Below are 72,089 nucleotides of genomic sequence, written 5' to 3' on the forward strand. Positions count from 1 at the left end.
CTGCTCTATTGCAATAGCAGGCTGAGTATCACGGAACATAGAGAAGTACAGTGCAGGAACGAGCCCTTCGGCCCAGAATGTTTGTGCTGAATATGATGCCTAGCTGAAATGATCTCATCTGCCTGCACATGATCCATATCCCTCTATTCCCTGCACTCCCATGTGTTTATCCAAAAGCCTCTTAAATGCCACTATCGTATCTGTCTCCACCACCATCCCTGGCAATGTGTTTGAGGCCTCCACAGTGTCCCCCACAACTCCATTAAGTATTCCCACTCTCACCTTATAGCTATAACCTCTAATGTTGAAGGATATTAAAAGTTTGGGCTAGTTTGTGGCAGGGGGGACACTGGTTGTAATACCTTTTAGTCCATTACCATCTATTGCAAACAAATGCAGCAAGGAAAATGACCCCTCTGATTTTAATCATTCTTGTGCTGTATGAAAATCCTGCTACATTTCCAAATGTGATGTGAATAAATTAAATATAAGCATTCAAAATACCCCTGCTCTCTAAGGCTGCCTTACGCAAGCACTTATACATTCTTTCAGTCTGATGGAATCAGTGGAGCTTTGCATTTAACATAATTCATCTGCACTAGTATCCTAAAACCTGTATATCTTTCAAATTCAAAAACAAATTTATTCTTAATTCGCAAGTTTTTTCACACTTCAGTCTGAGCGTTTGGGAGAAGGATGGGTTCAGGAGCAAATCTTTTTAGAATTCAGTAAATAAAAAGAGATTAATTATGGTATCTTGATGTACATAGTTGGCAGGACGGTGGGAAATAAATTGCATTACTTTGAATTTAATTTGACCAAGTTTATATTTTAGTTATATATTAAAGTAATATAGGATCAAATCATGACTTAACTGTAACAGCCCTTTTATGCAAAATGATTCAATATCAACCAAATGAATTGTACTTCTGTACCTGAAATATCCCTTGATGTGAAAGATTTATTAAACTGATATTTGGGTTTTACAATGATTTTACTTACAAAATCTGTCTAAAATTGCATTAGGGAAGGAATCATTGCAAATCCCATCACAAACTCTATCAGCAGGTTTGCTAGCCTGTTTGAAAATTCATTTCTAAAGCACAAAATAATCTGTAAAAAAAAGAAAGGGAAAATATTAATTTCCTATTTTAAATGTACACTGAAATGTAACTGATATTGTACAGGTACCTCGAACCATGATCAGCTATGATCATATTGAATGCTGGGGCAGGTATGAAGGGTCAGGTGATGAACTCCTGCTTCTATTTTCTTGTGTTCCCATATTGTGTATGAAACTTGAATGAGTTCCACCTGAGGAAGTAAGCCAGCACAGGTTGATACAGCATAATAGTATAAAGCTAGCCAATGCAACCATAAGTTACTTTCAATCATGGCCCTAACCCAACAAGAATAATGAAAAAACTCCTGGTGATGCAGACTAAATGTCAAAAAGGCTGGCAGTATCATCAAAGACCCTCACCATCCTGGCCACACACTCATCTCCCTGCTACCTTCAGCCTGAAGACTGCAATGACCAGGTTCAGGAATAGCTACTTCCCCACAGCCATCAAGCTATTAAACTTGGCTCGGATAAAACTCAGAACATTAATAGCCCATTATCTGTTATTTGCACTTTATCAGCTTATTTATTCATGTGTGTATATATTTATATAATGGTACATGGAAACACTGATCTGTTTTGTAGTCAATGCCTACTATGTTCTGTTGTGCTGAAGCAAAGCAAGAATTTCATTGTCCTATCTGGGGCACATGACAATAAACTCACTTGAACTTGAGTGTGTCGGTGTAGGCATTGTCATAGAGACAAAAAATAGGTGCAAGAGTAGGCCATTTGGCCCTTCGAGCCAGCTCCATCATTGAATATGCTCATGGCTGATCATCCAGAATCAGTACCCTGTTTCTGCTTTCTCCCCATATCCCTTGATTCCATTAAATTGGCCTCCACTGCCTTCTGTGACAGAGAATTCCACAGCTTCACAACTCTCTGGTTGAAAACGTTTTTTTCTCATCTCAGTCCTGAATGGTCGACCCCTTATTCTTGAATTGTGGCCCCTGGTTCTGGACTCCCCCAATGTTTTTCCTGCATCTAGCCTGTCCAATCCCTCAATAATTTTATATCAATACTAGACTAAGTGGGACCCGTTGGGTCCCAGCATCACACAGGAGGGCTCGTCATCCAACGCAATATTCCACCTCTCCACCAATTCTAATATTGGTGGCCAGTTGGGGGGGGGGGGGGGCTTTCTGGAGCGCTAGTATGGGTGTTGTGGGCTGAAGGGACTGGTTTCCAGAGGGCTAGTATGCAAATTGTGCGCCAAATGGATTCTTAGGCTGGCGTCTCAGTCAATCAAGCCTGTTGTGCTGGCAACTCACTCACTCACGGCTGGTGGGCTGGTAGTTGACTCACGGCTAATCCTTGAAATTCTATTTCAAGCAGGGTATAAGGCCACCAAATTCAAGTGCAGTCTCTTACCACTTCTAGCAGGGTGCAAGGCCACCAAATTCAAGTGCAGTTTCATACCATTTGAAGTAGGGTGCAAAGCTACTAAAGACAGCGAGTCATGACCTCTCCCTCCTCCATCTTGCAGAGACTGAGCCACACCCACATTTCCGGGTTTTATAACCCCTCCCCCCACGCCGGAAAAGGTGTGGCTTTCATGGAGTGATTGACAGGAGAGAGATTCTCAACATTTAAAAAAAAACTAATAACACTTTTATTTTTCATTGATGGGAAGAATTATCTGCACCTGCTCAGTGGAGGGGGGTACTGAGTAAGATGGCCAAAAATCACAGCCGTAAGTGGTAGCGTTTTATCTAAAATCAATATACAGTGCAAACAGGAAGTAAGTGCATTTACAGTAGTGCCTTTCAACTTCAAGCCAATGCACCCACGCCACCATTTGCAGTAAGTAGTGCATTTCAACTTCATGCCACCATTTGCAGTGCCTTTCAACTTAATGCCAAAGCACCCAAGCTACAATTTGCAGTAAGTAGTGCCTTTCAACTTAATGCCAAAGCACCCAAGCCACCATTTGCAGCAAGTAGTGCCTTTCAACTTCAAGCCAATGCACCCACGCCCCCATTTGCAGTAAGTAATGCATTTTAACTTTAAGCCATTACACCCAAGCCACCATCTGCAGTAAGTAGTGCCTTTCAACTTCAAGCCAAAGCTCCCAAGCCACCATTTGCAGTAAGTAGTGCCTTTCAACTTCATGCCACCATTTGCAGTAAGTGGTGTCTTTCAACTTCAAGCCACACCCAAGCCATCATTTGCAGTAAGTAGTGCCTTTCAACTTCAAAGCTCCCAAGCCACCATTTGCAGTAAGTGGTGTATTTCAACTTCAAGTCACACCCAAGCCACACCCAAGCCATCATTTGCAGTAAGTGGTGTCTTTCAACTCAAGCGCACCCAAGCCACACCCAAGCCATCATTTGCAGTAAGTAGTGCCTTTCAACTTCAAGCCAAAGCAACCAAGCCACCATTTGCAGTAATAGTGCCTTTCAACTTCAAACCAAAGCTCCCAAGCCACCATTTGCAGTAAGTAGTGCCTTTCAACTTCATGCCACCATTTGCAGTTAGTAGTGCCTTTCAATTTCAAAGCTCCCGAGCCACCATTTGCAGTAAGTGATGTCTTTCAACTTCAAGCCACACCCAAGCCATCATTTGCAGTAAGTGGTGTCTTTCAACTTCAAGCCACAACCAAGCCACCATTTGCAGTAAGTAGTGCCTTTCAACTTCAAGCCAAAGCAACCAAGCCACCATTTGCAGTAATAGTGCCTTTCAACTTCAAACCAAAGCAACCAAGCCACCATTTGCAGTAATAGTGCCTTTCAACTTCAAACCAAAGCTCCCAAGCCACCATTTGTAGTAATTAGTGCTTTCAACTTCAAGCCAAAGCACCCAAGCCACCATTTGCAGTAAGTAGTGCCTTTCAACTTCAAGCCAAAGCAACCAAGCCACCATTTGCAGTAAGTAGTGCATTTCAACTTCATGCCACCATTTGCAGTAAGTGGTGTCTTTCAACTTCAAGCCACACCCAAGCCACCATTTGCAGTAAGTAGTGCCTTTCAACTTCAAGCCAAAGCAACCAAGCCACCATTTGCAGTAATAGTGCCTTTCAACTTCAAGCCAAAGCTCCCAAGCCACCATTTGCAGTAAGTAGTGCCTTTCAACTTCATGCCACCATTTGCAGTAAGTAGTGCCTTTCAATTTCAAGACACACCCAAGCCAAGCCAACCAGGGAGGGGAGGGGAGAGGGGAGGGGGGCTTTCTGGAGCGCTAGTATGAACTATTTTAGAACCAATAGTCATTTTTTTGCAAGCTTTAGAACCAATAGAGACACTTTTTGCAAGCTTTAGAACCAATAGACATTTTTTTGAAAGCTTTAGAACCAATAGACTCTTTTTTTGCAAGCTTTAGAACCAATAGACATTTTTTGCAAGCTTTAGAACCAATAGACATTTTTTTGCAAGCTTTAGAACCAATAGACACTTTTTTTTGCTTGCTTTAGAACCAATAGACATTTTTCTTGCAAGTTTTAGAACCAATAGACACTTTTTTTTGCAAGCTTTAGAACCAATAGACACATTCTGCAAGCATTTTAGAACCACTAAGGGCACTTACATTTGAGTAGACATGTGTTCAGTGTTATTCACAGCTCAGAGAAACGTGACCCTCTGCCTTCCTCCATCTTGAAGAGTGAGTGAGGCACACCACTTCCTGGTTTTATAGTCCCTCCCCCCTGCCGCCAGCGGAGGCAGCAGAGAGAATGGGGCATTTTGTAAAAACATTAATAGCTCTGTCATTTTTAATCGACGGGAAAAATCCTCGGCACACATGTGGCAGATGGGGGCTATGAGCAAGGTGGCCAAAAATGACGGCCGTAGGTAGCGGCGTTCTCTCGAAAATCTGACAAAACTGAATTTAAAAATGACTGTCTTTCGCTGATGACGTCACAATGGGTTTGTGTCGCGTGCCGTCATCTTTGCGCTGTGAGTGATGTCACTCCCCCCCCCCCGACCACTCCCCCCCCACCCCCCCGGTTATTCAAAAAGACGCAGAAAGAATGAGCGAGTCGGACTCTGTACTCACCCCGGGTCGGCGCATGGTGGGGAGGTTGCTGGAGCCTAGAGCCTGGAGCCTGGAGTACGGAGCCTGCAGCCTGGAGCCCTCCCCTGTGACGCCGCACCCCCCCCCCCCAACCCCTCCCCCTCTGCCTCTGTGCTCTGCCCTTTGCCCTCTGCCCGCTGCCCTCTAGCCTCTGCCCTCTGTCTCTGCCCTCTGCACCCTGCCCCCACCCTGTGACCCTCCCTCCACCCTCTGTCCCCGCCCGCCCTCTGTCCCTGCCCACCCTCTGCCCCTGCCCTCTTTCCGCCCCTGCCCTCTCTCCCCCTCCCTCTCTAGCCGTGCCTGCGAGTTGGGAGCTAAGTGTGAGTGGATAGGGTGGGGGGTGTGGTAAAAGGAGTGAATAAGTAATATTAATGTAATATCAAGGGGGGTGGTTAGTGTGTGTGGGGTGGTTAATGTGTGTGTGTGGGGCAGGGGGTGGTTAGTATGTGTATGATGCCACAGGCTGCCCCCCAGTCCCACTTGGTCTAGTGTTCCCTAAAATCCCTCTCATCCTAAATTCCAATGAATACAAGCCCAGTAGACCCGGCGTCATCCCCGACGCCATAGCCTTCAGACTCTGAAATGCCGCATTCTTGAATGTTCCTCCTGCTGTGCTTCCAGGATGCTGCCCTCCTATAAAATCTTCATTGACCCATTGTCATTAACAAGAAAGACACGAGACTGCAGTTGCTGGAATTTGAAGCAAGCAAAAATAAATTGCTGGTAGGACTCAACAGGTCAAGTAGCATAGGCAGGGAGGCAAGGGGATTGACAACGTCTCCAATCAATACCACATCAGGGCTGAGAATGTAGTGGGAAAATAGACAATATGTAGAAGTGAAAGGGAGGGGGTAGGGTAGATGTTGGCAGTTGATAAGTGGAACCAGAAAAGGGAGGGATGATGGGCTGATGGATACCAGCTGTGTGGAGGTGCAAATGGTGAACCACAGGAGGAGAAATCGAGATAGATAAGTATGTAGCTGTAGGATAGATAGAATCAGGTGGAGGAGAGAGATGACCCTTGGGAATGGGGTGGGGGGGATGGAAAAGGGAGAGAGGCCCAGTGTATTGGTGAGAGTAGGAAAGGAACGTAGGAGTGAGTTACCTGAACTTACCTTAGGCAAGGTATTATTTGTATCCTCATTCATAAACGATCTAATAGTTGCTGAGCATTTTTGTTTCAATCTGAGTTACCCTGAGAAGATAATAGATTTTTATATTTTAATTTATACAAGATTAATTAAATTGAGATTTGAATTTTTGATGATTTTAATCGCAACGTCTATCAAAATTATACATCAACAAAGAAATAATACTACTAATTATATTTGGGTTGGGGCTTTTCGTCAGACTGATTGTAGTGAGTGGGGGGGGGGGGGAGATTGGACAAGTGATGGGGCAGGACAAAGCCTGGCAAGTGTAGGTGGATACAGGTGGGTTTGGGGTGGGGGGGAGAGTCTGATTGGGAAGACAAAGATTAGAGATAGACCGAACGCGTAAGGGTGACAAAAAGGGGACAAAAGGAGGTGAAAAGGGGGCAAAAGGGTGCCAGATAATATAGAAACATAGAAAATAGGTGCAGGAGTAGGCTATTCGGTCCTTTGAGCCAGCACCGCCACAATATGATCATGGCTGATCATCCAGAATCAGTACCCCGTTCCTGCTTTTTTCCCCATATCCCTTGATTCCATTATCCCTCAGAGCTAAATCTAGCTCTCTCTTGAATACCTCCGACGAATTGGCCTTCACTGCCTTCTGTGGCAGAGAATTCCACAGATTCATAACTCTCTGGGTGAAAAAGTATTTCCTCATCTCAGTCCTAAATGGCCAACCCCTTATTCTTAAACAGTGAGGAGAGAAGAGGAATGAAAGAGGAGTAAAACATAAAGCTAAGGAGAGGGATATTGGTTGATGGAGAGGGAGTTGGAAGTATTTATACCACCTTTGTACTTTTTGGCTTGACTTCCATTCCTGAACATTAGAGTAGAACATCCCAGTATGACTAGGAGCACTGATGGCAGGACATGATAATGACAAACAAATTAACAATGAAATGCATTGTATCCAAGAAGAGCAGTGTCATCACAGATGGTAACGGTGTTCATTATTTTCAGCAGCTACTCGAGTCTCAGCTTGTAAATGACAAACACATATTGATGGATTCTATTTTTGCTTTAACCAGTGCTTCCTCTTGCGGAGCTAATTACCTCAGCCATCACTATTTGATCATTTATTTCTTCACGTAAGTTTGCTATCGCATAAAAATGGAAAAAAAAATTGAAATGTTAGGAATGATAAAATCAACAACAATGTGGAGTCACTTCTTGTGTCTAACTCGGATAATACGACTGCTGTATATTGCTACAAAAATGCATCTACAGTGATAAATGGATTCATTTGCTGTATAGGATACCACTAAAAAAGGGACTCCCCATGGGCATTTTTGACCATAATCCATATTTTAACACAGTTACATATACAGGACGGGCTGGGATCTATATGCTAATTGCACAGAAAAAAAGACAGCAAGAAAGGTTAATGCCAGCACTGCTAAGATGAAGAGTCAGATAAGTACCTCGTGAAACATAATGAGAGACGGATAGAGAAGTTCAGTGAATTAATACTTTGCCGAGAATTAACGTGTTGGACGTCAGTGGTCTTTCACCTTGTTTGGATTATTTGATTGGACAAAGGACAAAGGACAAAGGACATTTATTGTCACATACACCAATTAGTGCAGTGAAATTTGACTTACCATGCAGCACACAAATAAGATAAACACAACACTATAGAATTTAGCATAAAACAAAACATCCCCCACAGCGGAATCAACGTTTCCCAATGTGAGGGAAGGCAATAAAAGTTCAGTCCTCTTCCTCTTGTTCACCCGTGGTCGGGGTCTATTTGAAGCCTCCTCATTCGCCGCTACGGACGGCCCGATGTTTCAAGCCCTCTCGCCAGATGATGTTACTCCGGCGTCGGAAGAACACTCTCAGCGGCTTGGAGTTTCCGAATCGGCCGCTTCCTACTGGAGACCGCGGCTCCCGAAGTCCACAGGCCGAGCTGGGTGGAGCTCCAACACTGGCGACCTCGGCGAAAGATACCAGACTTCCACGATGTTAAAGTCAGCGCCACCTGCAACTGGAGGCTCCGCTGACTACAGCTCCACGATGTCAAATTCAAAGTCGGAATTCCCAGCACTCTGGAGCTTCCAACACAGTGACCCTATTAAGGCATCGGCCGCTCCGCGATGGTACCTCCGTGCTGCGCCGCCGCTGAAGCTCTGGCTGGTCTCCGGCAAGAAAGGCCACGCCAATCCAGATGGTAGGCCGCGAGGAGGGGGCGAAGATGCGGCTCGGAGGAAAGACGAATCCTCGACCCAGGTAGCAACTGTGATAAATTGAAATGAATGTTCTGAAGACAACCTGTATTCAGATGTTAGACAGATGGCATTAAATCTGTGGTGTAAGACCCAATGCTCAAAGTTGCAGCATCTGCAGTGCCTTGCATCCCCACAGGGTAACCAAGCTGGACAAAAATGCTGGAGAAACTCAGCGGGTGAGACAGCATCTATGGTACCCAAGCTCTTTTGTTTTATTTCAAGTTTCGGGACACCTTTGGCCCACCAAGTACATGCCGACCATCAATCACCCGTTGACACTATTTATATGTTATCCCACTTTCTCATCCACTCCCTAACAAATAGGGACAATTTACAGAGAGCCGCTTTAAGCTACAAACCCGCATGTCTTTGCGATTGTGGGAGGAAACTGGAGCACCCGAAAGAAACCCACATGTTCACCGGGAGAACATCCAAGCTCCATATAGGCAGACAGCACCCGTCAGGATCGACACTTGGTCTCTGACGCTGTGAGGTGGCGGGTCTACCAACTGCGTCACTGGGCTGCCCTTGCAACACTGTGCTGCCTGGAAACTCAGAGTCCAATCTAGCATATTGCATGGATAATGTATGCCAGTACTGCAAGGCCAAGCCATTTGCCAGCTGTCAAGACCACACAAGACCGGACTCCGGTTCAGGTTCATGCCGATCAAGATGCCCCAACTAAGCTAGTCTCATTTTCCCACATCATACACATACTGTATCTCTCTGAAGCTTTCCTTTCCATGCACCTGTACGATGTCTTTTAAGGGACTCCAAGTTCACCCATATCAATATCTTGTACAACTGTAACATAATGTCCAAATTTCTATACTAAACACCCTGACTGATGAAGGCCAGCATTCCAAAAAGCCAACTTCATCGCCCTACCTAAAGGGCCTATCTCACTGTACGAGGTAATTCAAGAGCTCTCCCAAGTAAAAAAAAAAATCAAACTCGTTGTAAGCACGTAGAATGTATGTAGCGGGTACCTCGGAGCTCGGGACGTCTCTTAGCGGCTCGTAACGCTAACGGCAGGTACTCGGGAAACGTGGTAAGCTCGTTAAGATTTGTGAAGATTTTTCAACATGTTGAAAAATGTCCACGAAGCCCCGAGTACCTACGAGCGGCTATTACCGTAATTCTCCGAGTTCGAATCAGGGGAAACTCGGGAGAACTCTTGAATTAGCTCATACAGTGGGACAGGCCCTTAACTGCGATGCCACTTTTAGGGAACTATGTATTTGTACTCCTAGGTCCTTTTGCCCAACAACTCTCGCCAGGTTCCTAGCGTTCACTGTGAAGGTCCTGCTGTGGTTCAACTTCCCAAAATGCAGCATCTTACAATTACATAAATTAAACTCCATTAGCTACCCCACAGTCCACTTGGCCAGCTGAACAAGACCCCACTGTAGTTCTTGATAACCATCATCACTGTCAACAATACCACCTATTTTAATGTCATCTGCAAACATATAGTACTAATCATGTCATATATTCTCATCCAAATCATTGATATAGATGACAAAAAGCAAGGGGCTCAGCACCGATTCCTGAGACACACCACTAGTCATGATTGAGTCATGTAGGCCTCCAGTAATAACTCAATCTGCCACTGCCACACTTTGCTTCCTCCCACAAAGCTAATTCTGTATCCAGCTAGCTCACTCTCTCTGGATCCCCTGCAATCTAAACATCCATAGCAGCCTACAATGTGGATCCTTATCAAAGACATTGTTTTCCACATAGACAACATCTACAACCCTGCCCTTGTCAACCTTCTTGGTTACTTCTTTAAAACATTCAATCCAATTTGTGAGACATGATCACCCACACACGGAACCATGCTGGCTATCCCTAAGCAACCTCTGTCTCTCCAAATACATAAAAGTCTTATCCCGCAAAACCTCTCCAATAGCTTTCCTATCACAGTTGTTAGACTTGTTGGTCTATCAATTTCCTGATGGAACCTGCTGCACAGTTCAGTGATGCGTGGACAGAGAACAGGTTCAGACTACACCTACAATTTAAAAGATCAAAGAAACTGTGTAAATCTTAGCAGTTCCATTGGCTTAAAAATTACAGTTCCGTTTCAAACCAAGACAATTATCAAGCTCACATTAAAAACCCTCCCCAGGGATATTATGAAATCTGTCTTTTCAGATGAGTTTTTTGGTTGGAAAGTATCACTTGTCACGATCTCTGCACCAAGTTTTCTGTAACAAATTGACAGCTTTTTGTTTTGCTTTACCTGCAAGGATTCCATTAATCTAATGCAAAGTTACATTATAGACAATAGACATTAGGTGCATGAGTAGGCCATTTGGCCCTTCGAGCCAGCACCACCATTCAATGTGATCATGGTTACTCCTTCCCAATCATTACCCCGTTCCTGCCTTCTCCCCATATCCCCTGACTCTGCTATCTTTAAGAGCCCTATCTTGCTCTCTCTTGAAAGTATCCAGAGAACCGGCCTCCACCACCCTCTAACCGGCCTCCTCCGCCCTCAGACCCACAACTCTCTGTGTGAAAAAGTGTTTCCTCATCTCCGTTCTAAAAGGCTTGCCTCTTATTCTTAATCTGTGGACCCTAGTTGCGGTACCCCACTAGTCACTGCCTGCCATTCTGAAAGGGACCCGTTATTCCCTACTCTTTGTTTCCTGTCTGCCAACCAATTTTCTATGTCAGCACCCTACCCCCAATACCATGTGCCCTAATTTTGCCCACTAATCTCCTATATGGGACCTCATCAAATGCTTTCTGAAAGTCCAGGAACACTACATCCACTGGCTCCCCCTTGTCCATTTTCCTAGTTACATCCTCAAAAAATTCCAGTAGATTAGTCAAGCATGATTTCCCCTTCGTAAATCCATGCTGACTCGGACCGATCCTGTTATTGCTATCCAAATGTGTGGCTATTTCATCTTTTATAATTGACTCCAACATCTCCCCCACCACTGATGTCAGGCTAACTGGTCTATAATTCCCTGTTTTCTCTCTCCTGCCTTTCTTAAAAAGTTGGATAAGATTAGCTACCCTCCAATCCACAGGAACTGGTCCTGAGCCTATAGAACATTGGAAAACGATCACCAATGTGTCCACGATTTCTAGAGACACTTCCTTAAGTACCCTGGGATGCAACCATCAGGCCGTAGGGATTTATTAGCCTTCAGTCCCATCAGTCTACCCAACACCATTTCCTGCCTAATGTGGATTTCCTTCAGTTCCTCCGTCACCCCAGAACCTCTGGCCACCAGTACATCAGGAAGATTGTTTGTGTCTACTTAATGAAGACGGATCCAAAGTACCTGTTCAACTCAACATAAAAGTTAAAAGGTCCGTCCGCCTTTCACCCATCAGCGCCACCGAATTCTGCTCTTGTACCTGTGCACCTCACTTTATTGTAACACATTTACCGTCAAAAGAGTTATTAAGGAGACAAAGTAGTTAAGTTACAGGATGGGAATAATTTCAGTCTAATCTTTCAGATGACTAAATTCAAGGTGTCATATCAAGTACTCTGTTTGTTTGAATATCCTGATCTAAAATTATAAACATTTCTTCAAAGAATAATCTGTCTTCAACTTCTCACTAATAGACAATAGACAATAGACAATAAGTGCAGGAGTAGGCCATTTGACCCTTCCAGCCAGCACTGCCATTCAATGTGATCATGGCTGATCATCCCCAATCAGTACCCCATTCCTGCCTTCTCCCCATATCCCCTGACTCCGCTATTTTTAAGAGCCCTATCTAGTTCTCTCTTGAAAGCATCCAGAGAACCTGCCTCCACCGCCCTCTGAGGCAGAGAATTCCACAGACTCACCACTCTCTGTGAGAAAAAGTGTTTCCTCATCTCCATTCTAAATGGCTTAATCCTTATTCTTAAACTGTGGCCCCTGGCTCTGGACTCCCCCAACATCGGGAACATGTTTCCTGCCTCTAGCGTGTCCAAGCCCTTAACAATCTTATATGTTTCAATGAGATCACCTCTCATCCTTCTAAACTCCAGAGTATACAAGCCCAGCTACTCCATTCTCTCTGTATATGACAATCCCGCCATCCCGAGAATTAACCTTGTAAACCTACGCTGCACTCCCTCAATAGCAAGAATGTCATTCCTCAAATTAGGGGACCAAAACTGCACAAAATACTCCAGATGTGGTCTCGCTAGGGCTCTGTACAACTTCTGAAGGACCTCTTTGCTCCTATACTCGACTCCTCGTGTTATAAAGGGCAACATGCTATTCACTTTCTTCACTGCCTGCTGTACCTGCATGCTTACTTTCATAGACTGATGTACAAGGACCACCAGATCCCGTTGTACTTCCCCTTTTCCCAACTTGACGCCATTTAGATAGCAATCTGCCTTCCTGTTTTTGCTACCAAAGTGGATAACCTCACATTTATCCGCATTAAACTTCATCTGCCATGCATCTGCCCACTCCCCCACCTGTCCAAGTCACCCTGCATTCTCATAGCATCCTCCTCACAGTTCACACTGCCACCCAGCTTTGTGTCATCTGCAAATTTGCTAATGTTACTCTGAATCCCTTCATCCAAATCATTGATGTATATTGTAAATAGCTGCGGTCCCAGCACCGAGCCTTGCGGTACTTCACTAGTCACTGCCTGCCATTCTGAAAGGGACCCGTTAATCCCTACTCTTTGTTTACTGTCTGCCAACCACTTCTCTATCCATGTCAGCACTCTACCCCCAATACCATGTGCCCTAATTTTGCCCACTAATTTCCTATGTGGGACCTTATCAAATGCTTTCTGAAAGTCCAGGTACACTACATCCACTGGCTCTCCCTTGTCCATTTTCCTAGTTACATCTTCAAAAAATTCCAGAAGATTAGTCAAGCATGATTTCCCCTTCGTAAATCTATGCTGACTCGGACCGATCCTGTTACTGCTATCCAAATGTGCGGCTATCTCATTCTTTATAATTGACTCCAGCAACTTCCCCACCACTGATGTCAGGCTAACTGGTCTATAATTCCCTGTTTTCTCTCTCCCGCCTTTCTTAAAAAGTGGGATAACATTAGCTACCCTCCAAACCACAGGAACTGATCCTGAGCCTATAGAACATTGGAAAATTATCACCAATGCGTCCACGATTTCTCGAGCCACTTCCTTAAGTACCCTGGGATGCAGACCATCAGGCCCTGGGGATTTATCAGCCTTCAGTCCCATCAGTCTATCCAACACCATTTCCTGCCTAATGTGGATTTCCTTCAGTTCCTCTGTCACCCCAGATCCTCTGGCCACTACTATATCAGGAAGACTGTTTGTGTCCTCCTTCGTGAAGACAGATCCAAAGTACCTGTTCAATGAAGACAGGCGGCCCTCAGTTATCAGCTTCTGCTCTTCCCCCACTGGCCTTGCCCTGGGAAGGTTAAAAAAAAAACACATACCTACATATTCAATCAGATGTGAGATTGATAGGCAGTAATGCAAGTCAATAATTCCAATCAGCTTTCCTATCTCAATTACAGTGTAGTGATGCCACATGAATCGTTTCACCATTTCCAGTAACCTTTAGGATTGGCAAAGATCTGCTTATGGGAACTTGATACAGAGACCAGCATGAAATACTTATTTGGAGTAATATGGGTATCCCACGTTGAAGTACTTTATATTTGTTAAACCACAATTTCAAAAGTGGTAAGATTTTTTTTGTATAATGTCTTCCCAGATGAGTGTGATGGATAAAGGGCCTGTCCCACGAGCATGCGACTGCATGCGGCAAGCGCGACCTAACATGGTCGCTTGAGCCGTACGGCCTCGCGGGGCCGGTCCCACTTCGATCGCCGGAGCTGTATGGAGTTGTGCGGAGCTGGTCCCGACATCGAAAAACTGACACTGTTCAAAAATTCCGTAGGGCAACGGCCTGCCGGCCCGCAGCCACATTGAGGCCGTACACACCTCCTCGACGGGCGTACGCACCGTCTCGACAGTGTACGCAGCGTCTTGACGGCGTACGCCTAGCGCGAACTTCCCACGGACTTCGCACGAACTTCACGTCAACTCGTACGGGATCACTCGACCTCCGCGCAGCCCCCGCTTCCGGTTTGGTCGCGCTCGCCGCATGCAGTCGCATGCTGGTGGGACAGACCCTGTACAGGGATCAGTCGACCTCCGTGCGGCCCCCGCTTCCAGTTTGGTCGCTCTTGCCGCATGCAGTCACATGCTCGTGGGACAGGCCCTTTACTCTCTACTTGCCTGAATGAGTACAGCTTCCACAACATTCATGTGATCAGAAGATCGTAAGATATAGGAGCAGGATTATGCCATTAGGCCATCAAGACTGCTTCGCCATTCGATCATGACAGAATCTGTTTTTCCTTCTCATACATTTTTCTTGCCTTCTCCCCGTAACTATTGACACCTTTACTAATCACGCACATATTAATCTCCACATTAAAAATACCCAATGACTTGGCCTCCACAGCCGTCTGTGGCAAAGGATTCACCACCCTTTGGCTAAAGAAATTCCTCCTCATATCCATTCTAAAGGTGCGTCCTTTTATTCTGATGCTGTGCCTTCTGGTACTAGAATCTCCCAATACTGGAAACATCCTTTCCATGTCCACTCTATCTAGGCCTTAAGAAGCTTGACACTGTACAGCAAGCAGGTAGATATACTTGATAGGCACACCATGCAAAACCATTCACTCACACCACCACTAATACATAGTAGTAGCATTTTGTACAATCTAAAGGATGCACTGCAACAACTCACCAAGATTACTGACACAGCTCCCTCCAAACCGAAGACCTCTACCAGCTAGTAAGATGAGGGCAGCAAAAGCATGGGGACATCACCATCACCTGGAAGATCCCCCAAGCCAAAGACCATCCTGACTTAGAAATATTTCACGTTAGCTTCATCTTCGCCGGGCAAATATCATGAAACTCTCTCCCTGGCAACATTGTAGGAATAACAGTGCTTCAAGGATTGCAGTGGTTCAAGCAGGCAGGTCACCAACACCTTCTCAAGAGCAACTAAAGATGGGCTACTAAATGCTGGCTCAGCTTGCAAAGCTCACATCCCTTAAATGAAGAATATAAAACAAAACCGATATGAGTTGGATCCAAGCAATATTAGAAGAATTATGAGGTAACTGGTGTCACTGCAATAGGCAATGGACACATTTTTCAGAAATATTATCTAAATTTGTCAACAAAGTAATTTGAGACATCAATTTTAGAACAAAGAGGTTGTGTTTCAAATACATAATTTAGCACAAAACCTAGGTTGGTGATGCTTTTGTACAGAATGAATGACAAATGCCATTCTTTCTTCATTGAAAACTGCAGAGCATTGTCAGACAGTGAGTTGTCTTGTCATAGCGAAAACATTAACACACTCTTCAAGAAAAACATTTTAATAATATTTTGAAGCCCTTTTGGATCTCATCAAATTGATGTCATTATTTTTTAATGTACTTGTGAAAAACAAACCGTGCTGTTGCAAAATGCCTCGTAATAACTGCAAGCGGTTTCGGATATTGAGAAGCTGTTTCCTCTGGTTGGTGGGACCAGAATCAAAAGGATCAGCTCCAGATTAATGTCAAATATTTGGGTTTGAGGTGAGTGTGCACTTTTGGACGATTGTAAATTTTTGACATGATTAGTTTAATTTTGAGATATTGCGTGGAAACATGTCCTTTCGGCCCACCAAGTCCATGCCAACCATCAATTGCCCCTTCACACTAGTTCTATGTTATGTCTCTTTTGCGTCAACTCATGCCACTCTAGGGGCAAAGTACAGCAGTCAATCAAGATACAATTTAATATTTCAATTCAACGAACCTACATGTCTTTAGGATGTGGGAGGAAACTGGAGCACCCAGAGGTAACCCATGTGGTCACATGGAGGACATTCAAACTTCACACAAGCAGCATGAGGTCGGGATCAAACCCGGGACTCTGGTTCTATGAGGCAGCAGCTCCACCAGCTGTGCCACTTGTTACTCCAGAGTTCTGAGAACACTAATGAACTGCTTTCCAGTAACAATAATTAAATATTTCCCTTCTTCGGTTCCTAACCGCAAGAATGACAGCACCCTTCATTGTCTTCTACATAAACTTTCCTTGAAGCCTCCTAAATGTCAAATCCTCCCACAATCATTTTCGATATTTATTTTTCTCCTAATTAGTTTCTACTGAGGCACTAAACCTCATCTCTGCATATATTTTTGCCTCTCCCTTTATTTCCTACCTTATCGGAATGTTTGCAATGATCTCCATTTCCCATTCTGATTAAATGCAGCACTTTATAGATGCCAATAGTTGTGTGGTGAAACTCAAGCAGTTAATGCTTTGCTGCAGATTTCTCCCCCTTTATCGGGCAAAGAAACAAACAATATCTTCAGGAGATGAAGTTTATATCTTAATTCATTAGATTTGATATTCATGTGTAGAAAGGAACAGCAGATGCTGGTTTACACCGAAGATAGACACATGTTCATGTGAAATATTCTTGTTCAAAATGTTCAGATATTCATGTTCAGTAACAAAGAAACCTGCAGCATGGGATTCATAGTGTGCTAACCTATTGTTGGCAGTAAATTCTATAAGCAATTATTATCATTGTTTTCAGTAAATAAAGGGGTCAGAAGCAATTACCCCATTAATCACAGCCTGGTTTAACACCAATCTTACACCTTAAAAGTCAGCCTGCATCTCCTGCCCTGCAAATAGGCACAAAGTGCTGGAGTAACTCAGCAGGTCAGGCAGCATCTCTGGTGAAAAAAGGTGGCTGATGTTTTGGGTCGGGACCCTTCTTCAGACCGAGATTACTCTACTTTCTACTTTCATTCTGAAGAAGGCCCTTTATTTTCAATGTGAAGAATGTTCCCGACGTGAAACGTCAGCCATCCTTTTTCTCCAAAGATGCTGCCTGCCCCGCTGAGTTACTCCAGCACTTTATGTCTATCTTCGGTATATACCAACATTTGACAATCTTCTGCAGTATCCGCAACATCACCAATTTTCGTGTCATCTGCAAATTTACCGATCAGCCCACCGACATTTTCATCCAAATCTATATATATTACAATCATGAAATTCAATGAAATTCAATCAGACCTGAATGAACCAAAGGCATCCATCAGGAAGAGAAATAAAATAATGAAATTAACAATTAAAATTATTTTCCTCGTGAAATATATTTATATGGATCAAGAATTATGCTAATGAAATAATGGCAATAGAGCTTTCCAGCAATCATCGCTTGCTGTTCAGATATTTTAAGTACTGTCGAACATAATTGTGCTCCCCAGAAAGTAATAAATATAATCATAATCAGATATTTCTGTTACAAATTACAATATTAATTACCATTTTTGAAAGATATACAGACAGAAGTTATTTCAAGAGGCAGGAGGGAACTAAAACTTGAATTGACCTTGTTGAAAATGCAAACTAAAATATGTTAGCTTATAGCGGCAACCAAATGAAAACGTATTTTTAAAAAAGGGCATTTTGTGCACTAATTTCCCCCAGGAAATTCTGCCTTGTATCTGATGAATTGCATATCAAAGTTATTTTTGATAAATAGTATTTTCAACCAAAGATACCAAATAGAATGCAATGAAGTTGAAAATTAGGCTATTTGCATCTTTGGCACGTGTTTTATCTTGCTATTTGCAAGACGCCTTATTTTTATATCAATGTGGTCAAACTACATATCCAAATAATTGACATTTATGTAGAGGACTGCACTTAAAATAAATTCATATTTATATCTATTATTTTTTTTAAATACTTCATTCATTGATGTGCACTGTAGATTTTTTATATGTGGATTTTTTATGTTTTAACTATTTATAGTTAATATGGTTGCTTACTTCTGAATGTTTTAAAAGTCCTGTGGGACCATAGCTGTCAGCATCTCATTAATCCTGCTGCTTCACCGGAATGTAAATTGCCTCATTGCTCCAACCTCAGTGAAATATGTGACAAGGCAAAAAATATAGGGAAAAGGGCCACATTCAGGAAATTGTATTATGTGGAATTAGAAGTTACAGTGCTGAAATTGACCATTTTAACTCCCAGCCAAACTCGTGCTGGCTTGCCTGGGTCAACCCTAAAACTCTAAAGCAACATGGTTGAATGAGCAACTGAACTATCTGCTTGGGAGGTTGATTTTATATTGGTATATAAATCATGACGGGCATAGATCAGGTGTATATTACTGCAAAAAAGAACAACTGCTGGAGGAACTCAGCGGGTCAGGCCGCATCTGTGGAGGGAATGGATAGACCACTCTCTTCACAGAGACCTGAAGAAGGGTCCCAATCAAAAAGGTCACTTGTTCATTCCCTCCGCAGGTGCTGCTTGACCAATGGAATTCCTCCAGCAGATAGACACAAATTGCTGGAGAAACTCAGCGGGACAGGCAGCATCTCTGGAGAGAAGGAATGGGTGATGTTTTGTGTTGAGACCCTTCTTCAGACAGTTTGCTTTTTGATCAAGATTCCAGCATCTGCAGTTTCTTGCTTCTCCGATCTTACTTCAAAGTGGAATGGCGGCCAATCTGACTGAGAACAACAGTGGGGAAATTTGGCTGACTTAAAGCTTCATCCTCAATGACAACTAAAATACTCAGTCAGTTAACTGGAAGTGGCTGTGAGGTCAACAGTTTAGACTTTTAGAATTTACTGTAGACTTTAGAGATACAACATGTAAAGAAGCCCTTTGGCCCATGCCCACCGAGTCTGCACTCACACTATCACACACACCAAGGCCAATTTTACAACTTACCGAAACCAACATAATCTACTAGCCTGTACCTCTTTGGAATGTTGGAGGACTCCGGAGCGCCCGGAGAAAACCCATCCGGTCACAGGGAGAATGTACAAACTCCGTACAGATAGCACTCGTAGTCAGGATCGAACCCGGGTCTCGGGCGCGGTAAAACAGCAACTCTACCGCTGTGCCACTGTGCCACCCACCATCTCTACACCACCTCAGAAGCATAAGGCTGCATACTTTGTGAAATCATTCTGAACCCTAAGCTTGGGAAAACTACGTTTATTTATTTAAACTATACATGTAGGGAAATCCCGAAGCTACTGTCAGCTTCACTGTACATGATGAGGAATGCTCATTGTTTCAACATTATTTCTCTCACAAGATCCAAACTATCAAAAGATATTGGAATTGGAACTTAATTTAATGGAGAAACTTCTGGTCTAAAATTTAAAAACCGGATTTAATATTCCCAAGATAAAGACTGTAACCATCCACTTTACTTATACCACTTGTGATCTCCAGAAGGTCACCCCTCAACCTGAGGAAGAAAAGTCCCAGCCTACCAGCCTCTCTATGTAACTCAAATGCAAACTCAAGCTTACTAGTACTGGTAACTTCCTTATGAAACTTTCTGCTCTCTTTCCAGCTTAATGACATTCTTCCGAAAACTGGGCATCCAGAACTGCACACAATTCTCCAAAGGCAGTCTGAGAAACAACCTGTCCAAGTGATTACTTTTTGTTTACTTCTTGTTGCTGTTGAAAGTAATACCTATTTATCAATTATTAACTGTTTTTGTTTCTCCTGACCTGCTCATTGTGAATTCTGAGTTTGGACAAAGATGCATACCAAATATTAATCTAATTGCACAGCCCTGTCACTCAAAGGAAACAAACCTTAGCTTTCTCACGTTTCTTTTAATACAATGATCACATTTATAAAATACAATTTTTTTGACACGGTGTACATTAAAAACCTATTAGGGGCTGCAAAGAAACAATAATGTGGTCAATCACTATTCTTGATCAGAAAGGGAGTTACAATATTCTTTGAAGCACCTGGAGTCACTTTAATTCCACAAAAGTCATTATATAAACACATTTTTTTCCATCTTATTTAATGCTGTGTGAAGAATACAGAAAGATACAGGAAATGCTCAGACATTGTCAAAGTTCTTATTTCATCTTGATTCAGAGTAAAGGACGCATTACAATGTCATTAACCTTCTCAACGAAGAGATGTTAAGAATACGGATTGTTTTCACTGGATTGTCGGAGGCTGAGGGGTGACTTGTCAGAAGTTTATCAAATTATAAGAGGCATAGATTGGGTAGAAATGCTAAATATTACAACTTTTCTTTCAGGGTAGAAATGTTAAATAATAGAAGGTATAGCTTTAAGGTGAGTGAGGGAAAGTTTAAAGGTGATGCGCGTAGCAAATTTGTTTTACACTGAGAGTGGTGGGTGCTTTGAACGTGCTGCCGGGCATGGTGGTGGAAGCAAAGATGATAATGGCATTTAAGTGGCTTTTAGGTAGGCACATAAATATGCAGTGAATGGAGGGCTATGGATCACGTACAGGCAGAATAGATTAATTAATTTGGCATCAAGTTTGGCACAGATATCATGGACAAAAGTGCCAGTTGTTGTGCTGTACTGTTCTATGATCTACATTTCACTTCAGCACTCTTAGCACAGAGCATCAAAGTAACAGCACATAATCTTCTGCAAATTAGATGATTCAAAACTCGGACGAGTCACTTTGGATTAACAATGAATTAATAATTTGTGTTTTGATCTCTGTAAATCAGTCAGTGTCTTCACATTGCATCTTTGCGGCAGAACCCTGCTCCCTCTGAAAGATTGTAGAAGCCATCAGGACTGGCTGTACTTACATGGCTTGATTCCCTTAGGCTTAACAGGTTAATGTTTACAAAAAGAGAAACAAGTTTGATGCTGAAGATAAATTTCAATTAATTTCCTCTGTCAAACTATTTTTGAGATTCATAGAGAAATAAAAAGGATAATATTCTTCTTTTCAGCATCAATCTGAAGCAGGGTCTTGAATTTCAAAAATGTCTGTCAATCTCATAAGATCGCAAGACATAGTCTTCTGTCTTAGGCCATTCAGCCCATTGAGTCTGCTGTGTCATTCGATCTTGGCCTTGTCTATTTTTTCCTATCAACCACATTTTCACGTCTTCTCCCCGTAACCTTTGACACCCTTACTATGAAGAACCTATCAATCTCCACTTTAAAAATACCAATGACTTGGTATTCAATAAATTCCACAGATTCACCACCCTTTGGCTAAAGAAAGACTTCTTCATCTCCATTCCAAACATATGTCCTTTTATTTAGATTAGTTTAGTTTAGAGATACAGCACGGAAACATGCTCTTCAGCCCACCGGGTCCATGCCGACCAGCGATCCCCGCATATTAACACTATCCTGCACCCACTAGGGACAACTTTTCATTTACCAAGCCAATTAGCCTACAAATCTCTACTTCTTTAGAGTGTGGGAGGATACCCAAGATCTCGGGGAAAACACATGCTGGTCACAGGGAGAACATACAAACTCCGTACAAACAGTACCCGTAGTAGAAGGACTTAGGCAAAGTTAAACTCCACCGACTGTGACTGTATATTAATCAGAGATAAATGGTCACAACTTGAAGGTAGTTTTGCGAGAGTTGATCATGTGGTCTGAGCAACCTGATGAGAGCAGTAGGGCACATGATTAAAATTGAGGTAGACTGGTGAACTCTGTTGGGAGGTGTTGGATTCCTGCTGAGGTAAGTATGGTCTGAAGGTGTGCCAGCAGTGGTGTGGCATCAGCTCAGCAAACCAGACACTTTTCCACTGATCCTGTCTCAACCTGATCTGTAGAATTGTGTAGGTAGGAACTGCAGATGTTAAGACAGACACAAAAAGGTGGAGTAACTCAGTGGGTCAGGCAGCATCTCTGGAGAAAAGGAATAGGTGACATTTCAGGTCACGATTTCCTTCAGAATCCTGGAATTATGAGAAGCTCTGAAGAAGGGTCTCGACCTGAAACGTCACCCATTCCTTTTCTCCAGAGATGCAGCCTGACCTGCTGAGTTCCTCCAGCATTTTGTGTCTGTAGAATTGTTTCTTAGTTTCTCATTGGTCACATGCATTATTAATAGGAGTCAAAATAGCAATTCACTTTGATTTCTACTCACTTACTGGTGACCTCCAAATTATTTTCCTCTTAACAAATATCTAATACCTACTTACAATGCATTCAGTCTGAACTGCAACTTTAACCCTTCCTGTCATGGCAATGGTGTGGACAAAAGATCTGCAGAATCTTTGGTACTTGGTGACTGGACCAAGGGATACGGGGGATGTTTCCACAATTATGCATCTACTGATGATTTTATAATGCTACTTCCATATTCTCCATGTGGGATAGAGCGGTGGAGTTAATGAGTTACATAACAGCGGTGTTTAATGTTGATGCAGGAACATCATTGATCACATGCATTATTAATAGCAGTCCAAGATAGGAATTCACTTTGATCTCCACTCACATACTAGTGACATCCAAATTATGTTCCTCTTAACAAATATCTAATATTTTCTTACAATGCTTAAGAGGCATAATTGATAGACATAGAGAATTCAGAAGTGAAGTATTTTAGGATTGAAAAAGGTTATTTCAATGTTGTGGGAAAGTAACTTTAAAATTTGAGGCATTGTGGCACCAGGAGTCAATGTGACTCAATGAGGACAGGGATGATGGATGAACATTTTGGTGCAGGATAAGATTTGGGAAGCACAGCTGAAACATATAGAGAATTGAGGATAAAAAACATGAACAAGGTTTTCAGTGGTGGAATAGCAGAACAGGAATGGAGGAGAATAATATCAATGAGATCAAAGTAGTCAGTGTTGTTGATGGAGATAATATGAGGTTGGAAACTGAACTCTGGGTTGAATTGGCTGCTGAGGCTGCCAACTATCTGAATCATCGCGAGGCTTGCCAGGCCTGGAGATGCACAAAGTCCTGGTGTATGTCATGGGAAATGAAGTTTCCTTGATATGGGCAATTCTAAAGCAGATGTCAGGCAAGTTGTCTGAGAAGGCTATAGACTGGAAATCTCAGCCACTACCCAAATATCCAAATGCACTTTTATCATTTGATCAGAGGAAATAAGAATCCGAATGCATTGCCAATGTCCGTCAGAAATAAATTATTTCATTAAAAATTTAATTCCAATTATATTTAGAAATACTTGCAAATTGCCATGAATTGTGAAGCAGCATTCCAATTGTGTAGACAGATATATTATCGAATGAAAGTCAGCTTTAAAATGTAAAACTCATAAATCATGAGCTCATTAAAGGAAGATTTATACTTTGTGAGAATTACCAATCGTGATATCTGTGCCTAATCAGTGAACTGTTAAATTCAAAATTACCAGTCACTCTATGGTTACCTTGACAACCCGATACCCGATGGCCTAGCATTTCCGGAATGAAGCATTTCCTAGTATTTCCCCATTGGTTAGACTTTATTCCTCATCCAGCTGAGCATAAACAACTTCTACTGCAAGGTGCTGCAAGTGCAAGTGAATAAATGGCCCTTCAGAGATGGGCTCGGCTTAGAATACTGAGGGACTCCACATGCGGTGTCTGAGTACTGTCTCTAAGACCAGGTAACATGAAACAGGTAAGGGCCTGTCCCACTTACGGGTCCTTGGCACGCAAATTACGCGACCTCGTGGTCGCGTTGAGTCGCGACAGTCCCGCGAAGGCCACCCGTGACTTCATGAGTAAGCACAGCCGTCTGGAGCGCGTGACGTCATTTGAAAATGGACACAAAGCTGGAGTAACTCAACGGGACCGGCAGATTCTTCAGTCTGAAAAGAAGGGTCTTGACCCGAAACGTCATCCATTCCTTCTCTCCAGAGATGCTGCCGGTCCCGCTGAGTTACTCCTGCATTTTGTGGCCCTCTTCAATTTTCTTGGCCCCTCTCTGGAGTGGGGGCGGATCCGGACCGAAACGGCCGAGAGCCCCAGGCCGAGTTCGGCGATCGTTTGCCTCCTTCTGCTGCTGTTGCAGGTGAGACGTTGCATCGCGCCAGGATCTTGGGCCTGTCTCACTTTGGTTGTCAGTTACGCGACAGGCCGTTGGCGCACAAAGATTTTGTTCGCGACAAAAATTTCGGAGCCCCGCGCGATGTTGCGCACAACTCCATACCCCTCCGCGCTTCTCAGTGGGACCGGCCCCGTGCGGCCATACGGTGCCCATGCGCCTCAACACGACCACGAGGTCGCGTAATTAGCGTGCCAAGGACATGTAAGTAGGACAGGCCCTGTAGTTGACTGAGGTGCACCCATGGTCACGCTGATTTTGAATAATTTAAAGTGCTTTAAATGGTCAAGCAGACCTCCTAGTTTGCTCCAGCATTTCAACCAGAATCTAAATGAAGCACAGTGGCACAGCTGGTAGAGTTAGTGCCTCATTGCACCAGAGATCCAAGTTCGATCTTGACTAGGTGCTGTCTGTATAGAGTCTGTACGTTCTCCCCGTGACCTGCATGGGTTTTCTCTGGTAGCTCCGGTTTCCTCCCGCACTCCAAAGGTGTACAGGTTTGTAGGCTAATTGGCTTGGTAACATTGTCAATTGTCCCTCATATACAAATCATAAATCATAAATTGTCAGGATAGTATTAGTGTGAAGGGACGGTCGGTACTGGCTCGATGGGCCAAAGGGCCTGTTTCCGCACTATATCTTCAAACGAAACTAAACTAAACCTGGGTTCGAGCCTGATCTTGGGTGCTGTCTGTGAGGAGTTTGCACTTCCTCCCTGTGAATACATGGGTTTCTAAGATGCTCCGGTTTCCTCCTACACCCCAAAGATGTGTGGGTTTGTAGGTTAATTGGCCGCTGTAAAATTGTACCTAGTGTGTAGGAGTGGATGAGAAAGTGGGATAGAATAGAAGTAGTTTGAATGGATGATTGATGGTGAGCATGAACTCAGTGGGCTGAAGGGCCTGTTTCCCTGATGTGTATCTAAAACTAAATTAAAAAAAGATGAATTGTCTCTTGTCTGTGAGAATGAAAGGCAGTTCAGAAGAGTTATTATCATCCAGGTTAACAGAAGCAGCTGACGGATTAGCGGTGCAATGGCTACAGTAACACATGAGAAACTGACATTAGATAGAATAGGACAGAATAGGAAAAGGTGGAGTTTAGGATATCAAGCTCAGTGTGTCATCAGTTTGTTAAGACAATGGGAAATTATTGTAACACATGCTTGAATTCCAAAACAGCTGAACAGTTTAAGTGCAGAATGTGTTACCTTCAAAAATTCATGAAATGAAAAATATAGATGCTGGAAATCTGAAATAAAAGCCAAAAATACTGGATGCATTCAATAGGTTAGCTAGCATATGTGGGGAAATATAGTTCTAACAGAAAGTTATGAACCTGAAGTGTCAGCACTGTTTTTCTTTCTCTAGATCCAACTAACCTGCTGAGGGCTTCCAGTATGTTCTGCTTTTTTCTTCACCTCAAATGTTACAGGACTTAGTGATATATGTATTTTGTTTACAGTAGCCAACTAAACTTACACATTGATCTCCATGGACATCATGGCATTGGCAAGTGGCACTCATTGTTTGTCTTCTGATGTAACCAGTTAAAATTAATGTTAATAATTAATGTACATTAGCACTTTTGGCTGATTCTTACGGAGATCATTGTTGCCAGGCCAAGTGTTTCTTTCAGCTCTGACCATGGGAGCCACTTCCTCATTGAAAATTATGTGCTTCTTTGGAGTGAGCAGGGAAAGTATTCCCAGTATCATCGGGTTGCCCAGTGGAACAGCTAATAGAGCTGCTACCTCATAGCTTCAGCCAACTGGCTTCATTCCGGAGCTCTGATGCTCTCTGTGTGGAGTTTGCATGTTCTCCCGATGTGAGTACAGGACCAGAGGGCACAGCATCAGAATAAAAGGGTGTCCCTTTTGAAATGAGATGAGGAGATTCATCACCCTCTTTAGCCAGAGGGTGGTGGATCTGTGGAATTCATTGCTATATACAGCTGTGGCGGCTAAGTCATTGGGTATATTTAAAGCATAGATTGATAGGTTCTTGATTAGTAAGGGTGTCAAAGGTTATGGGGAGAAGGAAGGAGGATGGGATTGAGAGTGAAGAATAGATCAGCTCCGATTGAATGGTGGAGCAGACTCATTGGGCCAAATGACCTTATTCTGCTCCTATGTCTTATGAAATTATGAACTTGCAACCAGCTGGATTTCCTCTGGGTGTTCTAGTTTTTTCCCTTATCCCAAAATTGCAGGTTAGTAGATTAATTGGCTAATGTAAATTGCCCATAGTGTGTAAATGATTTGTACAATTTGGAGGGCAGTTGCTGGCAATGTGGAAATAATAATATGGAATGAGTGTAAACGAGTGCTTGCTGGTCACCAGGGACTCAATAAAAACATAGAAACATAGAAAATAGGTGCAGGAGGAGGCCATTTGGCCTTTCGAGCCTGCACCTCCATTCATTGTGATCATGGTTGATCATCCACAATCAGTAACCCGTGCCTTCCTTTTTCCCATATCCCTTGATTCCGCTTGCCCCTAGAGCTCTATCTAACTATATTTTAAGTTAATACAGTGAATTTGCGTCTACTGCCTTCTGTGGCAGAGAATTCCACAAATTCACAACTCTCTGGGTGAAAAAGTTTTTTTCTCATCTCAGTTTTAAATGGCCTCCCCTTTATTCTTAGACTGTGACCCCTGGTTCTGGACTGCTCCATCATTGGGAACATTTTTCCTGCATCTAGCTTGTCCAATCCTTTTATAGTTTTATACATTTCTAGAAGATTCCCTCTCATCCTTCTAAATTCCAGTGAATACTAGTCCACTCCTTCGAATCTTTCCTCATTTGACAGTCCCGCAATCCCAGGGATTAACCTTGTGAATTTACGCTGCACTGCCTCAATAGCAAATATGTCATTTCTCAAATTAGGAGACCAATACTGCACACAATACTCCAGATGTGATCTCACCAGGGCCCTGTGCAACTGCAGAAGGACCTCTTTACTCCTATACTCTCGTTATAAAGGCCAACGTGCATTAGCTTTCTTCACTGCCTGCTGTAACTGCATGTTTACTTTCAGTGACTGGTGTACAAGGACACCTAGGTCTTGTTACACTTCCCTTTTCCCTAATCTGACACCATTGAGATAATAATCTGCCTCTTTGTTCTTGTATCTACATTATACTGCATCTGTCATGTATCTGCCCACTCACACAACCTGTCCAAGTCACCCTGCAACCTCCGAACATCCTCATCGCAGTTCACACTGGCACCCAGCTTTGTGTCATCTGCAAATCTGCTAGTGTTACTTTTAATGCCATCATCCAAATCATCAATATATTTTGTAAATAGTTGCCATTGCCTGCCATTCTGACATGGACCTGTTTATTCCTACTCTTTGTTTCCTGGCTGCCAACCAATTCTCTATCCATGTCAATACCCTCACTCCAATACCATGCGCTCTAATTTTGCCCACTAATCTCCTGTGTGGAACCTCATCAAAGACTTTCTGAAAGTCCAGATACACTACATCCACTGGCTCTCCTTCATCCATTTTACTTGTCACATTCTCAAAAAATTCCAGAAGATTAGTCAAGCAGGATTTCCCCTTTATAAATGCACGCTGACTTGGACCAGTCCTTTTACTGCTACCAAAATGCGCCATTATTACTTCTTTAATAATTGACTCCAGCATCTTCCCCACCACTGATGTCAGGCTTACTGGTTTATAATTCCCCGTTTTCTCTTTTGCTCCTTTCTTGAAAAGTTGGATAACATTAGCTATCTTCCATCCACAGGAACTGATCCTGAATCTATAGAACATTGGAAAATGATCACCAATGCGACCACAATTGCTGGAGCCACCACCTTGAGTACCCTGGGATGCAGACCATCAGGACCTGGGGATTTATCAGCCTTTAGTCCCATCAGTCTACCCAATGCTATTTCTCACCTAATGCAAATTTATTTCAGTTCCTCTGTCTCCCTAGAGGAACTCTCTCCTCTTGTCCTGTAGTAAATCTTGGAGATTGTTTGTGTCTTCCTTAGTGAAGACAGAACCAAAGTACCTGTTCAACTCTTCTGCCATTTCCTTGTTCCCCAAAATAATTTCACCTGTTCTGCCTTCAAGGGACCCACATTTGTCTTTACTAATCTTGTTCTCTTAACATACCTAAAGAAGCTTTAACTATCTTTCTTTATATTCTTGGCCAGCTTACCCAGCTTACGTACTTCATCTTTTCACCCTATATTGCCCTTTTTATTACCTTCTGTTGTCCTTTGAAAGTTTCCCAATCCTCTGGTTTCCCACTACTCTTTGCTATATTATACACCTTTTCTTTTAGCTTTATTCCATCCCTAACTTCCCTTGTCAGCCATGGTTGCCTCTTATTTCTCTTAGAATCTTATTTCCTCTTTGGAATGAAATGATCCTGCATCTTCTGGATAATGCCCAGAAATTCTTGCCATTGCTGTTCCACCATCATTCCCGCTAGGATCCTTTTCCAGTCAACCTTGGCCAGCTCCTCTCTCATGCCTTCATAGTCCCCTTTGTTCAACTGCAACATTTCTGATTTAACCTTCTCCCTCTCAAATTGCAGATTAAATCATCATATTACGGTCACTACCTCCTATCTTGTTTACCTTGAGTTCCCTTATTAAATCTGATTCATTGGACAACACTAAATCCAGAATTGCCTTCTCTCTGGTAGGCTCCAGTACAAGCTGCTCTAAGAACCCATCTAAGAGGCACTCTACAAACTCCCTTTCTTGGGGTTCAGAACCAACCTGATTTTCCCAGTCTACCTGCATATTGAAATCTCCCATAACCACAGTGACATTACCTTTGTTACATGCCAATTTTAACTACTGCTGCAACTTGTACCCTTTTATCCAGGCTATTGTTTGGGAGCCTTTATATAACTCCCATTAGTGTCTGCTCACCTTTACACTTCCTCAATTCTATCCACAGTGACTCTACATCGTCAGTCCCTATGTCACCTCATGCAAGGGATTGAATTTCATCCCTCACCCACAGAGCTACCCCACGTCCTCTGCTCACCTGCCTGTCCTTTCTATAGGATGTATAACCCTGAATATTCAGTTCCCAGTCTCGATCCTCCTGCAGCCATGTCTCTGTAATCCCCACAATGTTATATCTACCAATCTTTAACATAGCCTCAAGCTCATCCACTTTACTTCTTATACTTTGCACATTCATATATAATACTTTTAATCCATTACTCACCTCACCTTTCATATCAATTCCTATTTCACGTCCATGCTCTCCTATCCCTTCTTAAGCTTTCTGTCTTGTTAATTCTGGTGTCTTTCTTAACTTTTCTTATACTCCCTTTCCCTTTAACTCCATCCTTGTATTTCCAATAGGCTGAACGGAGGTACTCTGTAATGTTGCCCCTCCATTGCTATGAATATAAACATATTATTTTGGAAACTATAGTTCATGTGGAATAGTTAACTCGAAATAATTGGTGGTTTCCTCACTCAAGTTTATTATTATACATTAGTGTTAGAATAAAAGTCAGGATATATTGTTAAAGGAGAGCAGTCAAACTTGGATTTGATTTAGGAGCAATTCCATTTGCAACTTGAAAGTATAAAAAGCTGAAAGTGTAAATATCAAACCCCATTTAAATCAGAGAGACATGAATCAGACAAACACCGCGATAGAAAATAGTCCTGAATGTATTTATATAAAGCATGTTAAGTGATTTTTCAGGTTAATAAATTAGGCTATTGGAGAGATTGAAACTGATGTTACTTCCATAAAACCTTCACAATAAAACTACTTAATATGACAAGAAAATTGGTAAAACTGTACTTAAGAAAATATTTGAACAACCAGCATTATTTCTGCTGAATCACTTTAATTCTGTGTTTAGCATTGGCATAACCTTTACATTTGGCTAACTTGTGCTTCTCACTTGCAAAATGTCGACCCAGTTTCTGATACAAGTAGTCATTTAGAGTTGAGAATCCAGAAATTGCAGATGCCTGAAATCTGAAATAAAAACAGAGTGTACCAACGTTGCTAATGAAGAAGGTTGATACCTGAACAATATCTGCAGTAGGTGGGGAGGGAAGGGACATGGTGGTAAAAACCCCATATTGATCTGCCCATCAATATTGGCAACTGATCAGGAAATTATCTCTTCATACTGAGAAACCAGCCCCAACCCTAAACCTACAATTCTTGCTAAATGGCTTAGATTTAGAACAGAGTTGACAGCTCAAAATTTGATATCCACAAAGTACTGGGAACAACTAACAGCAACAGAAATGTGTTCCAATACTGTCTGTAACTTCAGATTAAAGTCATAAGGCATAGCATTAGAATTAGGTAATTTGGCTCATTATATCTGCTCTGCCATTCCATCATGACTGATTTATTTTTCTCTCTAAACCATGCCTTCTCTCCATAACCTTTGAAACCCTTACTAATCAATCTCTGCTTTAAAAATACCCAAAACCCAAAACAGTCTCCACAGCCATCTGTGGCAATGAATTCCACAGATTCAACACCATTCGACTAAATAAATTCCTCCTCATCTCTATTCTAAAGTTATTTCCTTTTGTTCTAAGGCTGGGCCCTCTGGTCCTAGACTATCCCACTAGTGGAAACATCCTCTCCACATCCACTCTATCTCAGCCTTCATTATTTGGTAGGTTTCAATTAGATCCACCCTCAACTTTCTAAACTCCAGCCAGTACAGAATCAGCCATCAAATGCTCCTTGTACATTAACCCAGTCATCCCCGGGATCATTCTCATAAACCTCTTCTGGACTCTCTCCAAAGCCAGCACATTCTTCCTTAGATATGGCGCCCAAAATTGCTCACAATATTTCATAAGTACAAGAAAAGTCCAGACATCATTCCAATGAGCAGCAAAATATGGGATATGATGTTAATAATGCCATCACATACAAGTTATTCATAAAAGACCTACACACTGTTGATTAGCTTGGATTATGCCAAACTACTTGACTTCATTGTGGTTTTTACCCAATTATAGTCAAACGAGATAAGTTCCAGAGGCAAGATGAGAGTAGCATTGCTTGACATTTGATTGACTATTGTATCAAGGAATCAAGTGCAATTGGAGTCAATGGGACTGAAGGAGACATTTTTCATTGTCCAGATTCATCATTCCCAATTGTGGTAATTGATCCTTAGGGCAATGTCTCGGCTCAACGATCATCAATTTCTTCATTAACAATCTGGCTTTTATCATGCGATCAGAGACAAGATGATTTGTTTTATTCCAACTCCATAAATAAGACACCCAATACCTCTTCTTTGTATAAAGGTTATGCCAATGCCCTTGAATATCAATTTTCCCTCCTCCATAATCTAACGATCATGTTTGGATTCGGCTCTTTGCTGAATTCTGTTACTCAGTACTCACTAAGGACATCATCCACCTTCTCTGGCTCCATGTCTAAATTCCCTCCTTTGTCCTTGAGTGGGCTTATCCTTTCCCTATCTACCCTCATGCCCCTACCATGCATATAAAATGCCTTGGGATTCTCCTTAATACTACCTGCCAAGGAAATGTCATGGTCCCTTTTGAACCTCCTAATTTCTTATTTTACTTCTTTCTTGCAAGGACCTTGGCTGATTTCAGCTCCCCAAACCTTATATATGCTTCACCTTCTGACTTTCCATTGCTTTTCTCTATCTATGTGGCATGAGCCAGGACTGTGGTGGAATACTCTCTGCTTGCTTGGGTGAGTGTAACTCTGACCACACACACAAACATAAACACCATTCAGCATAAATATCGATTAGCACTCCATGACAAACTCAGACATTCTCCATTTGTATCATTCACGCACGGTGGCTACAATATGTACCATCTATAGAAGATGTATTCATAGATTTATTCCAGAACTTTGTGCCACCTTTTGAATGTATTTAAATATGATCATATAGCATGCAAAGTGAAGTTTTTCACTGTACCACAGTCCACATGACAATAATAAACCAAGCCATAAACCTACCTGCCAACAGTGCCTAGATCCCAAGTATAAATAAAATAAAATGTAAGATAAATCTAATGAATAGTTGACTGCTAAACTCTGATGTCTTTGGAGGTTATTCCAGATTAGTTTCAGCCAACAAAGTCAAGCATGTTGGCTAAGTATGGATTATTTAGTATACAAAAATATGTTGGGTTTAGAAAATTGCCTGGCATTCTGATGTCCTTCTTGAATACCAAATGCAGCATACGATCACAGAAACCTATCCCCAAGAAAGTGTGCTCTAAACAACAAACGGCTGATTGGATATGCATTAGCTGAGACAAGCTTCCTTATTCCATTGCTTTTCTGCTTTACAACAAAAGGGCTAATTATTGAGGCAAAGGGATTATGTGCAGATTTTTAATATTTTAAAATCACAAATACTTCTTTGATAATGGCTAGTTTAACGGTGCTTAAGCTGACCTAAAAGAATGAATGCCTGGCAGAGCAATTGACCTAATTAATATGAATGGCAAAGGATGGTTTCTGAATGACCATTGTGGAGCTGCATATATTTCAATTAAATTAATTTTTATGCTATGTAAATACATTACTGAACTTGTGTAATTGAGTTGAACTCAATTGTGTCTGAACTCACGTCGCACAGACACATCTGCACTTTACGCACAGACACATCTGCACTTTAGTCTGTTTGAACTGTTTTGACTATTTTACTGTTGTAATGTTCTTTTTACAAAACATGTTCTCGGGGTATCTAAATCTAAATTTTATTAGTTATTTAAATTATGCCATCGGATGGAAGCTGCATACCAAATCTCGTTGCACTTATGTGCAATGACAATAAAAGATATAATTATTATATTATTATTATTTAAAAACAGGTTTTATATTTTGTTGTGGTGTGACTGCGCAATTTCAATGTTTTTCATAATGCCAGCAACATACTACAATCAATCTCAATGTTGGCACCACAGTCCTGAGTGAATCACATCTTCCCACATTCAGTGCATACTTTTGAGTGAAGCTTCAAGTGCATACTTTCTATTATGTCAGAATTATAGCAAACGCCATTAGGTGCCAGAGGATAAGTTATTCAATTTCAATGACTTGGAAAGAATAAAGAAATAAATGTTACCAAAGAAATGAAATGGGTTACCTGCCAGAACCCACTTAATTTCATGGCAGAATCAATATTCTGCATAAATTGTTGGTATTATCTGTACCTCCACTGTTGCTGAAATAATTTGAAAGGTGAAGTCCTGAGAGTCTGAAGATGGGTCCTGACCCTAAACATCGCTTGTCCATTGTCTCCACAGATCTGTCCTGATCCACTAAGTTACTCCAGTACTTTGTGTTTTGCTCAAGATTCGAGCATCTGCAGTTTCTTGTAGCTCCAGAGAATGATTAATATATCAGGATACTGCTAAATGAGGATATTTTTGTATGTCAGTGTACATTAATATATCCATGTCATACAAATATTTATCATTTCCTGGAATCAGGAATAAACATCTCATGGGACCAGTGAGAACATTTTTAGATTTTGTGTTCCATTCTTAACCTACATTAGAAGTTGAATGGCCACTTAACAGAAAATGCTGAGATAACGGATTGCTTTGACAAGGCAGGAAAATGTCATTGGAATATCTCTACTAGGCCACCTAGGCTTTATTTGTAATTATTTTAAATATTCAGAGACATTTTATGAAGTCATTTATACATATTTCATGAAGAAATTGAACCTAGAGACTTTACTGTATTGGGGGAGATTGGTTCTAAATTCTTATGTTTTTTCTTAATTACGGAAAAGACTGCAGGTGGAATAGTGGCGCAAGGGTAGATTTGCTGCCTTACAGCGTCAGAGACCTGGTATGATGCTGACTATGGGAGATTGCACTTTCTCCTTGTCACTGTATGTGTTTTCTCCAGGTACTCCGATTTCCTCCCACACTTCAAAGACATACAGGTTTGTAGGTTAGTTGCCTCCAGTAAGATGTGAAATTGTCCCTAGCGTGTGTAGGTTGGTGTACAGGGGTTATCACTGGGCGGCGTGGATTTGGTGGCCTGAAGGGCCTGTTTCTGCGCTGTTTCTCTAAAGTAAAGTCTAAAAAAGGATGTCATTGGGCCCGAAGATAGACACAAAATGCTGGAGGACCATCATTGGGCCCATTGAGTCTACGCTGACTCTCAGTGCAACCCCATCAATTCTACTTTCCTACTTATTTCTTGTAACCTATTCTCTCTCATATGCCCATCAACTTCCCCCATCTCCCAATTCCACTGCAACCTCACAATAGTCAATGGACCCAGCAGCATATGCATGGGATGTTGGAGGAAGCTGGAGCACCTGGTGGAAACCCACAGAATCATCACAATCATAATCAAAATCATAATAGTACTTTATAAGCCAAGTATGTTTTGCAACCTACGAGGAATTCGATTTGCCATACAGTCATACCAATAAAGAGCAACAAGACACCCAAATATGTTTTTACCATGAACATCCACCACAGCGACTCCCCCACATTCCTCACTGTGATGGAAGGCAAAGAAAGTTCAATCTTCTTCCCTTCTTTGTCCTCCATCGGTCGGGGCACTCGAATCTTCCGTTGTCGGGGGGGGGGTGGGGGGGGGCATCTTGGCTCCCGGAATCGGCGGTCGAACCCTCCGCATCAGGGCGATCAAGTTCCCGTATCGGTGGGATCTCAGCTCCTCCATGCCGGGCAATTGGACCCCAGGTCGGGGCTGGTTGAACCTCCTGAAACTTGGAACTTCCCGACATCAGACTCTACCTGAGACTGCAAGCTCCTCGATGTTGAAATCCGGTTGGAGCGTCAATCCCAGGCAAGTGATTGCAGGCTCCGATGACAAGTACACGGCCCCGCGGTGGGGCGCAAAATCAGCCTCGAGCAAAGCCGCCAGCTCCATGAGCAGAGCGACCGGAGATACAATCCAGAAAACAATCACATCTCCGGCAAGGTAAGAGATTGAATCATAGTGAGATTGTGCAAATGGGCGGCATGGTGGCGCCATGGTAGATTTGCTGCTTGCAAGCGCTGGAGGCCCGGGGTCAATCCCAACTATGGGTACGGTATCTACGGAGTTTGTACGTTCTCCCCGTGACCGCGTGGGTTTTTTTCCCAAGATCTTCAGTTTCCTCCCACACTCCAAAGAATTACAGGTTTGTAGGTAAATTGGTTTGGGTTTGTGTACTTGCTATAAGTGTAAATTGTTCTGTGTTGTGTAGGCTTGTGTTAATGTACATGGATCGCTGGTCTCTGGAGACTTGGTGGGCCAAAGGGCCTATTTCCTCACTGTATCTCTAAACTAAACAAAAATCCACACTGACAGCACCTGGGATCTAGATTGAAGCTGGGCCATGGCGCTGTGCAGCAGCAGAATCATCTGCTGCACCTCTGTCCCTCCATCTTAATCATTAGGAAAGGACATTTTACACCAATCATTTTAATGTGAAAATAATGGTAAGCATATATGGGATGAAATTAATGGATCGTTTATAATAATTGAACAACAAAGATTAAGAGAACATGATTGTAACATTAAAAATAAGAATTTAAGTATATGGAAATTTTAATTTACAAAGGGGGCTGTGAAGGGTGATATAGTTTGACAGTTTGTGACTGAAGCAAACATCATGTGAATATTTATGAATGTATAATCAGTGTTTGAGAGAAAGGTGATAAAACAAAATGGAATGTGCTGTGCCGATGATATTGGAATTCCTGATTAAACACAGGAGAGCGTGTTAAATCTGAGCAGCCTTTTCCTGGTGGTGGGAGCAAGGCAATACGGTACACAGCATCCTAAGTATAGTGAAGGCAATTCATTTAATTTCAACCTGCCACCTTTGACAGTTGGGGCACACTGCAATATAAAAGCCCCATTTAATCACATCCATCTTTTATTTTATCACAGACCTTCCCTTTTGTTCCTCTCCCCCTCACGCTTTTCCCTGTCTCTGACCTTCCCTAAAATCCATCACTTGTTTGGCTTCTTCGAAGCGCGATGAAAGGTCAATCACACAAACCATGGTCAGCAATCTAAAATCTTTTTTCTTCTCCAACCTGCTGAGTATTTCCAGATTTTTTGTAACTTTTGAAATTCTAGCATCTACAGTATATTGCCTTGGGAAGATTAATTCAATGGCAGGGGTAGTGTTAGAGGAGATGGTGTAAGTCAATAGGTGCGGAATATTTGTATAATGAAGGAGGCCATTTGACCCATCATGCCCATACCAACTGTGAGTAAGAGCTCTGAGTAAATGCCAGGCTTTGTCCCATCTCCACATCTTTTGTAGCTTTCTCAGTCTGAAGATGGGTCCTGACCTGCTGAGTTACCCCAGTACGGTGTGTGTTATGTTATGAACCTTGTTCCTCTCTCAAGCCCTCTTCCAGCTCCATTCACCTGACAGAGATTGTGAAAAATTGTCATAGTTATATGATGATACAGTGTGGAAACAGGCCCTTCGGCCGAACTTGCCCACACCGGCGAACATATCCCTGCTACACCAGTCCCACCTGCCTGCGTTTGGTCCATATCCCTCCAAACCTGTCCTGTCTGAGTACCTGTCTAAAACCCTGTCTCACGGTGCGAGTCCACCCACGAGTGATCCCGAGTTTAAAACATATGAAACTCGTGGTAATCACGTAGAATTAACGTAGCGGGAATGTCGGAACTCGTGGACGTAACTTAGCAACTCGTAACGCTAATGGCAGGTACTCGGGAAACTTGTTAACTCGTGAAAATCTTTCAACATGATGAAAGATTTCCACGAGTCAAATTTACTCTTGAAGTAAAAATTTTAAACTTTTAAACTCGTTGTAAGAACGTAGCAGCCCGTTAGTTTACCGTAGTGACTCGTGAGTCTACCGTGGGCACTCTTTAACTCATCGGGACAGGCAGCATCTCTCTTGAGAGAAGGAATGGGTGACGGGATGATATTTCCAAAATTCTGCTGCGTCTTTGTGTTACTCCAGCATTGTGTGTTCACTTTTTATCAACCAGCATCTGCCCTTTCTTGTGTATGACATTATTTGTACCCGTGGCAGTTGATTGTCGCTCCCTTCAGTTTCCCAGGGGGTCGGGGTGGGATTGGAGTTGGGAGGGAAAGGTGGGGGGGAGGGGGGGAGGGGATCATTATATAACTATGACAATTTTTCACAATCTCTGTCAGGTGAGTGGAGGGGATGGGGGAAGGGGAGGGGTGACTTAGTACGGGAGACAAGTGTACGAGAGGTGTACTGACTGTGCGGGCAGACACTTTGGTAGTGATTGCCCATGGGGTTCACTGTCAAGGACTTCATAATGCAGAGAGCATTATAAACAGCAGAGCGATTAACCCTGGAAAGGGGGGAGACTTCTATCTGAGTTGGACCCAGGAAACTGAAGCAGGCTCACGTAGACTTAATATTTGATGTTATTAACGACAGATAAATGGATGGGAAGGGTTTAGAGGGCTAAGGGCCACATGCAGGCAAATAGGACTACCCCAAGACGCCAACTTGGACGGCACGGCCAAGCTGGGCTGAAGGACCTGTTTCCGTGTTGTACAGCACCATGACGAAGGCCTATCCAGTGGGATTGACATGTTTTGTATTTTTCCTTTCTAAAGATGCAGTGTATTTTGGTGACTATTGCACACTGCAGACCAGAAGCGCCTTCAATGCGTTAATTCTACGTGATTACCACGAGTTTCATTTGTTTTAAACTCGGGATCACTCGTGGGTGGACTCGCACCGTGAGACAGGGCCATAACTGTTTCTTAAATGCTGGGATAGTCCCAGCCTCAACTACCTCCTCTGGCAGCTTGTTCCATACACCCACCACCCTTTGTGTGACCCCTCAGATTCCTATTAATTTTTTTCCTCTGGTCCTCCATTCACCAACTCTGGGCAAGAGACTCTGTGCATGTATCTGAACTGTCAGTTCCTTCCATTCAGTACCACCTATCTGAGCCTGGGGACCTGGCGGGAATGATGGAGGGTAGCTTATTGCACCAACAAAAGGAATGTTGATAATATAAAACATAGAACATAGAACAGTTCAGCACAGGAGTGATATCTTCGGCCACAATGTTCGTGCAGAACATGATACCACATGAAACTTATCTCATCTGCCTGTACATGATCCACATAGCTCTATTCCCTGCACTTCCATGTGACTGCCTAAAAGCCTCTTAAACGCCACTATTGTATCTGCCTCCATCACCAGCCATGGCAATGTGTTCCAATGCTTGATGCTAGACTAGATGTCACAATATTTCTGTGACTGAAACGTTCCCCAACCCAGACCAGGAACAGCCCATTACCCATTTGTTGAACACAATTCCATATGCTAATATAGCATCTCCCCGATAATCTTTGTAAGGGAACTCAGAAATAACAGTGAAATGACACCCACCTTATGGTAAGCTTGAATCTTCACATAGCCATATGTCTCAGTTTGCTAAAAGATTCAGTGTCACTAAATTGATTGACAGGATTTTAATATTGAGCTAAGTCTAAGTAATATTTGCAGACCCACGGCTCAGATGTTGGATGAATGATTTTAATCTCTTCAAAGCTTCTGTATAGTTGCAGCTTGGTTTTCTTTCAGAATGATTGCTCTTGAGTAAAACATATAAAAACAGTGCTGATAGTTCAACCTGATACAACCAGGACCATTACACATCCTTACACTTAAACTATGATGGTCGAACCTCACTTGATTTGGGGCGATGAGGATCAACCCAGGTATTTGGATCCTATTACATACAGTCTTCTCACCTTCAAGTTCAACGACGGGAGCTCCCGGCGAGCATTGCGCCAGCGAAGAAGGGGCCGAGCACGTGGACCAGATGCGACCTGCAGCGGTGGAGGACACCACGCTATGCTTGGCCAGGCCAACGCTGCAATACTGCAATACCGCTGCCCTACACTTACAACAACTGGTACTTGAAAAATGCGCCAAACTGGTGACTCTGTCTACTGTCTCAGCATACTACTGCTATACACTTGCACCGTATATGAGATGCTTACCTACTATGTATCTAAGTGCTTAGGTATAATGGTACGTACTGAACTTTATACTAAAATAAATTTCACTGTACCTCAGTACATGTGACAAATAAAATAGCATACCCTACCATACCAATGATATGCTGATATGTTTGAATGACCATTGCCTGGATCTTAACTGCATGTGGACATCTTTTACTTGATGCACTGCTCAGCATCTAAGTAAGTTGCTTGAGTAGAACCCTTGGGAAGACCGTGTACACTCTCAGATGAAGGTATGATCCCGGAAGGTGAAGTTCACATATTTGTTCATTCATTCACAACCTAAACTAAGTGTGCCTCGTGTATCAATCTAAATAGGAAAATAGGCAACAGTCTTGACCATAATCACTCTGATCACACAACACTTATTTTAAGTAGCTTACAACCCAATAGAATGAATTTCGAATTTTCCAGTTTCAAGTAAACCTCCCCTCTCTTTTTCTTGACACCACCCCCCACAAAAATGTTCCCACCCTCTTCCATTCCTCACCTCCATACACTTGTCTCCCATCCCCAAGGTCCACATTGTGTTTTTGATTTTCTGTTTTTGGATTGAATTCTGTTTATAATTTGTGTCTCTGTGATGTCTTTATTACTTGTTATATTCCGATTATATGTTTTTATTCCGATTACTATGTAAGGTGTCCTTGAGATGTCTGAAAGGGCCCATTAAATAACATTTATTATTATTATTATTATTACTTCCACCCATAACTCCCCCCTCCAGCCTTCCATTTCACTCCTCATCTTTCCTTATCTGATGCCCTTGTGTCTCCTTTTCACTTCTAGCCTTTATCACCTGCCAATCAGCACACCCCCCTCGACCCACAGTATCCAACTATCACTTGCCAGGTTTTGCCCTACCGCTGTCTCTTTTCCAGCTTTCTGCCTCCCCCCCCCCCCCCCCCCCCCCCCCCCCCCCCCCTATTCCATCAGATAGATGCTGCCTGGCCTGCTGAGTCACTCCAGCACTTTGCTTTTTTTGCACTTATTTCCGATGTTTAACTCAAGCATGGTCAATCGATAAGAAACCCAAGCTGTAACATTGCAGCATCCCGGAAAAAACAAAAGTAGTTCATCCCTCGGATGAACACTGGGTTTGCAAATACTTTTCTGACTTAGCTCAACTATGAAGTCTACCAGTCAACTTGGGTGGCACTGATTACTTTAACAACCTTACGATACACCTTCTGTGGATCTAGATTCACTGTATCATTGTTGCTGTAACTGCTGCCTGGTGAAGGTGTAGGGCATAACCTTCCTCCAGCCCTCCCTCACCACCAATGGGGCATCTGCCTCTGATGCTGTGTCAGACACAGGAGAAAGGGCTGCTTTGCTGCCTTCAAATGAGGCAGTGAAGGATGGTGGGGACATATACTACCACCCTGGTCTCCTCCTCCAGGGGTCTCTCATGCAGGGCTACCTCCTCCTGCACTATCACCTCCTGTGGCATCACCTCCTGCCTCTCCTCCTCCTGGGTGGGCATGCCAGTTTTTTTTTAGGGTTGTGCCCTCCCCCTGCGCTGCTGCCTTTTTGGTGCCATCTCTAAAACACAAGTCTCCTCTCCAAAAAACTCTCCAGCTATGAATGAACATGCCTTGGAGTGACAGTGGTGACGTTCTGCTGTTTATATTACCTTTTTTTCCTACTGACCTTTTTTCACCCCGGAGCTATTACCTTTGACTACTTTCGACCACCTATGACTAGCATCACGACCTACTACGACCAGCTACGACTAGACCTATGACTAAGGGCAACCTATTTTTAGTTGCGGCCAATTTTTAACATCTTGAAAAATTCGCCGCGACCAAGCTGAAGCCTCGACTACACAGAGACCACTTTCGACCATGAAGGAGAGTGATGAAAACCTCCTACGACCTCGTGGTGACCTTCCCGCGACTATGAAAAGCGGGCAAGGTCGCCAAAGGTCGCGGTGGAGGTCGCCCAAGTGGAACAGGGGCATTAGATGGTTTGTTAACATGGCAGCACGGTGGCGCAGCGATGGAATTGATGCCTTACAGCGCCAGAGACCCGGGTTCAATCGCAACCACTAGTGTTGTTTGTACGTTCTTCCCGTGACCTACATGTGTTTTCTCCGAGATCTTTGATTTCCTCCCACACTCCAAAAACTTGCAGGTTTGTAGGTCAATTGGCTTTCTATAAATGTAAATTGTCCCTAGTGTGTGTCGGATAGTGTTAGTGTGCGGGGATCGCTGGCCGGAGCGGACTCGGTGTGCCGAAGGCCCTGTTTCTGCGCTGTATCTCTAAACTACACTAAAAAAATTGGGTATTTCTACAAAATATCAATAATACATAGATATATCTTTAAGTTGCAAATATCTTTATACATCTTTACAAATGTTAGTTTCTATTGCAACTTTTAAACCCTTTCGCAGCATGTGTTACTCTCATTTTCCACTGGCAGCTACACTCAACAGGAGTCCAACACAAAATCTTTAAACATGTTTGTGTAATTACAGGATTTAGATTCTGGGCACAGTCTGAATAGAATATTGTAAGACTAATGATATAGGGCAGTATTTGTACCACTTCAGCTAGCATTTCATTAGCAGCAAAATGAATTGGGGCTTGAAAAGGTAACTCTTTTGTACTGGTTACTGGACTCTCAGTACTTCATGCAGCTGACAATGGATATCCTATAGTGTAATAAATACCTGTTTAGAGCAGTTAACATGGGAAAGCGTAAGAACCATAATTTGCTGACAAAGTAATAGAGGAGCATGGTGCTCCCTGTTATTGTGCTGCAGAGGTCACATAAAACCTCAGGTAAATGCTGGTATCCGAAGAGGGCTGAAGGAATCGAGGGATATGTGGAAAAGGCAGGAACGGGGTACTGATTTTTGATGATTAGCCATGATCATATTGAATGGCGGCGCTGACTTGAAGGGTCGAATGGCCTTCTCTTGCACCTATTTTTCTATGTTTCTAAGATTGCAGGATTAATATTCCATTCTACCATTAACATTGTGAAAACTGCACTTCAGTGATCTGACTTGCGATTAAAATGCATCAAACACTTCACTGACTATGTAAGAGTGATTTGCAAACATGGCAAAGAAATTGTCTTCTCTGTTTTTGCAAAATATCCAGTTAACGTTATGGGATGTAAATCATTGTGTCAGCCTAACTGGCACTAAAACAGTAAAATAAACATGAAATCTAACTGCAATAGATTTTGGTGGCTCTTGGAGATATTAAAATATATTTTACTTTTACTTCCTGTTATGTCTCTTATTTTCTCCCTTATTTTAATTTCCATGTATGATTTGACATTGAATTTGGTCTTGCAAATTTACTCAAGCTAGTTGCACAACCCATCAATTTATTTGGTAAATGAGATACAGAATACCTTGTGTAAGAAAGAACGTAGAAACATAGAAAATAGGTGCAGGAGTAGGCCATTCAGCCCTTCGAGCCACAAGGGACACATCTAACTCACTCTTAAATATAGCTGGCCTCCACTACGTTCTGTGGCAGAGAATTCCAGAGATTCACCACTCTCTGTGTGAAAAATGTTTTTCTCATTGCAGAACTGCAGATGCTGGTTTAAATCGAAGGTAGACACAAAATGCTGGAGTTACTCAGTGGGCCAGGCAGCATCTCTGGAGAGAAGGAATGGGAATGAGACCCGAAACATCACCCATTCCTTTGCTCCAGAGATGCTGCCTGTCCCGCTGAGTTACTCCAGCATTTTGTGTATACAGAATAGCCTGTTCTGTTCACTCAGGGCTCATGTGTCTAATTATCTACTGGCTCTTCCAGCACTTTTCCATGTAAAATATTTAAAAACATGGACATGTAAGGGAAGGGCCTACTAGTGTCAGACATCAGTAATTGCTTGAATTCCAAGATTGTCCATTTTATTCGTTTAGTGTCACTTTGAACATTGGCAGGTAGGACCATGGACTAAGAGTTTTAAAACAAACATCTTTTTTAGAAACAATAGAAATGGAAGCAGGAATAAATCATTCAGAACCTTTTGTTCCAAAATCACTTTCCTCTATTCGCCCTTATTTGGCAAACGAGATACAGAATACCTTGTGTAAGATAGAACTGCAGATGCTGTTTTTTTACTGTTCTTTTACAAACCATGTTCTCGGGATGTCTATATCTAAATCTAAATTTTATTAGTTATTTATGTTATGACATCGGATGGAAGCTGCATACCAAATCTCGTTGCGCTTATGTGCAATGACAATAAAAGATATTATTATAATTATAATTATTATAATAATAATAATTATTATTATTATTATTATTATTATTATTATTATTATTATTATTATTATTATTATTATTATTATTTCTATGATTCCTATGTATATTCAAAAATCTATTGATCTCTATTTGAAATACAACCAGTGAATGAGCCTCCATGCTCCTCTTGGGTAGAAAGTTCCACTACCCTCTGTGTAAAGAAGCTTATTCTCAATTCATCTCATTTTAAGATAGTAACCTTAGTTCTAAACAATCTTTTTTGCACCTCTTATATTACATGTGTGCGCCTTTTTAGCTCAGCAGATCAGACAAAATCAATTTCCTCATACTTTGCCACATATTTTATACCTAACGTCGGCACCCATTTACTTATTTCCTGATGCATTTCTTGATAAAGTTACCCAATCTACATAGCCCACTCATATCTCTGGCCTTTATAACTGCATTGTTTAGAATTAAGAATCTTGTTTAAGACTGAATTTAACTATTTTCAATGTTAATGTAAAATTCCATCTTGTTATGAACACTATACTTTCAGGGATCTTCAATTGCAAAATTATTCATTAACCTTTTCTAACTGCATAATACAAGATCTAAAACAGTCTGTCCACAAGTTGGGTCATCAATGTTTTGATCTAGAAATCCATCCTCCACACTAATACAGTTAATTTGGTTTGCCCAGTTTATATGTAGTTTAGAGCCTCAAGATTATTCAAGTGCCCTTGATACATGTATCTCAATTTTTCAGTCTACATTGCTACTACTGTTTGAGGACATGTAGTTGACTTCCACCAATGTTTTCTATTCCTTACTGTTACTTAACTCCATTCAAATCAATGCCACTCCTTATTTTTCTGAGTTAAGATGTTTCCAATCTACCTGCTGTTTTCCATTATTTAATCTCTAACCCCACACACATCACATTACATTTTGATTTTTTTTTCTCTAAATGTCAGGTATTCTCATTCTAAATCACAATTCCACCATGTCTCCATAATGGCTATGGGACTGCACATGTCTATATAACTTTGTATCAATTTCTTCATACAGATTGGGAGCCTTCAGTTTGGTGTCATAATCCCATTTTTCCCCTAGTTCCCTAGTTTGGCTCCAATTGAAGATATATTCTTACATTTGCAAGCTATATCATTTCTCAATGTCCTCTGGTTAATATTACCCATTTCACCATCCTGCACCTCTTTCTTTAAATGTATTCATTTCACCTCCAAAAAATGAGAATAGAATTAAAAGTAAACAATAATAAATCAAAGTAACCCTGACACTTACCGACACTTTTGCCAAAGAATTATGGCCTTCACATGGACAGGCAGGGAATGGAGAGATATAGATCATGTGCAGGCAGATGTGAAGTTTAAATTGGCAATATAGTCAGCACAAACATTGTGGGCTGAAGGACCTGTTACTAGGAATTGTTGTTCTATGTTTTATGCTCCTTGGCATGCTTGTGCTCCAGCCCAGATCATTTCTTAGTTTAGTTAAGTTTAGTGATACATCTCGGAAACAGGCCCTTCAGCCCGCGCCGACCAGCGATCCCCGCATATTAACACCATCCTACACACACTTTACATTTACCAAACCAATTTACCTACATACCTGTAAATGATGTGATTATCCAGCACGAATCAGTGAATGATGTTGATTAATTTGCTTTCTGGAGATCAATCAAAAGCACTTCACTGTATTGGCTGAGGTTGCTTGTAAACTTCTTTTTGGAACTGGTTCAGTGGAGATCTACATAATCCATGGCCATTTTGCTTGTAACTGGATTGTCACAACGAAGGATACTGTATTATTTCCTTTGGATATGATTTAAAGCTTGGTAAGCTCAAATAATTTATGACTGATAAGATTCGTCCTTGACTTTCAAGTCACTGTTTCAGATATGCCATCACTTAGGTTTCACCTTCCATTGCATATAGAAATGATTTGTAGATGGGATTCCAAAGTTTAAAAAATGATAAATGCTGCCATGGGTTTTAAAATATAACAAGTTAGGGCTCCCATTCATTATTGGGCATGCATTTAATGATAGTGATTCTAAAATGAGTTTATACTGTTAAGGACTGCACAGTGGTGCAGCTGATGACCCAAGTTCAATTCTGATATTGGGTGCTGTCTGTGTGGTGTATGCACATTCACACTGTGACCATGTTGGAATACCGTTGTGTGCTCCGGTTCCCTCCCACATTTACGTTTCAAGATTAATCAGTCGACCTTAGAGCATAGGGAGTGGTTGCAAAAGTGGGTTAGCAAAAAACTAGTGTAAACCTGTGATCGATGGTCGGTCTGCACTAGCTGGCTAAAAGGGGCCTGTTTTCACCCTGTATTTTTCATTCAATTTAATCGAAAAAGTGCCAAATAAAATGTGAATGCAATTCAATAAAATTACAACATTTGCACAAAACATTATAGAAAGGTTCCTTTCCAAAAAGATCCACTGGTCACTGCTGCATTAGGGCGAATGAACTTGCCTCATCCACTTTTATGCCAATCAATTACATTGCAGAAATACTTTGTTTATCTTTGTGTATCTTTGTTTCTTAGTTACTTACTTTTTTCTCCGTGCACTATTATGAAAAATCTTCAATAGTAGCTGTAAACCATTCCTTTGATCTTCGGATCTCAGAAACAATTGACCTCAGAAACAATAAGGGGCTGTCCCACTTGGGCGACCTAATTGGCCAGTTGAGAAGAGTTTGAAAAAATGACATGTTGAAGACCTCCTTCGACTATGTAGAAGACCTCTTTTGACTATGTTGAAGACCAGCTTCGATTAGCTACGACTAGCTACGACTAACTTCGGGAAAACTGGATACCGAATAGTGGAGAGTGAAGATGACCTCCTTGTTCTCCTTCGACCTTCCTTCGACTATGATGAAGTCTATCTACGACTTCCTTCGGCTACCTTCGACTACCCTCGATTACCTACAACTAACATGGCGACCTACTACGACTAAACCGACGACTAAAAAAAGTATCGATTTTTTTCCATGGCGACCTTGTGTTACTCGCGGGCATTTTTTAACATATTTAAAAAAAAGCCGCGGCCTAGCTGAGGCCTCGGGTATGCGGAGACTACTCTCGAGCTCTCTCGAAGGAGAGTTTACGAAGACCTCCTACGACCTCGTGTCGACCATGCTGCGTATGAGTTGAGGGCAAACTCGCCAGAACTCGCAGATTAGGTCTCCCAAGTGGGACAGTCCCTTTAGGGTATTTTCTAGCACCTACATTTAAGAGATTTTATTTTACACTATATTCCAAATTCAGCACTTTTGATGCAATCTGTGTATGACCTATGCTCATATGCAATAATATTTTGCAGGATAAGCCATTTTAAAGGAAATGAAAAAGAAAGTTGGGGAATTGTCGTTACAGGTGTGGGATATGATTCACAGCTGGCGGCACCTGAGAAATGCTTTCAGCAATCAATCACATTCTGGCCACCATTGCTGAATTAACCAAAACATTAAATCAAATGCTTTTTCCAAGATTATAAATTATCAGGATCATTTACTGACATGCTGCTGTAGTTAAATGGCATAATTCACCATGTTAAGTGGCCCGAGGCATTTTACCACAGGAAGTTTACAACCTTGTAATTTGATGCTGAAATGGCATCTAACTTAAGAATCATAGAACTGTCATTCAAGATTGTATGTAAAATTGTTGATGTAGAAACATTAATCTATTGAACAGAATTCATTGACATGGATTTGGACTCAGGATTTTCCTTGCCATCTGGTTTGGCAAAAGAGGATCTAGTGGCAGATTGAATTTTGTCTTAAGCCAAACTTTATGATTTTGTTTCTTTGGCAAAATAAAAGATAATCACATCATGGTCAAAATAATCACACAAATAAAACAATGGAATGGTTTACGGCTAAAAAAGCTTTGGCTTCATTTGAAAATATTTGACATAGTGAATATAAATCAGCGCCAAGGCTTTTCTGCAATCCATTTTCTGTAAATTGGCTGCAAGGATCACATCTGAAATTAATTTAAACTCAATTTTACCCACAGTAGATATTGCAAACCTCACTTGGAAAAGCCACAAATAGACTGCCCTGAAATGTTTTAAAAGGTCATGTTGATGTGGTGGATTGTGTTGGAGTAAAATGGTTGTTGCTTTATTCTGCATACTTATTGGATCATCCATGACCTGCTTGCGCTTAAAGTGGACATTGGGCATCCTAAATAGTTTATTCTGTGCTGAAAAGCTACAGAAACTCTCATGGGCCCAGGCTATTCCTCTTTCTGTTGAACATGTGTAACAGTCCATGTTCCCAGCTTATTCGGGACCGCTGTCCCACCTCTTTTCCAATGCATTGATGACTGCATTGGTACAACAACAGAGTCATCGAGTGATACAGTGTGGAAACAGGCCCTTTGGCCCAATTTGCCCTCACTGGCAAACAATGTCCCAGCTACACTAGTCCCACGTGCCTGCGCTTGGTCCATATCCCTCCAAACCTGTCCTATCCGAGAGTAAGTCTGAGGTCATCCTTCTCGGCCCTCGGACTCAATCAAAATGATAGCAGGCAGCCTTGGAAGCCTTACCCCACTACTCAAACCTCATGTCAAAAACCTTGTCGTGATATTTGACTCAGCACTGAAATTTGACAAACAAGTCAATGCCGTGGTAAAAGCTAGCTTCTTTCAGCTTCGGACGATAGCTAAAATAAAACAATTCCTCCAGTTTGATGACCTGGAAAAGATCATCCACACATTCATCTCCTCCTGCCTAGATTACTGCAACTCCCTTTACACTGGCATCAGCCAATCTTCCCTGTCCCGCCTGCAACTGGTCCAAAACGCCGCAGCGAGACTCCTGACGGGCACCCGAAAAAGGGACCACATCACCTCGATCCTGGCCTCTCTCCACTGGCTCCCTGTGCGGTTCCGTATAAACTTCAAGATCCTCCTCCATGTCTACAAAGCCCTCAATGGGCTTGCCCCCACCTACATAAAATGTCTTCTCACCCACCACTCCACCTCCAGGCCCCTCAGATCGGCCGACTTGGGGTTGCTGAATATCCCACAGTCTAGGCATAAGCTCAGGGGCGACCGCGCCTTTGCGGTTGCAGCCCCTAGACTGTGGAACAGCATCCCCTTTGCAATCAGAACTGCCCCCTCCATCGACTCTTTAAGTCAAGACTAAAGACTTATCTATACTCCCAAGCATAGAAGCATAGAAGCATAGAAATTAGGTGCAGGAGTAGGCCATTCGGCCCTTCGAGCCTGCACCGCCATTCAATATGATCATGGCTGATCATCCAACTCAGTATCCCGTACCTGCCTTCTCTCCATACCCTCTGATCCCCTTAGCCACAAGGGCCACATCTAACCCCCTCTTAAATATAGCCAATGAACTGGCCTCGACTACCCTCTGTGGCAGAGAGTTCCAGAGATTCACCACTCTCTGTGTGAAAAAAGTTCTTCTCATCTCGGTTTTAAAGGATTTCCCCCTTATCCTTAAGCTGTGACCCCTTGTCCTGGACTTCCCCAACATCGGGAGCAATCTTCCTGCATCTAGCCTGTCCAACCCCTTAAGAATTTTGTAAGTTTCTATAAGATCCCCTCTCAATCTCCTAAATTCTAGAGAGTATAAACCAAGTCTATCCAGTCTTTCTTCATAAGACTGTCCTGACATCCCAGGAATCAGTCTGGTGAATGTTCTCTGCCTCCCTCTATGGCAATAATGTCCTTCCTCAGATTTGGAGACCAAAACTGTACGCAATACTCCAAGCATTTCCTGACGTCCTCTGAGTGAGGGCTACATGTATATATGTATTAGGTATGTTGCAAAACGTACCTGAAGCGTCGCTGAAAATCTGTCTCAGCCCGTGTGCGCGATTTTGGCGCCGTTTAGAGGGGGGCGGGTTTAAAACGTGATTTTCCCTAGGCTGTTCAAATCGAGGTTTTTCAGCCTAGTTAATTATTAACGAAAAATCGCTGGAAGATTCCCTCGCTTGAGCTATTATTAGTTTTAAGGGCTTTATTAAATTGCTATAGTAGGTTAAAAAATAACCTCTAAACCCGCGACCGCCGGCAACCGGCCGGAACTCATACAGGGGTAAACGGAAGTTAGGCTGTTTATTTTTACGTTAAAAAGGGCTTCTTAAGATCCCTTTATACAAAGTTTAATATTGCGAGGAGCTAATTTTGGGCCCATTATATCCCGCAGTATTTTTCTGGGCATTTGAGGGCACAAATCTACCGCAATGTGAACGTTCTAAACCAGCGCGTTCACAGGATCCCACTAGAAAGCTGATTTAAATGAACTTTAATGTACAGCAATTAAACACTAAATTCCTTTCATTTGGCCTATAAATTAATGTAAATGAGATTTAAAAATCATGTTTTACTGTGAATTATTTGTGAATATTATTTGGACACAGGCTATTTAAAAATGTTAATCATTTATTAAGAAATGGATAGATGTTTAGATCTAGTAATTGAAGTTTGAAATTAGCTACAATTAGGTAACTAACTAATTATATGCTTTAATTTCAGGTCATCCAAGTAAGATTATTTTATATTTGTTTCAGAATGCTTCAATCTATGATAACTGAAATTTCATTCAGTTCTCTTAATTTTTAAGAAAGTTATGGGCTTTTGACTGTCTACGATCACAGCTTTTTTGTTATGTCCATAGAAAATCAATAGAGAACAAGATGCTAATTTCCGAGTATTAAAATTGCCATAACTTTTTAAATACTTGAGATATGAAAGTGAATTAGGTGTCAAATTAAACTTATTTTTATGCTTTATCTGATGGGATAAATTGCAGACTTGATTTTTAAAATCTCAAAATTTTGTAACATTGCTATATGTATGTAGTTTGTTTTGTTGTGCTATTCTTATAACAAATGTAAAGCACTTTGGCCAACGAGAGTTGTTTTTAAAATGTGCTATATAAATAAATGTGACTTGACTTGACTTGACATGACTATCCATGTACCTGTTTAACTGTTTCTTAAACAATGGGATAGTCCCAGCCTCAACTACCTCCTCTGGCAGCTTGTTCCATACACCCAGCACACTTTGTATGAAATGGTCACCCCTCGGATTCCTATTAAATCTCCTATGTCCTCTGGTCCTCGATTCACCCAATCTGGGCAAGAGACTCCATGCTTCTACCCGATCTATTCCTCTTATGATTTTGTAATAATAATCAAACTTTTATAACATTGTACACCTCTATAAGATTTTGTACACCTCTATAAGATCACCCCTCATCCTTGCACCTAAGATAGAATTAGAAAATGTCATCACTTTTGTCAAGCTGCATCTGGGGAAGTATGGATGGGCAATTTTTCGGGTCAGGATCCTTCTTCTCTCTCTAAAATGAAACGTTGTCTATTACGTCTATTACGTTGTCTATTACCTCCACAGATGTTACCTGACCTGCTGAGTTCCTCCAGCATTTTGTACTTTGACCTGAAACATTAACTAGTATCATAATCCACCGATGCTGCTTGACTAGCTGAAATCTTCCAGCCTTTCTGTTTTTCTACCAGATTATCCAATTAAAATTGGTCAATATTAGTATTGTGATTGGGTATCAGTTGCCAATTAAGATGTATTTCATCATGTGTGCAGCCTCCATATATTCATATGAGCAATAATCAACATTATTAATATTCAACATAGGGCTGTATTCCATTTCCTGAGTGAATCCACTTCATATAAAAATGTTAAAAGGAAGAAATGCACTAAAAAAATGATCTCTTAAACTGGATCCATCATTGAGAAGATTATTGTAATCACATAATTTCTATTTTTTCATGACCTACATATCCCTTGATACTCTTAGTCTGAAAATGTACTGAAATCAACTTGGAATTTGCCCCGTTTTGAATATCCAAGCCTTTGGGATAGGGAATTCAAAAGATTCCATACCTATTGAGTCCTAAATGCACAACTTAATTATCCTGAAAAGTCACGGTGGCGCAGCGGTAGAGTTGCTGCCTTAGAGCGAATGCAGCGACGGAGACCCAGGTTTGATCCTGATAGCGGGTGCAGACTGTAGGGAATTTGTACATACTCCCCGTGACCTGCATGGGTTTTCTCCGAGATCTTGGGTTTCCTACCATATTCCAAAGACATACAGGTTTGTAAGTTAATTGGCTTGGTAAATGTAAAAATTATCCCAGGTGGGTGTAGGAAGTGTTAATGTGCGAGGGTCGCTGGTCATGTTTCCGTGCTGTATCTCTAAAACTAATAAACTAAAAACTGAGGCTATTTCTGACAAAACACATCTCAATCCAAAGGAAACAGGCTTCATCTGTTACATTTTAATGTGATAACCTTTCTTTCTTCGAAACTCCAGTGACTGTGGTCCTATCTTGCTATTTATCCTTTTAGAATACTCGACCTGCATCGAATCTGGTGAAATCCATGGTGCTCAGCAACCAAGGGAATACATATTCTTCCAGATGGAAAAAGGCAACATCCTTATCCTGTACAATGCTGCAAGCTGTTCTCACTATTATCAAGTCAAAAGTCAATAGATTTTAATTGTCATATGTATCCAACATGGATGAATAAAATTCTGACTTGCAGCAGCATGACAGTCATGAAAACACAGATAATATATAATAAACAACATTTCAATAAATTAATAACCATCATACTAGTGCAAAAATAACCAAAATCCTTAGTGCAACCAAAGGCAGTCCATATGGGGTTTAATAGTTGAGATTAGCATTGTGTAGTGTTCAAGAGCCTGACAGTTGTTGGGAAGAGGCTATTCTTGAACTTAGAGATCAGAGTTTTCAGATTCCTATATCTTCTTCCCGATGGAAAGAGTGAAATGATAACATGTCCAGAGTAATGTGGGTCTTTGATGATATTTGCTGTTTTTGTAGGCAGCACCTCCTATAAGTCCCTTGCACTCATGCAAAACATCAATATTTCTTAACATTGCACTGCTTAGATATGTATTTATGTCCATATAGGTCACATCTGTCAAACATAATTTCCTTTACAGAAGACAATGTTGATTCTGCCTTATAATTTCTTCAATGTTCAATTCCTTCATCTTTAATAATAGATTGTAATATTTTGTATAGATTATGTATAGCTGATGGTTTCCCTATTTCCTCCCTCTCCTTTCTTGAATGGTGGTGTTACATTTACATGGATATGTCAATGGTCCAAACCATTGGCCATTGACACATTCATTCCTTCTATAGTCAGGTCATAAGGTCACAAGGTTATAAGGTAATTAGTGATAGGTGCAGATTTAGTCCATTCGGCTCATCAAGTCTACTCCGTCATTCAATCATGGCTGATCTATCTCTCCCCATTAACCCCATTCTTCTGCCTTCTCCCCATAAACCCTGACACCCAATGCAAATCAAGAATATATCTATCTCTGCCTTAAAAATATCCATTGGCTTGGCCTCCATAGCCTTCTGTGGCAATTCCACAAATTCACCACCATCTGAATAAAGATACATCGAACTTTGTAACCTCAACTAAAGAAATATCGAACATTGTAACCTTGAATAAAGAAATATTGAGACTTGTAATCTAGGCAACCTGGTCTGGAAGGGTTTGTTGACTTTTGGTCTTTTTGTTCTATTCAGTATTTTCTTATAATTTTTTAATCATAATATTATAAATAATAATCATTAATAATTTACAATCACTTTAAGTGCATCACTTTCCCTGGAAACTCTTTATTTTCTACAAATTCCAATATTAGTATATTGGGGATTGCCATTGAGCACAAATTGAACTGGAGTCACCATCTATCTATCTGTACAGAGTGACTGCAAGAACAGGTCAGAAATTAAGAATCCTGCAGTGAGTAAGTCACTTTCTAACTCTTTAAAGATGTCCACCATTTACAAAGCTCAGGGCAGGAATGTGATGGAATTCTCTCCACTTCTCAGGAAGAGTGCAACTTCAACAATACTAAAGAAGCTCAACACAATGCAGGACATATCGGCTCGCTCGGTAGGCACTCAATCCACAACCACTTACTCACCACTTATCAATGCATTGCAGCAGCGATTTGTGTCATCTACAGGATGCACTGCAGCAACTCATCAAGACTCCCCAGGAAGCATCTTGCAAACCCACAACCTCTACCAACTAGAGGGACAAAGGCAGCAAAAGCATGAGACACCACCACCTGGAAGTTGCTTTCCAAGTTGTGCACCACCTGACTTGCAAGTATAACGCTGTCCCTTCATTATTGCTGAATTGGAATCCTGGAATCCTCTCCCTTACAGTATTGTGGGTATACCCACACTTCAAGGACTACAACAGTTTAAGAAGGTAGCGCATCACCAGCTTTTTAAGAACATTTAGGGCTTGGCAATTAAATGATGGCTCAGCCTGCATAGCCCAAATCCCTTGAATGAACAAGAAGGAAACATGTTCTTTATCCCTTCAATTTGAAAATAAAGGCAAAAAAAATGTTTAATGTCCCTTCCATTTATTCCATTAAATTGTTTTCCATTCACTGTCTGTGAGAGCCTAACATCCAGTATTGCTCACCACTCTTTTACTAACATTAAATGAGTTTGTTAAATATTTCCTTCAATTCTCTCTCTTCTTCCTCCTGATTTTAATGAAATGGACCAATCCTCAGACCTGCTTAAAGCTATTTAAGTTTCTATTAATTAAATAGTGTTCCTACCACCCAGCTCCAAACACCATTGCAATGAAAGGTAGTGCCAATGGAGCTTTGATGTACAATGCTCTCTCCCTTATATAAAGCCGTTCTTTAGACGAATTCTACATAAATTGGATTTCACTAGATCCATATGCATGTTATCTATTTTGTTTTATACTCCGTTAATTGTTAGTTCCTATGCTATCATATTTAATGCACTGCATGAATACACTTACTCTGTAGTAAAATTAACAAGAATCATAGATTAAATGGACTCAGTAGAAATAAAAATGTTAACTCTCGAATTAATAAGTAAGTAATTTTACATTAATCTCACATCCCAGAATTGTTAATGCTGGCTTATGTGTATAAAGGGGAGAGTAGTGCAGATAGCTTGAAGAGGAAAATGGGGAATGGAGCATGTGATGCTAATTTTGAAGGTGCCTGCAGCCATTCAACTATCATTGTGAAGTCGTCCAAGGAGGACTGTACTATGGCCTTTTGCATCATAGATGGCCTTGTAACAAGACCAACCAGATTGAATGATTCTGCTGAGATTTGAGCAAGATTTCAATCCTCGAGGTATTGTAGTCCTGTATCAAACAGCCTGAATACCTCAGCCGTCTTTTACTATGAAGTGTAAGAAGGAGCTGCAGATGCTGGTTTATACCAAAGATAAACACAATGTTGGAGTAACACAGTGGGGCAGGAACCATCTCTGTAGAAAAAAGATAGGTGACGCCTGACCCGGAGATGCTGCCTAACCCGCTTGGTTAATCCAACACTTTGTGCCTATGTTCCACTATGTACTTTTATTTTGGTTCAAAGTCGAATGAATCATTTGATTTGATTTCCCAAACTCTATTAATCCTAATTCTTCAGCTCATGAAAGTGGTGTTCCAGCAATATTTGGACATTAGCAACTTCCACCTCAAGGTTGACTTGTTGAATTAGAACTTTTTTTGACCATATTACCAACCACTTCTAACATTTTGAAACTGTATACAAACTGAAGAAACACGTTACTGCAAACTCCTTTCAAATTCATCAATTCAATATTTGCACAGAATGCTGCAATATTTTTGATGACCTTGGGGAAATTTTACCTCTTCCAAAATCTTTTTAAAGATTTTTGTTTTTTCTACTTCCACAACTTGAGCCGACATCCTGCATAGATGATAATAATAATAATAATAATAATAATAATAATAATAATAGATTTTATTTATGGGCGCCTTTCAAGAGTCTCAAGGACACCTTACAAAAATTTAGCAAGTAGAGGAAAAACATGTAAGGGAATGAAATAAATAGCAGAGACATGACTAGTACACAAATTAAAGACAGAATTCAGTTCAAAACACAATATGAGGCAATTCAAGCAAAGATGAAAAGGGAGGGGGATGTGAGGCTAAGGATAGGCAGAGGTGAAGAGATGGGTCTTGAGGCGGGACTGGAAGATGGTGAGGGACACAGAATTGCGGATCAGTTGGGGGAGGGAGTTCCAGAGCCTGGGAGCTGCCCTGGAGAAGGCTCTGTCCCCAAAACTGCGGAGATTGGACTTGTGGATGGAGAGGAGACCGGCTGATGTGGATCTGAGGGACCGTGAGGGTTGGTAGGGGGAGAGGAGGTCAGTGAGATATGGGGGGGCCAGATGGTGGAGGGCTTTGTAGGTGAGGACCAGGATGTTGTAGGTGATCCGGTGGGAGATGGGAAGCCAGTGAAGTTGTTAGAGGACTGGGGTGATGTGATGCCAGGATTTGGTGTGGGTGATGAGTCGGGCGGCTGCGTTCTGGACCAGTTGGAGTCGGTTGATGTAGGTGGAGCTGATGCCAAGGAGAAGTGAGTTGCAGTAGTCCAGTCGGGAGGAGATGAAGGCATGGATGAGTCTTTCAGCAGCGGGAGGTGTGAGAGAGGGTCTGATTTTGGCGATGTTGCGAAGGTGAAAGAAGGAGGATTTGGAGCCTATGAGGAGGAATTCTGTTTTATCGCTGTTGAGTTTGAGGAAGTTATGTTGCATCCAGGTTTTTATAGCTGACAAACAGGAGTTGATATGGGGGGGGGGGGGGGGGGGGGGGTTGTGAGGGGATTTGGTGCAGAGGTAGATCTGGGTGTCATCGGCGTAACAGTGGAAGTCCAGGTTGAAGTGGCGGAGTATCTGACCAAGGGGGAGGATGTAGATGATGAAGAGGAGGGGGCCGAGTACGGAGCCTTGGGGAACGCCTTGAGTGACTGTGGCTGTAGCAGAAGTGTGGTTATGGAGAGAGATGAAGTGGGATCTGTTGGAAAGGTAGGAACGGAGCCAGCTGAGTGCAGAACCTTCAATGCCGAGGTCTTTGATTCTGGTGAGCAGGATGTTATGGTTCACTGTATCGAAGGCTGCGCTCAGGTCGAGGAGGATGAGGATGTTGAGGGAACCAGTGTCAGCAGAGGTGAGGAGGTTGTTGAGGACTTTGAGGAGAGCAGTTTCTGTGCTATGGAGGGGGCGAAAGCCAGATTGGAGGGGTTCAAGTAGGTTATACGCAAGGAGGTGGGAATGAAGTTGTGACGCAATGTTACGCTCCAGGGTTTTTGAAAGAAAGGGGAGGTTTGAGATTGGGCGGTAGTTAATGAGAGAGGAGGGATCAAGACCAGGTTTCTTTAAGATTGGTGTAACGGCAGCAGTTTTGAAAGCGGAGGGGACAATTCCTTGGGACAATGAGGAGTTGAAGAGATTAGTGAGGTAGGGGCAGAGAACGGGGAGGCAGGACTTCAGCAGGGGAGTGGGCAGAGGGTCAAGGGAGCAGGTAGTGGGTTTGGAAGAGCTGATGAGTTTGGAGATTTCAGTAGGGGTGACCAGGTCAAACTGGGAGAGGAAGCAGTGTGGAGGAGGGGTAAGGAGGTCAGTGGAGATGTTGAAAGGAGAGGCCTTGGTAGGTGGTGGAGTAGATGCTGGGGAGTCGGGTACAGGGGATAAAGATTGATAGATGGTGCTGATTTTATCAGCGAAAAGGTGGAGGAATGAGTTGCTGAGATCCGGAGTAGAGGTAGGGAGAGTGTTGGCTCGAGGCTTGAGGAGGTTGCCCACTGTGGAGAAGAGGGTTCTGTGGTTTAGGCAGGGGTCGATGAATATGGAGGAGAGGTAGGCAGATTTTGCAGCAATGAGGGCATCTTTGTAGTCAGTGAGGTGGAGTTTGTAAGCTTCATGGTGGACTGTGAGAGATGATTTCTTTGTGAGTCGTTCAAGTCGGCGACCAGTCTGTTTCAGCTTACGAAGTGCAGGTGTGTACCAGGGTGAAGATGTGTTGAAAGTTACGGTTCTTGTTTTGAGGGGGGCCAGAATGTTAAGAGAGGTAGACAAGGTGGAGTTGAGATGGTTTGTGAGATCATCAGGTGAGATATGGGTTGAGTCCAGGGGGAGAGTGGTGGAGAGCAGGTCAGAGAGATGGTGGGGATCGATGGATTTTAGATTACAGAGGATGATTTCTCGGAGGAAGTGGGGGCGAGGTGTCGGAGAAGGGATGGTGAACCGTATAAGCTTATGATCAGAGAGGGGGAAGAGGCATGGATGGAGGTCGAGTACCGGTTGATTTGTGGAGCAGACCAGGTCAAGGATGTGCCCTTTGTCATGGGTGGGAAAGGTGACGTGCTGAGTGAGAGAGAAGTTGTCAAGTAAAAAGGCGAATTCAAATGCGAGCTTGCAGGTGGGGGAGTCCATATGAATATTTAAGTCACCAAATAGCAGCAGACGTGGGGAGAGTGATGAGGCAAGTGTGAGGAGTTCAGTGAAGTCAGATAGGAAGGAGGGGTTTGGTTTGGGTGGCCGGTAAATGAGGATGACTGTCATGGGGGCTTTGAAGGCGAGGAATTCAAATGATGCTACTGGGGGAGGGTGGGTTCAGTGATACGAAAGTTCTGGTTGAAAATAACAGTGAGGCCACCTCCATGGCGGGAGGGGCGGGGTTTGGAGATGTAATTAAATCCAGGTGGGGATGCTTGATTGAGGGAGAAGAAGACATTAGGCTGTTGCCAGATTTCAGTGAGCAGAAGTAAGTCCAGAGTGTTGTCAAGGATTAGTTCATGGAGGACAAGGACTATGTTGTTGAGCGACCTGGTGTAACCTTGAAGGTTACATTAGCCACTTGACCCATCAATTGAAATGTCGAAGTTATGTTTGGTGGCATGTTCACAATCTTAATGTCAGGTTGTGTAGGAAGGAACTGCAGATGCAGGTTTATATCATAGACACAAATGCTGGAATAACTCAGCGGGACAGGAGCATCTCTGGAGAGAAGGAATAGGTGATGTTTCAGGTCAAGACCCTTCTTCAGATGCTCACCCAGACATGTGAGATACTCAAGGGCAGTGTCAAGAAGCATCAACATTTTAAGGAGTATTCTTTGGCCTGGTGACATTTATTTATCTAGTGGACTTGCTAGTGCCAAAAGCAGGCTTCAAATATGATGTTGGTGATCCAAGTCTTCTGGTGAGACACTCATATAACAGGGTGCATGTACTTCCTATTCCTTATCATTACCTTGGTGGTTTCAACTGTACATTAGAAGAAGTCGCAACTTGCAGTCCCCATCTGCATTGCTTCCCCCTAACAACAGAGTTACAGTAGCTGATTCTTGGCAGCTTTTAAATCAGGCATTGATTTCTCCTCCTTAATGTATGTGCAATGTGGCATTTTCTAGCAAAATAACCCATTCTCTTCACCATGAAGCATTTGCTCAGGCAAATGATCCTTGTCACCAGTAATGTAGGTGTAACACAGTCCTTTTTGATCTGTACTAATTTGGATCACATTCACAAATATGTAACAATGTTAAAATATTGCGGGCATAACCTCAACGGGTTTGGCAGGATATGTTGAGGGAAAAGGGAGTATAGTAAAGGGCTGAGAACAAAGCCTTGCAGGGCACTGATGTTGAGAACTATCATAGTGGTTGTTTTGTTGCTTATTCTCACTGATTGTGGTCTATGGGTCAGGAAGTCAAGGATCCAATTACAGAGAAAGGCACTGATTCCTAGGTACATGAGATGGGTGAGGAGTTTGGTTGGGATGGTGGTGTTGAGCGGGAGCTATAGTCAATAAATTGGAGTCTGATGTAGATTCCAGTGCTAAGAGCCAGGCCAGGGAGATGGTGTCTGTCATGGACCCATTGCAACAGTAGGTGAACGCATGCGCAGACGTGGCACCGACGGACGAGAAGCCGAAGCAAAGAAGTGGAAGCCAAATAACTGAATGGAAACGAAGTGGAAACGCCAAATAACCGAATGGAAAAAAAGCCGAAACGCCTACCAACCAAAAGGATGGGATGCCTAAATGCAAACTAACTGAAAGGGCGGGACGCCTAAAATCCAACTAACCGAAAGGCTGCATCGCCTAAAAGCAAACTCATCGAATGGCCCCTCTGCCAAAATGCCACCTACCCGAAAGGCGGCGTTGCCTATAAGCCAACGGACCGAATGCCGCTCAAGAGAAAAGTCAAATAATGGACATGACGTTGGCGGGGGGCGGGACTTGTCAGCGATTGGTCCAGACCCCCGCGTTGATCACATCACTGTGGAGAGATGAACATTGTCCCACACCTCCACTCCACCCGACCCACAGCCCATGGAGTGTGGCCGTGGGCGAGTAGAGTCTGTCACGATGGATGCGCACCTACGGCCACTTACAGGGCCGGATTTTGATGAAGAGAGGCCCTAGGCTATTCTACTTGTGAGGCCCCTCCAAATCCACCACCCCCATGATGAAAGGAAGATGGAAGAGTCCACCAGATTAAAACCGATGTGCAGCCGAGCGTGGCCAACGAAATAAGGGTCTGGAAAGCTGCGCTTTTTATTTATTTATTTATTGCCAGTGTAAGTGTCGAGTTATCGGCTTAAAATACTATTAATCTGAAATGGAGGACAAGGAAAATTACTGAAGTGTTGTTTAGAGACTACAGTGCGATGTGACAGCATATGTAAGAAAGGCCTATGACAGTGTCAAAAATATTATACACCAGGTCCATACGAAGCTTTTCAAAAAGGGGGGTAGCATGGCAGGATTACAAAAAATGTATGTGAAATAAGTGCACGCAGCGCATATCACAAGCGCGAAGCTCAAAGACCCTTGCGACTGGGGTACAGAGTCCTTAAGCAGACCCTGGAAGCTCTGGGGCTTTAGATGTTCTCTGCTGCATTCTGAGCCTTATTTTGGAGCATTTTTGCACCAAATTTATGACCAATTTTTCAGAAATAATTTTGGTTGAGTCAAGAGTAATGAGTGGTTGGAATGGGATGAATGGGTTCATTGTTGTATACATTTTTTTAAATCAAGAATTGAAGCTGTCCTTGTTTTAATAATCAAGTTGTGCTGTAAAATGTTATAAAGCATGCAAACACTGCAAATAAAATACTGTAAGTGTTTGCAGTAAATAAAACTATTTTTAGAGAATGTTTTGTGTGTTGCTTTGATTGCCTGTTACTGTTCGACTGTGTTAGTGTGTGCGCATTAAAAATATGATGCAAAATGAAAGTCACAAACTATGGAATTCATATTTTTAGGTATTGTCATCAAGGAAAAGAAAGCAGTTCCAATTGTTTGATATTATTCATATGGAGGCGAAAATATAATTGCTCTAAAACCTACCTTAATTTTGCAATCTCAGTAAAGATAGACACCAGGACAGACACCAGAAAGCAGAAAAGAGACGCAAAATATCACCAAATAAGGATCGCCAAGGCCACAACCCCTATACAACACACACCTCTACACCCTACCCCCTTCCCCCTTAAATCCCACTCTCTCTCCCTCCATCCCCCTCTCTGTCCCCCCACGCAGCGAGGCTCCGACTCCGTGCCGCATACTCCACAGCCCCCCCTCCACCCGGCCCGGAGAAACGCTCACTCCCGCAACGCAATATTCCACTACTTACCTGGAGTAGACACCTAGGATCTTTGGTGGGCACGAGGCATCGAGGTGATTGTGTGGCGTGCAAATAGAGATCTGAACCCGCCCGGGCCCACTGCGCACGCGCATAGAGACAACGTCATTTTACGTTGCTACTGCGCCACCAGCTTCCCCCAACTGCGCAGGCATGGATGGTCGATATTTCTTTTCCCCAAAACTTCCAGCGGGTCGGAACCAGAATTTTGGGTAATTTCCATCAAAGTGGAAACGCTGATAGAGCTCAAATTTTTTTTATTTCTCTGGATTTTTTTTTACTCTGTGAAAAAAACACCTTGGCCGGAGGCCCCCTAGATTTTGAGGCCCTAGGCTTCAGACTACGAAGCCTATAGGTAAATCCGGCCATGCCAAGGCCCCCCTAGATCTCGAGGCCCTAGGCTTAAGCTTATGAAGCCTATACGTAAATTCGGCCCTGGTGGCTTACAACTTGGTGCTTGGGTTCAGATTGCCCAGTCACCTATGGCATTTGTGGGAAAATGACCCCATACTCCTGTCTCCCCCTTCCATAGAAACATAGAAACATAGAAATTAGGTGCAGGAGTAGGCCATTCGGCCCTTCGAGCCTGCACCGCCATTCAATATGATCATGGCTGATCATCCAACTCAGTATCCCGTACCTGCCTTCTCTCCATACCCTCTGATCCCCTTAGCCACAAGGGCCACATCTAACTCCCTCTTAAATATAGCCAATGAACTGGCCTCGACTACCCTCTGTGGCAGGGAGTTCCAGAGATTCACCACTCTCTGTGTGAAAAAAGTTCTTCTCATCTCGGTTTTAAAGGATTTCCCCCTTATCCTTAAGCTGTGACCCCTTGTCCTGGACTTCCCCAACATCGGGAGCAATCTTCCTGCATCTAGCCTGTCCAACCCCTTAAGAATTTTGTAAGTTTCTATAAGATCCCCTCTCAATCTCCTAAATTCTAGAGAGTATAAACCAAGTCTATCCAGTCTTTCTTCATAAGACAGTCCTGACATCCCAGGAATCAGTCTGGTGAACCTTCTCTGCACTCCCTCTATGGCAATAATGTCCTTCCTCAGATTTGGAGACCAAAACTGTACGCAATACTCCAGGTGTGGTCTCACCAAGACCCTGTACAACTGCAGTAGAACCTCCCTGCTCCTATACTCAAATCCTTTTGCTATGAAAGCTAACATACCATTCGCTTTCTTCACTGCCTGCTGCACCTGCATGCCCACTTTCAATGACTGGTGTACCATGACACCCAGGTCTCGCTGCATCTCCCCTTTGCCTAGTCGGCCACCATTTAGATAATAGTCTGCTTTCCTGTTTTTGCCACCAAAATGGATAACCTCACATTTATCCACATTATACTGCATCTGCCAAACATTTGCCCACTCACCCAGCCTATCCAAGTCACCTTGCAGTCTCCTAGCATCCTCCTCACAGCTAACACTGCCCCCCAGCTTAGTGTCATCCGCAAACTTGGAGATATTGCCTTCAATTCCCTCATCCAGATCATTAATATATTGTAAATAGCTGGGGTCCCAGCACTGAGCCTTGCGGTACCCCACTAGTCACTGCCTGCCATTGTGAAAAGGACCCGTTTACTCCTACTCTTTGCTTCCTGTTTGCCAGCCAGTTCTCTATCCACATCAATACTGAACCCCCAATGCCGTGTGCTTTAAGTTTGTAAACTAATCTCTTATGTGGGACCTTGTCGAAAGCCTTCTGGAAGTCCAGATACACCACATCCACTGGTTCTCCCCTATCCACGCTACTAGTTACATCCTCGAAAAATTCTATAAGATTCGTCAGACATGATTTACCTTTTGTAAATCCATGCTGACTTTGTCCAATGATTTCACCACTTTCCAAATGTGCTGCTATCCCATCTTTAATAACTGACTCTAGCAGTTTCCCCACTACCGATGTTAGACTAACTGGTCTGTAATTCCCCGTTTTCTCTCTCCCTCCCTTCTTAAAAAGTGGGGTTACGTTTGCTACCCGCCAATCCTCAGGAACTACTCCAGAATCTAAAGAGTTTTGAAAGATTATTACTAATGCATCCACTATTTCTGGAGCTACTTCCTTAAGTACTCTGGGATGCAGCCTATCTGGCCCTGGGGATTTATCGGCCTTTAATCCATTTAATTTACCCAACACCACTTCCTGGCTAACCTGGATTTCACTCAATTCCTCCAACTCCTTTGACCCGCGGTCCCCTGCTATTTCCGGCAGATTATTTATGTCTTCCTTAGTGAAGACGGAACCAAAGTAGTTATTCAATTGGTCCGCCATATCCTTGTTCCCCATGATCAACTCACCCGTTTCTGACTGCAAGGGACCTACATTTGTTTTAACTAATCTCTTTCTTTTCACATATCTATAAAAACTTTTGCAGTCAGTTTTTATGTTCCCTGCCAGTTTTCTTTCATAATCTATTTTTCCTTTCCAAATTAAGCCCTTTGTCCTCCTCTGCTGGTCTCTGAATTTCTCCCAGTCCTCCGGTATGCTGCTTTTTCTGTTAAGCTCAAGATATGGAGTCAATTTAGGAAAAACTTTGGTTTACAAGGCCCTTCCATCTTGACCCCACTGCTTAAAAATCACATCTTTAATCCTTCAAGTACAGACTCCGCCTTCAAAACCTGGCATAGTAATGGCATCAGTAGTATCAAAAACCTATACAAGGATGGTATTTTTTCGTCTTTTGCGGAGCTTTCGTACAACTATAGCCTCCCAAACTCCCACCTTTTTCGTTTTTTCCAGATTAGGAATTTTGTGAAGAAGATATTCCCCCATTTCCCAAATCGTCCCCCTGAAACCCTGACCGATTCCATCCTAGCTCTAGATCCCAACCGGAAGAAATGCATCTCTTTTTTGTACAACTTGTTAGGGTCGGGTATATTGAAACCTCATACCTCATTAAAAGCTGCGTGGAGGGCGAGCTGAATATGAAACTAACAGACCAGCAATGGGACTCTGCCTTGGATTTGATCCATTCTTCCTCCATATGTGCCCGTCATGGCCTAATCCAATGCAAAGTCCTTCACAAAGTCCACTACACAAACGCAAGATTATCTAGAATGTACCCCGCTGTTAAAGACACCTGCAACAGATGCAATCAATCCCCTGCCAACCATAGTCATATGTTTTGGTCTTGCCCTAAGCTAGCAACCTTTTGGAGGAGTGCTTTCGACGTGCTAAGCAGAGCCTATGGCCAGACTATTCCTCCGAACCCACTGTCAGCTATTTTTGGTATTCCCCCCAACACCAACCTCTCTGTTGCGTTGAAGCGGGTCCTGGCTTTTACAACCCTGTTAGCCCGGAGACTGATTTTGCTTAACTGGAGACTTACCTGTCCCCCGACACACGCCCGCTGGATCAAGGAGGTGCTCTACAACTTAAAGCTTGAAAAACTTAGGTTCTCTCTCAAAGGCTCTACCAAGACATTCCTAGATACATGGAACCCTTTCCTGGAACTCTCTTAACTTGTTTCCGGACTCGGAAGAGGACTGAGTGTCCTCTATCACAGCTCTGTCTTATTGCAGCTGCTAGCCCCTCAACCCCTCCCCCCCCCCCTCCCTCCCCACAATTTATTTATTTATTTATTTATTTTATTTATTTTTTATTTTATGTCCTTTTTTTTTTCTTTTTTTTCTCTTTTTTTATTTTTTATTTAAATTTTTATTTTTTTTAATCGTATTTGTGTGGATGTGTACGTATGTGAGTGTTGTTTGTTCCCGGGTGGCGAGGGTGGGTAAGGGTAAGGGTAAGGGTTTTGAGGGTCGTTTACATACTGTAGTACAATTATGTCCTGATTATCACTGTCTGTTATCATTGTATGTATGCAAATTGCTGTTAAATTCAAAATTCAAATAAAAAGATTTAAACTAAAAACTTTTGCAGTCAGTTTTTATGTTCCCTGCCAGTTTTCTTTCATAATCTATTTTTCCTTTCCAAATTAAGCCCTTTGTCCTCCTCTGCTGGTCTCTGAATTTCTCCCAGTCCTCCGGTATGCTGCTTTTTCTGGCTAATTTGTACGCATCATCCTTCGCTTTGATACTATCCCTGATTTCCCTTGTTATCCACGGATGCACTACCTTCCCTGATTTATTCTTTTGCCAAACTGGGATGAACAATTTTTGTAGTTCATCCATGCAGTCTTTAAATGTCTTCCATTGCATATCCACCGTCAACCCTTTTAGAATTAATTGCCAGTCAATCTTGGCCAATTCACGTCTCATACCCTCAAAGTTACCTTTCTTTAAGTTCAGAACCATTGTTTCTGAATTAACAATGTCACTCTCCATCCTAATGAAGAACTCAACCATATTATGGTCACTCTTGCCCAAGGGGGCACGTACAACAAGACTGCTAACTAACCCTTCCTCATTACTCAATACCCAGTCTAAAATAGCCTACTCTCTCGTTGGTTCCTCTACATGTTGATTTAGATAACTATCCCGCATACATTCCAAAAAATCCTCTTCCTCAGCACCCCTGCCAATTTGATTCACCCAATCTATATGTAGATTGAAGTCACCCATTATAACGGTTTTGCCTTTGTCGCACGCATTTCTAATTTCCTGTTTGATACCATCTCCAACTTCACTACTACTGTTAGGTGGCCTGTACACAACACCCACCAGCGTTTTCTGCCCCTTAGTGTTTCGCAGCTCTACCCATACCGATTCCACATCCTGCAAACTAATGTCCTTCCTTTCCATTGCGTTAATCTCCTCTGTAATCAGCAACGCTACCCCACCTCCTTTTCCTTTCTCTCTATCCCTCCTGAATATTGAATATCCCTGGATGTTCAGCTCCCAGCCTTGGTCACCCTGGAGCCATGTCTCCGTGATCCCAACTTCCCTCTCCCCTCTTCTCAATCTCCCCACTCTCTCTCTCCCTCCCTTCTCTCTCTCCCTTCCCTTTCTCTCCCCTCTTCTCTCTCTCTCCCTCGCTCTCTCCCTCTTCTCTCTCTCTTCTCTCTCCCCTCTTCTCTCTCTCCCCTCCACTCTCTCTCCCTCTCCCCTCGCTCCCTTCTCTCTCTCCCCTTCTCTCTCTCCTCCTCTCTCTCCCCCTCCTCTCTCTCTCCACCTCTCTCTTCCTTCTCTCTCTGCCCTTCTCTCTCTCCTCCTCTCTCTGTCCCCCCTCTCTCTCCCTTCTCTCTCTCTCTCCCTTCTCTCTTTCTCTCCCCTCTTCTACCTCTCCCCCTATCTCTCTTCTCCTGGAAAAGTTACTTTTATAACAATCAAACAGGTTCACTTCTTAAAAAACAGACAACTCAAAATTACGTTTGGTAGACCAGTTCAAAACTTTACTTATTATCGGCCGATGGAAGTGGCAGGGAGAACCCCAGTCAAGTGAGCAATACAGACACTTGGCAGACTTATATAACCATATAACAATTACAGCACGGAAACAGGCCATCTCGACCCTTCTAGTCTGTGCCGACCACGTATTCTCCCCTAGTCCCATATACCTGCGCTCAGACCATAACCCTCCATTCCTTTCCCGTCTATGGAACTATCCAATTTATTTTTAAATGATAAAAACGAACCTGCCTCCACCACCTTCACTTGAAGCTCAATCCACACAGCCACCACTCTCTGAGTAAAGAAGTTCCCCCTCATGTTACCCCTAAACTTCAGTCCCTTAATTCTCAAGTCATGTCCCCTTGTTTGAATCTTCCCTGCTCTCAGTGGGAAAAGCTTATCCACGTCAACTCTGTCTATCCCTCTCATCATTTTAAAGACCTCTATCAAGTCCCCCCTTAACCTTCTGCGCTCCAAAGAATAAAGCCCTAACTTGTTCAACCTTTCTCTGTAACTTAGTTGCTGAAACCCAGGCAACATTCTAGTAAATCTCCTCTGTACTCTCTCTATTTTGTTGACATCCTTCCTATAATTAGGCGACCAAAATTGTACACCATACTCCTGTCCACTTCTCTGAAAAACAGAATTACATCGTATTATATAGTGTTTTTTGTCACCTTAGCACATTCCACAAACATTAGTCATGGTCAGAGGTACATGGAATACACAGGATACTACAGGATGCATCACATCAAAGGCATCTTGTCATATGGTACAAGGACTTTACATATCAAAGGCATCGGACATTTGGTACAAGATATCTTACATATTAAAGGCATGGGCCATTTGTCAATACCTCTTAGTGGGAATCTGGTTTCCTCTCTCATCACTTGCACACCTCAAAGGCATCAGACATTTGGTGCAAGGTATTTTACATATTAAAGACATCAGCCTGCCAGGGAATGTGTGTCCAGCCCCCATGTTTTAAAAGCAATTTACTATGCCCTGAGCCGGGGGTGGGGGTGAGTCACCTGTTTTGGGTGTCAGGGTCCTGGGGGTGGAGGGGCGAATCACCCTGGTGTGGGGGTTAGGGTCCGATTGCAGTGCATCGCGTTCAGTGACTCTGTCCCACACCTCCGCTCCACCAGACCCACAGCCCATCACAGAGTGGCCTCACGGGGGAGACGAGGTGGAGGGTGGCCGTGGGAGGGTGGGGGCTGTCCCGAATGATGCGCACCTTCTGCCGCTTACAACTTGGTGCTTGGGTTCAAATTGCCCAGTCACCTATGGCTGTGTGGGAAAATGACCCCCACCCTCCCGCCGGTGGAGATGGAGGAGAGAGAGATGGGGAGAAAGAGAGGGGAGAGGGAGAAGGGATAGAGGGGGGGAGAGAGATAGGGGGAGAGAGAGGAGAGAGAGAGAAGGGAGAGAGAGGGGGGAGAGAGAGGGGGGGAGGGAGAAGAGGGGAGAGAAAGAGAGAAGGGAGAGGGAGGGGGGAGAGAGAGGGGGAGAGAGAGAAGAGAGAGAGAGGGGGAGAGAGAGGGGAGGGGAGAGAGAGAAGGGGAGAGAGAGAAATGAGGGAGGGAAGAGAGAGAGAGAGAGAGAGAGAGAGAGAGAGAGGGGAGAGAGAAGGGGGAGACAGGATCATGGGGGATAGTTTCCCACACAAACCATAGGTGACTGGGCAATCTGAACCCAAGCACCGTTGCAAGCGGCTGAAGGTGCGCATCCCTCGGGACAGCCCCCACACTCCCTCGGCCGTGGGCTGTGGGTCGGGAGGAGCAGAGGAGTGGGACAATGTTCATCCCTCCACAGTGATGTGATGGACCCGGGGATCTGGACCAATCGCTGACAGGTCCCGCCCCCCTGGCAACGTCATCTCCGTTATTTGACTTTTCTGTTGGCTTATAGGCGACGCCGCCTTTCGGGTAGGTGGCGTTTCGGCAGAGCGGCCATTCGGTGAGTTTGCTTTTAGGCCATGCAGCTTTTCGGTTAGTTGGCTTTTAGTCGTCCCATCCTTTCGGTTAGTTTGCATTTAGGCGTCCCACCCTTTCAGTTAGTTGCCGTTTCGGCTTTGTTTTCATTCGGCTATTTGGCTACCACTTCTTTGCTTCGGCTTCTCGTCCGTCGGCGCCACATCCGGGTGAACGCGCAGTGTATCAAGCATGCTTTGGAGCCTGGAATTAATGTGTGCCATGACCAGCTTCTCAAAGCACTTCTTGATAGTGGATGTCAAGGCTCTTTGATGATAATCATTAAGGCAAATTACATCTTTCCTCGTACCTTCTGCTCAAAGTGAACATAGAATGCATTGAGCTCATCAGGAAAGGATGTGTTGTTGGCAGCAATGTTCGCTGATGCTGCAGATTTCAATGTTCATGACATTGGACTGTGCAGTTCTCAGGCAGAATATGAGGTACTGTTACTCTAGTTTGCATTTTGCCTCACCCTGACAGTGAAAAAGGCCAAGGACAAATAGGTCAATGTGGGGGAATGGGAGAGCGAATTAAAATGAGAAGGGGGATTTAAAATGTTAAAATATTGTCACATTTATTCATTTGTTACAAAGTATGATTTTCATAAGATTCAAAATCCCTGTGATATCATGGATAATTAGCTTGAAAGGAGGACCATTTAGCCAAAGTAGTTTTTTTTCTGCTGAATTTCACAAGTGGGAGTACTAATTGTGATTGAATTGCATCATGTTTTTTCGTGTTGTGAAGGCTATAAGCCTCAATTGTTTAATTTGATTCTTTTAAAATTAACAGCTGATTACCGTCACCAAATCCGCATTGAAAGGAAGAGTTAAAGCATTTTGTGCAAACGCATGTCTTATCTACACAGAGCAGCTGTCAGAAATCTACAGATCGGCGAGTTCTCCCCTGGCGAAGCAGTGGCTGCGGGAACGGCAGGCCACCGCTCGATCGCCACAGATCAAGGGCAAACGCACCGACAACAACCGGCAGTTGGCACTTTAGCATGAATCGGATGTACATTATCCCTTGAACAGTGTCCAATGTTTATGTCAGTAGACCCTTTACACTGAAGTTGGGGGCGGTCATTTAAAAATTAAGACTTCAGAAACTTCACGGTACGTTTTTAAGGCAATTCTATGTGCGAGGATTTACTGAAGTGGAATAGGGAGAAGTCAAGAAAGATTCCGCCCATAAATTATTTATTATTTTTTATTTAACTAAACGGCATATATTTATGTGCCCACAGTGACGCGCATGGAGTAAGAGCGTTTGATACACAGATGAAATGTTCATGCCGTCCATATTAACGTAAATGATTCGGATACGGTTACTGTATTATTCCTTTATTTGTGTGTTTAATATTCCACAAGTCTTTCAAAACTTATTTTAGGACATCGTGGCAAATCATATTTAAGACTTAAGAAATAGAACATCAATAGATTAAAAAAAACACACACTTTGTTTATCGCAAATGATACGTATAACCATTTGATGTTTAATTATCTGCGATTTGATGACCTGTTTGTAAACAGAGAACTGTGTTTAACGAAAGTGGAGGTGAGTGTGCGGATTCCAAATCCATGAGTGTTACTTAGCCTGTTGGCCAGTAGAGTGCAGTCAGCACATTAATACTGCAAAAGGTTCAAGATCCAACTGGTCGTATCCACAGATACATCCATCATATCGTGTGATCATTCCATAACATCCACCACTGACATTGATTTGTTATGAAGATTTAGATAGTCCTAATCATTTACTCTAGCAGAAAATATTCTGTGCTGGAAAACAAATGTTTGGTGTTGATCCCTTGTTTATTTGTACCGTGTACAATGGATAACTTATTTTCACATAGAAACATAGAAAATAGGTACAGGAGTAGGCCATTCGACCCTTCGAGCCTGCACCGTCATTCAATATGATCATGGCTGATCATCCAACTCAGTATCCTGTACCTGCCTTCTCTCCATACCCCCGATCCCTTTAGCCACAAGGGTCACATCTAACTCCCTCTTCTGCTGCTTAACGATCGGCGGAGATAGTTGGATGTTGCACCGTACACTGTAAAGTACGTACTTGTTAGGACTGCCCGGTCCATTGGGGGTACTAACCTCCACGACCATCCAATGGCAGCCAATATGGCAGTCAGAACTGCTGTAGTTTTGGGAGCAACAACAGCAGCAGGAGTTTAGCAAGAGATACGACTGATTGGCTCTAGCCCAAGTGGGAGGAGAGAAGTGAGTCAGTGCTGGGAAAACAGTTGAAAACTGAGGAATTTGGTTTGTAAATTGGTAAATCAGGCAATTTATCAGTCAATTTAAGCAAGACTGCCTTTAGCGAGCGGCATTGTGAGTGAGCGGCCTTGTGAGGGAAGTGCCCTGTGAGAAAAGTGTGAGTCTTTGGCTCGAGAGTCTTCGGAGAGGAGACTACGCAAAACACTGCAGAGGTAGAGACGAAAGAAGGAGATGTCAGGCAAGCTGATTCAGTGCGATGCTTGCAGTATGTGGGAGGTCAAGGACACCGCTGGTGCCTCTGGCTGCCACAAATGCGAGAAGTGCATCCAGGTAGAGCTCCTGAAGGCCGTGTTGGGGAACTTGAGAAGCAAGTGGATGACCTCCGGTTCGTCCGAGAAACGGAGTCGTTCCTCGACAAGTCCTACAGTACGATTGTGACACCTAAGGTACTGGAAGAGAGAAGGTGGGAGACAGTGAGAACGGGAGGGAAGCATGGAATGCCAACGTCCCCGGGTGTTGTACCTCTTGTGAACAGGTTCACCCACTTAGAAGCTGTCGGGACAGAAGAGGTGTTTACACTGGGCGACGGACTGGCTTGTGATGCGAATAGGGCTATTGAGCCAAAACCAAAAAGGCCTAAGGCAGGCAACGCCATTGTAGTGGGAGACTCCATTGTGAGAGGTACGGACAGGGGTTTCAGCGGCAACAGACGGGATGCGAGGATGGTGTGCTGCCTTCCTGGTGCCAGGATCCAGGATGTCACGGACAGAGTGCAGAAAATCCTCAAGGGTGAAGGTGAACATCCGGAAGTGGTAGTGCATGTCGGCCCAAACGATGTCGGAAAGAAGGGGATGAATATTCTGCAGCGTGACTTTAGAGAGCTCGGAAAAATGCTGAAAAGCAGGACCTCCAGGGTTGTTATCTCCGGTTTGCTTCCAGTTCCTCGTGCTGGCGAGAGCAGGAACAGGGAGATACGGGACCTGAACGTGTGGCTGAGGAACTGGTGCACGGGGCAGGGATTTAGATTCTTAGATCACTGGGATCTGTTTTGGGGTAAGGGGGAACTGTACAAAAGGGACGGATTGCATCTTAACAGGTGTGGGACCAGCATTCTGGCAGGCAGGTTTGCCACTGCTACACGGGTGGTTTTAAACTGAATAAGGGGGGTGGGGTGTCGAATGGGCTAGTGGAGGATGGAGTTAAAGGGAAAGGGTTTCTTAAATGTGTGAGCGTAGAGACAGAGGGGTGTAAAATGAGGGAAGAAGCAATAGGTAGCAAGGTGAAAAGTAAAAGTGGCAGGCCGGAAAATCCAGGGCAAAAATCAAAAAGGGCCACTTTTCAACAAAATTGTATA

The 72,089-nt window shown here is 42.8% G+C and overlaps 1 long non-coding RNA gene across 1 annotated transcript; it reads right to left on the reverse strand.

Annotated features, from left to right (window-relative positions):
* Positions 1–27,877: 27,877 nt before the first annotated feature.
* On the reverse strand, positions 27,878–37,896 carry LOC116977347. Its single transcript, XR_004413200.1, has 3 exons — positions 37,886–37,896; positions 36,283–36,288; positions 27,878–28,005 (listed from the first exon to the last, which is right to left on the reverse strand). It is a non-coding gene; the product is annotated as an uncharacterized LOC116977347 (long non-coding RNA).
* Positions 37,897–72,089: the final 34,193 nt, after the last annotated feature.

This window comes from Amblyraja radiata, chromosome 9 (assembly GCF_010909765.2).
Source record: "Amblyraja radiata isolate CabotCenter1 chromosome 9, sAmbRad1.1.pri, whole genome shotgun sequence".
Taxonomy (NCBI): domain Eukaryota; kingdom Metazoa; phylum Chordata; class Chondrichthyes; order Rajiformes; family Rajidae; genus Amblyraja; species Amblyraja radiata.